Source organism: Salvia miltiorrhiza, chromosome 1 (assembly GCF_028751815.1).
Source record: "Salvia miltiorrhiza cultivar Shanhuang (shh) chromosome 1, IMPLAD_Smil_shh, whole genome shotgun sequence".
Lineage (NCBI taxonomy): Eukaryota > Viridiplantae > Streptophyta > Magnoliopsida > Lamiales > Lamiaceae > Salvia > Salvia miltiorrhiza.
Genome location: NC_080387.1, coordinates 21296381 through 21359740, shown reverse-complemented (window position 1 = coordinate 21359740; position 63360 = coordinate 21296381). Strand labels below are relative to the sequence as shown.

Below are 63360 nucleotides of genomic sequence, written 5' to 3'. Positions count from 1 at the left end.
TTTTTATTCAAAAAAGTACTTTTTTATATTTTGAGTAAATAATAATAATAATGCATCTTTCATACAAATATACTTGTCAAAACTTAAATTTATAAGGATTAAGAATAGAATGGAATGACTAATATCATGGTAGGTGGAAGGAAGGTGATTCTCAAAAATGTAGGAATAGTGATTTCAAATGAAATAATAACTTTTATAAAAAAAAAATACCAAGCAAAGAAATGGAATGAATATAGTAATCACCATTCCATTTTCATCTCCATTTCATCGTATCAATCACTTCTTTATATTCTCATTTTTATCCCTTCATAAAAATATGTTCTAATCATTTTTGGTCATTCATTGAACTCATCACTTTTTAATCCTGTGGGTCCTTTCTCTCACTAATTCACTCAGGTTTTGTACACTCAATACATTTTTCTTCACTTTCAATGCATTCGATAATTTTTTTATTTAAAAGTTGGTTTCACTTTATTCTATGAAGTTCTTTCATGCAGTAAACAACGAGTAAGCTTCAATCATCATATTGAATACATACATTTGAATTTTAGCAGAGCCAATGCCGTCTAAGATGGCTTGAATTGCTGTGAATTCAGCTATTTGACAACTAACATGTCCACCAATATCTCTGCACGATAAAATTTTGAGTATTTGACAAGATAAGAAATTATGAGCTTTTATTAGTTTCATTTTATTTCTCTGTTTTTTTTTTACACAGATCCATACATTTGAAGTACTACCATAGAGTGGGTGCATTGAACATAATTCATGACTTCACATTAATCAATTTCACAAATTAAAATAATTTTTTTTTATGGTTAATATAAAATCGAAAATAGATTTTTAAGCAATATAGCGATGAAAGATAAAACCATATAGATTTTAATGTATAATTTAATGAATTGATATAAAAATGAAGCGAAATCATAAATATATTTTGAAACGTAGCTATGGAATATGAATTTAGATACAATTTTTATGTAAATCTAATAACATGTATATTCATGTAGATTTTTATTTTTTAAATTTTATAAATTAATATGTTCTTTAACATATGTAGCAATATGTATCAACTATAATTGAAATATATGTTCATTTAATGTAATGAATCAATGTATGTATTCTTCTAAATATTTTTATTGGATAGAGATATTTATTTATAAGTCTTATCAAATAGCTACAAATATATTAATAAATTTAGTGTAATATCTAATGAATTGATATATTTTTATAAATATATTTATTTATAAAATTACCCTTAAAATAAAACATGTAATAGAGGATATAGTAGGCAATCTGTATTTGGAAATATGCAGTCATATGGCCATTTTGGACAAGTAAACATAAATTTTGGCCATTGATTTGAAAAACACAAAATTTGGCCATATTTTACGCGTTTTGCCCAAACTACCATTTTACCAGTCGGTCACACCTATTTGTGGTGCACGAATGGTACTAGTGACCATATTAGTGTCAATAGTGTCATATACTTGTGTTGATTAGGGATGGCAATCTACCCGCGGGTAGTGGATATCCGCGAAAACCCGAACCCATTAGGGTGGGTTTGGATACCATTTGATATCCACGGATAGTTTCGTGGGTACAATTCACTATCCATTTAGTTCGTGGGTATGGGTTTGGATACTTACTATCCATACCCGCGAAACCCGTTTACCCGCGAAAAATATCCGCCAATTACCCGTCAATTATCCGTCAATTACCCGTCAAATATCCACAAAAAATTCTATAAAATATGGGCTTTAATTAAATACATATTTTGAGATTATGGGCTAGTATTTTATATTTTAAAATAGGCCCAAACAATAAGAACCAAAGTCTAATACTGAGCTAAATGAAAGAATGGAAGCTTTTGGACTTGTCTTGAAGATGAAGAAGAAGAGTTCAATGAAGAGGGTTCTATTTCTACTGTCGAGCAATTATAGACATTGTTCTTTGTTGAATTTTATATTTTAGTTGATGAATTTGAACATTGTTCTTTGTAAATTTGAATTTAAACATTGTTCTTTGTGGATTTGAACTATGCTATTTGTGTTGATTTTTTTTTCCTATTAAATTTGTTGTAAATTTATATTTAAATTCTATTTCGTGGGTATCCAGCGGATAGTGGGTATCCGGCGGATAGCGGGTATCCGTCGGATAGTGGGTGACGGATACCCGTCGGATAGCGGGTTTCGCGGATACCCGACGGGTAGCGGGTATCCGCGGGTAGTGGGTTTGGATACCATTTGATATCCATGGATAGTTTCGTGGGTAGCAACCACTATCCATTTAGTTCGTGGGTATGGGTATGGATAGTCACTATTCGTACCCGTCGTACCCGATTGCCATCCCTAGTGTTGATATACTGCACGAATGGTACTAGTGACCATATTACTGCCAATAGTGTTATATACTTGTGCTGATACACTGCCCCACCAATCATATGGCCATTTTGAACACTTCCCCGTAAAGTTTAGATTCTCCATTTAGGATTTAAATTTTTCATTTAGGGTTTAGATTCACCATTCATGGTTTAGATTCTTCATTTAAGGTTTACATTCTCAATTTAGGGTTTAGATTCTCCATTTAGGGTTTAATCATCGAATGATACTTTTGACACTAGTATTACCATTTGTGCCAAAAGTACCAATTTACTTCTTTTTTTCTTTTTTTTTTTCTATTGGTACTTTTGGCACTAATATTGTCATTTGTGCCAAAAGTACCAATTTACTTGGTTTTTTTTTTTTTTTTTTTTTTTTGCTTTCTATTTGTATTTTGGGCACTAATATTGTCATTTGTGCCAAAAGTACCAATTTACTTTTGTTTTATTATTATTATTTCTGTTGGTACTTTTGGCACTAATAGTGCCAAGTGTACCTAACTTGCGCTCAAACCTGAATCTGATCCGTCTTAATTAAAGGCAAAACAGTCTTAAAACGTAAAAAAATGGCCAAAATTTATGTTCGCGTGGCCAAATATTGAGTTGCTCAATATGACTATCTCACAAGTTGACTCATCAATATTTTGTGCCCAATACACTTCTTTATATCTGTATAGATTTGATTTAATTTTAGTTGGTGCATGGTTCGACTTATAAGAGCATTTCCAGTGGGAGGTGCTTAACGCCTACCTCTCACAGTGCATTGGCTCTATAAGAGGCGATAAATCTTCATTTCCATTTAATCCCATTTTCACTCTTGTATTTTAAAATTCAAAATTTTCATTGAAATTAAAATTAAACATTACATTAATTAAAATAAAAATTACATAATTTAAATAATTTTTTTAAAAATACAATAAATAAAAAACCTAAACTATATGAATCCCCTACACTTGAGCACCTCTCGAATCATGTTGTTGTGGATAGTTCCCCAATATTGGAGAGCCCTTTAGGACGTTCCCAAAACAGGGTTATGGGTAGCCTCCGCCCACAACATGTAAATAAGCTCTGTCTCGGCGTTCGTGTAGTCGGTGCAGGTTTATGAAGACTTTAACTTCGGAGCTTCTTCGACTTCTTCGACGATGGACGGCGGCTGCCGGGGTTAGAAGAGAGCCCGGAGCCAAAATATTGGAGGCTTGCGAGAATGGAGCGGACTCCATCATCGGGTTGGAAGTAGGCACACCCGAGCCTCCGGCGTGTTTATCTAAATAATCATCAAATTGACGATCCATTGCTTGAAAATAAATTTGAGAAACAAAAATTCACGCGCCAACTTCTTTTTAAAAGTTGGCGCGTCTGCCGGACGCGCTCCACTCCTTCCCCAAATGTGCTCGGCACTTCGCTTACACCCGAGCACGCACCCGCGCGGCACGCCAGTGTGCGGTGCGCCTTGTCTGCCAACTTGGTCTGGTTCTTCCGGAGGCGCGCTGCGGATGCTCTAATTGCATCCACAGTGGAAGGCGCTATAAGGTGGTCTTCACTTTAGCACCTCCCTTCTCTAGTGCATTGGTTTTATAAGTGGCCCTATAATCTCCATTTTCATTTAATCCTATTTTTACTCTTCTATTTTAAAATTCAATATCTCATTAAAATTAAATTCCAACATTACATTAATTAAACTATTAATAAAATACTAAAAATATTACATAAAATAAAATAAAATAAAATACTTAATACAAAATTAAATTTAAACAAAAAGGCCCAACAAAAATTAAATAGGACAACAAAATTAAGGGTAATTTTATTCATAGCCCCCATTTTACTAAATATAGCTCCCTATTTAAATAATAATATAAAAAAAAATTTAATTTGTTGTTTTACCTTCAATTCCATAGCTCCCAAATTAAATATCAATAAATTGAAATTATGACCATCATTTAGCCCCTTGAAACTAGTTTTACGGTGCTGCAGTTCTGGATGTTGGCGTCAAACTAGTTCACTAACGAGATTTCGAATAATCTCTGCATCTAGCGAGATAAAGAGGTTGCGGTAGGTTTATCTCAGCCTCAGGTACAATAAGTTTTCTGGCAAGACTCCGAAGGAAATCGACGGATCGGATGTATACAACAATATTAACAGTCACAAATCTTGTACACTTTTTCCTCTACTTGAACAAGTTCACTGGTCTGATTTTGAAACCTGTTTTCGATCTCGAGAATTTAGTGTTGCTTGATTTGAGTGATTTCTTGTGAAGTGAGATATTTGAGTTTTTTACATATTTGCAAAATTTGGAAATTCGCCATTTAGTTTTCAATAATTTCTCATGAAAAATTCCAAATGCTATGTGAAGTAACATTGAGGTTAAAGAGGAAGAGCTATAGTGGTTTAGTTGATGTACATTCTTTACTTTTTTAGATGAATTAAAATTTTATGCAATGTAAATGTACAAAAACTCTCCAAACTCAGTTAATTTCTTATGCACTTTTTTAATATGCTCTATGGTAGTTGCCACATTTTCAAGTTCTTCAATTATGGTTTAATTAATAGATTTTCTATCAAAATACTTCAAGACCTCTAAAAAGGCGACACTTTCACATTGTTGAACCACTACACAAACAATCTCGCCAGAAAATTACCGATGAATCTCTGCACGTCGGAGTGTTTGTTCAAGATGATCCTCTTCTCCAACTCTCTGAAGGGCGAGATTCCAATGGATTTAAGCCGCTGCAAGAGCTTGCAATCGTCCGCCTCTAGAAATTTTGGGGGCTATATGATAGATTGATAGTCTTATTTTCAAATTATTATTAATATTTAATTTAGAGGTTATTAGTTATAGGATAAAATTATAAATTTATAATTATTTTATATTATTATTTTAAATGTAGGGCTATAATGAGTAAAATGAGGGTTATGAATAGAATCAGCCAAAAATTAAATACAAAAAAGCCCAACAATAGGACAACAAAATTAATTATAATTAAAAAGCCCAACAAAAAGTCCTTAAAAATTAAACAAAAATAGGGCAAGTTTCTCTCCTCTTTCTCAACCCCAAGCCCGGCGACTCCTTCTTCTTTGCATCTGTTCCAAACCTCCATGGACCGTAGCAATTCTCTTCTCTTCCTCTTTTTTTTTTCTAAGTTAGGCGCGTGCACAACACGCGAACGCCTCTTTTCACCTCCGTGCCTAGCACCATCGAAAGGACCCGGTGCACGCCTCCTCGGTGCGCCAGTGCGCGAACATCCATAGCGCCCGACTCGGTCCGGCGGTTAAAAGCTTGCGCTGTGGATGCTCTAAATTAACAAATATACATGTACAATGTAAAAAAAAAATATGTTTGCTCTATACACTTTTAAAAGTACTAGCAAAACTAAACGTGTGTTCCATGTATAGTTTGAATTGATTTGACTCATTAAATTTAAAAAGTTTATTTGATCATTTGTCTTTTGTAATTTATTGTGAAGATCGATAATATTATTGATGAATAAATTAAAATTTAAACAAATTATTCCCACTGTCTGAACTTCCTCATTTTACTTTTTCGTCCGGTTACAAAATATTTTTCCAAGATCCACTGACATGCTAAGATCCAAATTCGAATTGGTTCCTAGTCCCAGTCAGAGACCACTATGTATAAAGGCTACGGGTTATTCAGTAACATACAAACTAATTTAGAACATAAAATATTTTTCTCTGAAAACTTATTTCAGGCGTGGTTAAATAAAGGCTACGGGTTAACCAACATGATTAACTGATCTTGTTATATATATCTATTTTGAAAAAAGCTGAAAGTTGAAAACGCAAAACTTGATTAACTCTTAAATAAATTTATCAAAATAGATCTTTCAAAAATCAATTACGTATATTTTTTAAGGGTTAAGTACCACTTTCCCCCCCCCCAATGTTGACACTCCTATCGCCTTTAACACCCTAAAGTCAGGCTAGGCGCTGTTAACTACCACAACGTGTCAAAATTGAAGCAAACACAAAAACTTGGGTACAATCAGGTTGACCCGCACCCAGACCCACACCCGTATCTTGATCTGAACCCGCATCCTGACCCAAATCGTGTAAATGACACTATTCGGTTATACAAATAATAATATCTATAATTGACACTTTTGGTTATATAAATGACAGTGTAACATTATAAATTATTATAGTGTCATTTTCAATCTTATAATATCATTTAAAATATTATACTATCATTTACATTCTTATAGTGTCAATTACATGAAGTGTCATTTATATTTCTGAATAGTGTCAATTATACACAGTGTCATTTACAATGTTATAGTGACATTTATACGCAATATCATTTGTATAATATAATAGTGTCAATTACAGGCAGTATCATTTGTATAAACGAGTAGTGTCATTTATACGATTTGGGTCAGAATGCGGGGTTGGATCAGGATGTGGGTCAGGGTTTAGGTGCGGGTCAACTCGGTTGTACGGTATACCCGATTGTACCCAAGACCACCTCTGAAGCAAATTGCCCCTCCCCCCTCTTTTAACGGTGCTTATTTTTTGTTTTTAATTATGGTGGGCCCCAATCCTGACAATTGATGGCCATCACCACCTGCACCCCATCCCTCCACCACCAAACCCCCCAAAAAGATCAAATTTTGGAACCTAATTTATTGTCAAGCCCGAACGAGGAAGCTCCCATAGTCGTCACCGATAAATTCGAGGATTCTGACGAAGAAAAGGTGTCCGAAACTCCTCCTTGCGACGTTGTCTTGATGGAGGAGAAGAGGCTGGAGAATTTCTTGAAAATTCTCGACGAGTTTGAGCGATTGGCATCCAATGGTGAAGAGAAGAAGTAGCCACGTAGTGCGAAATCCGATAAAGTCGTCGAAAAGCAGAAGTCACTGTTTGTCAATGAATCTGAGGCAGCAACATGTATTAACAAAAATAATACTCTATCCGTCCATGAAATGAGTACCCATATTTCCTTTTTAGTCCGTCCAAAAAATGAGTACCCATTTTCCTTTTTGGCAAGTGTACCACACACAACCCTTTAATTAATACCCTAAAAAAGTGGGACTCATATTCCACTCACACCACACCCAAATACATTTCTTAAAACTCGTGTCATCCCGAAATGAATATTCATTTCGTGAACGAAGGGAGTAACAATAGAATTGGTTCGAAAATGGAAAAATCGTAGTCTCATGACGAGTAGTCTCTCTCTAGCTACGGGTCGATGAGGAGAGAGAGAGAGAGAGAGAGAGTGGAAGAGGACGCTAGCGTGCAAGCTGTTTGAGGAAAGGCACAACAACGGCAGTGGCGGCGACAACGGAGAAGGATGAACTCGTTGTGGGAGTAGGGATGGCAACGGGTCGGATCTGGACCGGGTCTGGCCAATACCAGATCCAAATCCGTTTTCATATACTAGATCCAGATCCAGATCTAGATCCGTGGATCTGAAAATTTTGGATCCAGATCCAGATCCGTCAGATCCGCGGGTCCAGATCCATGGATCTACTATTTTTAAATTAAATTAAAAAATTTTCACAAAATCAACAATATCTAATTTCCATCATGAAAAATATAACACAAAATACTTTTATCTAATTACTTTTAGTTTTATTCTTTTGAATATAATTTATTTATTATTTTTAATTTAGTTAATATTATTAGTAAACTAAATATAAAATATAAAAAATATATATAAAATAAAACGGATCCACGGGTCGGATCTGGGCCGAATCTGGATCTACAATTTCAAGATCTAGATCCAGATCCGTTTTCAAAACTGAGATCCAGATCCGTCGGGTCCAAAAAATTGAGATCCAGATCCGTAAAAACGGATCTGGACCGGGTCCAAAATCCACTGCCATCCCTATGTGGGAGGCATACGAGGTGGAGTCGAACAAGACAAGTAGGGAGAGAGAGAAGATAGAAGTGGAGATGAAGGAAGACGATGAGCTTGGAGGGAACCTGTACTGCTTGCAGGCGCTGAAGATGTCGGCGGGGAAGATGAATCTCGGAGTGGGGCCAGTCATAATTAAAAAAAAAAAATTAATGGGATTAAGCACCGTTAAAACGCGGGGGGCGATTTGCTTCAGTTTTGACACGTTGAAATAATAAACAGCGCCTACTTTGACTTTAAAATGTTTAAAGGCGATAAGGATGTCAACGTTGGGGGGAAAGTAGTACTTAACCATTTTTTTAACAATAAATAGATGAATCCGCTTTCAATGTTTTGCAACACGGTGTTTGTTTTGAAAACAAAAATATGTTTCCATTGAGTTAATTATATAGCACCGATTAAAAGTACGCAGATGGAATATACTTTGTAAATGACTAGTTGCAAAGAAAGTTCAAAAGTTAAATTGATCCGTGTCTTTACTCAGTCACGTGGACTTGGTTAGAGGTAATATTAATAACTGGTGAAGGTGATTTCGACCAACGTAGATATTTTTATGTAAGAGGAGGAAGTTAAGATAAAATAGAATCATAGAAAATGTAGGAATGTTATATATGAAGGTCTGCGAGTTTAATAATTAATTTCTTTTCTGCATTAAATCTTGATGGAGACATACCAATATTGTAGGATTGTGTAACATCTTTTATTTAATTTACATATGATTGGCATGTGCAAATAATTAATGTTTATGAAAACGGTAAGAATTTGCATTGTTGAATTCTGACAACCCGTGTAGTGGGTTAGGAGAGAGAAATTAAGGAGAAAGTGCCATTTCCTATCAAAACGTTTTTTACGGTGAATTAATTCATTATTTTGCGTTTCATGATGTGACTTAGTCTTTAGAAAAAGTAAAGAGATAATTGTGAAAATTGAACTTCCTAGTTAGAAATGGAAACCATAGATGATAGAAGAATGAAGAATTTAATGATAGTAAGTGCATTAACCAAATAAGTAAATTTGTGTGCATTATCATCTTTTCTTATTCAGCTCTTCTACTTGGATTAGCAAACTCTATTTAAACAACCGCAAACTATTGATTTTTGGCCATCCCATTGCACAACATTTGTTTTTTCTCTCCTTTTGCATCTGCCTTTTCACCCAAGAAGAAGAAAATGTGTTATTCCTATAAAATCTCCCTTGGTCTCGTCTGCTTCTACTTCCTTGGCTTTGGCACTATCATGGCAGCGCCGGCGTGTCGCAACAAACCGATGTTATTCAACTTTGGTGATTCGAACAGCGACACAGGAGGCGCTCCTATTCTTGCCGGGATGCCGCTCGAGCTCCCGGCAGGACGCACGTTCTTTCACGAGCCATCCGGCCGTTTATGCGATGGTCGTCTCATCCTCGACTTTCTTTGTGAGTCATAATATCTGATCTTATGGGTGCAATATACCCCTTATTATTAACATGGGCAATCCATGATTTACAAGACCTACTCTGAGTGTGTTTAATTAGTAGCCATGCTTAGAATTAATGGCGTGATTAATAAAATTAAGATAAAAAAATATAGAAAAGATAACATTAGCTATTTATCTAAAAATAGCCTAGATAAATAATGAGGTTGGAGAGGTAATATTATTATTATTATTATTATTGAGGAAATAAGAGGTATTACTTATTAAAGTGAAATATTAGAATAAGACCGAGTCCTTTAACTATTACGAACCGACTTATTAAATAATATGCAAATTATTGCGTGCGGTCAATCGCATGCTATGCGGTTGACCCATCTATGCACGTATATGTACCCGTTTTTGAGATTAAATGGAGAAATTAATGTAGTGGTGCAGTGGTAGATGTTAGCGCCTTATAGTTGTCCCCCAAGAACAGGCGTTCGAAACTCCTTGCCCCCACTTTTGCGTTTCTTTTCCTTTTTTTCCTTTTATTTATTTTTTTTATGTTTTTTTTTTCTGTTTTGTTTCCATTTTTTTTCCTTTTCCTGTTTTCTTCATTTTTAGGTTTTTTGCTATTTTTTTTCCTTTTATTTATTTATTTTAGGTTTTTTTCTGGTTTTGTTTCCATTTTTTAATATTTTTTTTCCTTTTCCTATTTTCTTCATATTTTTTGCATTTTTATATATATATTTTTTCTTTTTAGTATTTTCTTTTTTTTTCTTTTTACTATTTTTCTTTTGCATTTTTTTTTAATTTTGGTTTTATCCTTTATGGTATTTTCTTTGTTTTTTCGTTAATTTTTTTAATGGTATTTATATGAAGAAATATAATGTTTTAAAATTATTACATTTATTTATGATAAATTTTACTTTCGCCCATGAAACTTTTACTTTTAGTTATTTGATGAAGTAATTATTCTAATAAGAAAAAGTAATCATTGATATGAATAAAAATATTGCTTATTTTTACTCGTTAGAATTTGTATTTTTAGTTATTTAGTCAAGTAAATATTGTTGTAATAAAAAGTAATCATTGATATGATGAAAGGTAATGTTTCAAAAATATTACATTTTTCACAATAATGTTTATTTTAATTCATAATAACATTTACTTTTAGTTATTTGTTCAAGCAATTATTTTTAAAAGCAAAAGTAAATAATGATATAAAGAAAAGTAAAGTTAATTTTATTGGTTAGAACTTTTATTCTTAGCTATTTAATTAAGTAATTATTGTCGCAATAAAAAGTAATTATTGTTACAGTAAAATGTAATGTTTCTAAATTATTACATTTGTTCATGATAAATATTACTTGTATTTATGATAATTTTTACTTTTAATTATTTAGTCAAGTAATTATTGTAACAAAAAAAAGTAATAATTAATATTAAAAAAAAAGTAATATTTATTTTATATGCAAAAAGTTGCACTTTTAGTTATTTGATAAAATAATTATTGTCGTAAAAAAAGTAATTATTGATATAAAGAAATGTAATGTTTTAGAATTATTACATTTGTTTATGATAATTGTTACTTTAATTTATGAGAACTTATACTTTGAATATTTAAAAATAAAACAAAAGTAAATGAAAAAAATAGAGAAAAAAGTAATTATTATCTTAGTAAAAAGTAATTATTAATATGAACAAATGTAATATCTCAAAATTATTAATTTTTTCATTATAATTGTTATTTTTACTCACGAAAACTTGTAAAATTATTGGAATAATGAAAAGTAATGCTTCAAAAACATTACTTTTCTTTTTGTCAATAATTACTTTTTGCCATAATAATAATAACTTTGAAATAATGTAAAAAAAAAAAACACAAACAAAACAAAATAAAGAAGCATTGTAAAAAATCAGGAAAAAAAACTGAAGAAATACAAAAAAAAAGTGTTGAAAAAATAAATAAAGGAGCAAACAAAAAGAAGAAAAAAAACAAAAACGAAAAAGATAAAATAATTAATTTTTTTAAAAAAAAACCTGAAATAAGCAAGAAGGAAGAAGAAACAAAAAAGAAAAAAATGGAACAAATAAATGAAGCAAAAGAAAATGAAAAAGGACAAAAAAAAGTGGGGGAAAGAGGTTTTGATCCCTTGACCTTTGAGAAGAAAGAAAAAAGCATATATTAGTCACTGCACCACAAGTTATATTTGCATTTGTTTAGCGAAATATACAATATAAAATGACTGTGTAACATAAATGTGCACCAACTCTAAATAAGATGGGCTACCAAACACCCCTATAAGCCAAGATTATTTAATAATGTACCAAATGGCCCCTGAGAAAACAAAAATCTTGCTACATTGGTCGGATAATTAATGTGAAACCTAGATAACATTTTTCTTTCTCCACGTTACCCTTCTGTCTCTTGATTTCCAAATATTTGTTTCTTGATTTGCAGAGATTCATTGCTTCTTCAATTGTCCAGATTTTGTACATATTTCATGGTGATTCACAAAACCTATTTCCAGATTTGTTTCTTCATTTTTATTTTTTCCAAATTTGTACAGAATTTATATCTTGATCTTTTTCTTGATTTTTTTCTTGATTTCCAAAATTGTACAATTCTTCGACTTTGAAAATTTGTTTCTTGATTTGCAGAGACCTTACAACCCCTAATCTGCATGACCGACAAGATTTTTTTCTTGATTTTTCGTCCAATTTTGCAGAACCATGAGATTGTTCATGATCTAGTTTTATTTCAAGTGTATTTAAGTGGCTGTTAATCCTTAATCTCGAGTTGTATCTCTTCTACCATACAAGAATATTAACTACTTTAGAATTATGTTAAATACATTAAAAAAAAAAATCACCTAATATATATTACTACTATTTTATCACTACTCTCCGTCTAGATCTCAACTTACATGATCCATATTGTTTTATTTGAACAACAAATTAATGATACAATTATTCATTTTTGTGCATAGGTGAGAGTCTAGGAACAAAGTACTTGACTCCCTATTTGGAGTTGTTTGCAACGGATTTCTCAAACGGTGTCAACTTTGCTTTAGCCGGCTCCGACACTCTCCGCCGAGTTAACCCTCTCATTCCCTACACGCTGCAAGCCCAAACCACTCAATTTACTCTCTTTCATAACGTCTCCATCCGCCGCGGCTCCATCGGTAAGCCTCATAACTCTAATGCTCCTTCAATACAAATAATATACCAATCTTAACAATATCAATGTAGACCAAATCAAATCTGCGCTCTTCATGTTGGACATCGGTCAAAACGACATGCATGGCAATTTTATGAATAATAAAACGTTTCAACAAGTCCTCACCCTTATCCCCGATGTCATCTCCAACATTAGAGATGCTATGCAGGTATATAATTACTTTAATTAATCTAATTAATTAACCTTAATTACTTTAATAAATTTTCTCTCCCGCGCAGACGATGTATCGGCTGGGCGGGAGAAACTTTTGGGTGCACAACACGGGCCCGTTGGGGTGCATGCCGTCTAGCGTAGACCTTATAAATGCTTCAACGGTGGTGGACCAGTTCGGCTGCGTTTCCGACATGAACAAAGCCGCTGCCCAACTGAACTCGGAGCTCGAGCGTCTCTGTCGGGAGCTGCGGTCGGAGATGGGCGACGCCACCATCGTCTACGTCGATATCTACTCCATCAAGTTGGACTTGATCGTCAACTCGACGTCGTATGGTGAGAAACACACATTTGTTGTTTTTGAATTAATTATGGTTTTGTAATTAATTGATATTTGTGATGCTGATGCAGGGTTCAACAATGCTTTCGAACAGTGCCGGGGTCGGGCGCAGGGTGTATGCCCAGAGGGGTCGCGGTATGTGAGCTGGGATGGAATCCATTACACAGAGGCGGCCAATATGTTGGTTGCATCCAAAATACTTTCTACTGCTTACTCTACCCCGCCTCTCCCATTTAATTTCTTTTGCAACTAATTTCAATTACTATCATTAACTATGTCGTGCTGCATTTTGTAAATTGCTCCCTATGTTCCAGCTTTTAGTATCCAGTTGAAAGTGACACGAGTTTTAATAAAGTGATTGAGTGCGTTGTGAGTGGAATTAGAGCCCGGCCACTTTTTATATGAGTATTGTTAAAATAATGAAAGTGAAGTAAGGGTCTCACCTACTTTTACTAAAAATATAAATGGATACCAAAATGTGGGACGATCATAAAAGAAAAAATGGATATTAAAAGGTGGGACGGATGGAGTATTATTATCTATAATCAACGAAGTTTAATTTCTTATCTTGTAAGAAGTGGCAGTTGTGTGTGTGTTTTTTTATAGTATCTAGAACACAAGTACTGTATGTATAAATATCAAACTATAAGTAAATTCAATATTGTAATAACCACGGTCCAGACCAAGACATGATTCAAAGGATCGGTGAAGATATATGGCTTTTGGTTAATTTCAATTTTAATTTGTTTATCAAACCAAGTCAGAATCTATCGAATATCATAGCACTTCCAAAAAAGATGCGTCAAATTCTCCTCAGCCTTACCGCATAAAATACAATGATTAGGGCCCTGAATCCCCCTTCTGCTAAGGCTATCCAACGTTGGCATTTTGGAGTGGATGATTCTCCAACATATCATAGATCTGCGATCCGAAATGAATCGCTCCCAGAGCCACGACCCCCAACGAACTTTGGGAAAAGACGGACTGATCTTAGCATAGGCTAAAGCTGAGGTGACTTTACCCGTAGCAGAAGGCTTCCAATAACTCACGTCTTCCTCGTCACCAATTGGGATGAGAAGCATATTCACCACCACATTTGGGAACCGAACAACAAAGTCTTCTGTGAAATGCCAAATGCTAATTTTATATATATGTTTGTGTATGAAAATATGTATTTATTTATTATGACGTATATACTACTCGATGATAATAATGCCTAATGCTAATTTTTATTATTGATTTGTTTTATTTATTTAATAACTTTAATTATCATTACGCTTTATACAAAGTTGAAATTTTATATTTTTAAATTCAGGATTTTATTAAATAATTGACGGGCGTGGATTGTTTTAGTTTATTTATATTAAAAATATATTTTATATTTATAAATTTTAATTTTATTTAATATTTATATTTATTTATTTAAATATGTTGTTTAGTTTCAATGTTCATCGCGCACGAATGGTAGTTTGTACTCTAATGTTGGAGATGACACGTCATATTAGCTTGGCACGTCATAGTAGCTTGGTATTTGGCCGGAATATGGATTAGTAGCAAAATGAGATAAAATCTAAAGTTTAGTAATTTTCACGCTACATTTCAAAGTTTATATGCAAAATCAAAATTGGACGAAAGTTCAGTATTTTATGGGCAATTAACCCTAGTATATATAAGAAAATGTAAAAAATTTTGGGCCCTCGAAAATGATGGGTCTTGAGCCATCGCCAATGCTGGTCCGCCCTCAGAGACAACCCTATGGCTACTCATCATCGTCAGAGGTGGCCTGCTACTCATCACAGTCGTCGCCACCACTCAGGGATCCATCACCACTCACCTCCATCACCAGAGGCTATGATGTTAAAATGCAGGCTCACCGTGGAAGCGGTTGGTTACTCATCACCATCATTGTCTCGTGTTAATTAAAATTAATATAATATGTTATGCTTGGGTCCTGGAGGGTTGACTGACAGGTGTAGGGGGGGAATACACCTGTGGACTATTTTTCACAAATTAAAACAAACTTAACCAAATTTCAGTTCGAAATAGGTTGTAGACTGATACTGAAGATACTTCAGTAAATTGACATCAGTTGAGCGCTGGGCTTAACTGATATCTAAGTAAAGCTTCAGTCTAATTTGTAAAATATAGTAGAGTTATTAATCTCTCTGACTATCAGTTGAGTCGTCAATAGGATTAATAACTCAGCAGTGGAAATTAAACTTAGTGCGAATAGCCTTAAGAAAATATTTGTGACTTGTAAAATCCTTAGTTACACTCTTCAGTTAGTCCAGTTCAGTTTAAAATAGTTTAGCACATCAAAGGAAATAATTGAAAGCAAATAAAGAACACAAGGATTTTTAACGTGGTTCGGAGACATCTCCCCTACATCCACAACCAGATTATTTGTCTGACAAACACTCTGGGCTTATGCTTAGAGGTGCACAACAAACTTACCAATCCACCCTGAATTGGATTTAACACTTAGCACGCCCTGACACTGTCGTGTCCAATCAGCTAATGCTAAAGTAATTGGAACCAAAACCTTTAATCTGAACTCCTTCTTGGTTTCACTGGTACCAAGGTAACCACCTAATTTAGTTTCCTGGTACTAAACAACAACCACTTGGCTTACTAGGTGTCAAGGGACCGAACAATTTAGTTTACTGGTACTAAACAACAACCACTTGGCTTATCAGATGCCAAGGAACTAATCTGTTTAGTTTATCGGTACTAAACAACCTCTGAGTTCGGTCTTGAGTCTCGAACTCTATTACAAACACTCTTCTCTCAAAAAGAAAAAGGTTATGTAATAACCAACTAGGAAAACTGAAAACATGCTCTCAAGTAATCATCAACTATGCTAAAGATATATCTATTGATTGCCTAGAGATTCTAAGAGAGCTCTGGTAATCAACCATTCTGATTGTATGATCTTTGTTTGCTCTCTTCTTCGATTCAATGTTTCATGAAGGTTGAGCTCGAATTGATCTTTCGATGTAGCTTTTACATTGATGATTGAATCGGATTTTCTCTCTCTGTTTCCCCACTCCTTCTTGGGGTGTTCTCATGAGCTATTTATAGACAGTTCTAAAAAATAGATCCGTTGGTGGATATCTTCTTCTTCGAATCCTGCCGTTGTGAGATAACGTCTTAATCTGCTCAGGTTCTCTGCCTCCTTTCTTCTTTGATGGATGGAGAAATGATCTTCTTGTCCTTTGGTACGGATGCTGCAGGATTTTTCACAAGAAAGGAAATTTCGTCTCTTAAAGTCAATGGCTCTGACTTCTTTAGAGATTGCAGCATGTCTTGAATGTTATCCACGTGGCCTTCCCTTCTTCAGTTGAGGCGAATGCCATGACTCGTAGATTCCTCAATTGCTTCTGATGCAGTTTCCTTTAGTTGGGAGCTTTCAGTTGAGTCTGCATCTCTTAGTGTGTTTTGGACTTGTGCACAACCTTCAGTCGGCAAGTCTTCAGTTGAGCTGACATCTTCAGTCATCATTGCATTCACAATCCAGTCTAGCTATTCAAGAGACTCAAACAGTTAAGAGTATTAATACCGTCTCTAGCTAGAGTGTGCCTTTCAGTAGTTTTGGTATCATCAAAACATAAGGGTTGGATCTATCTTTTCATTTCCCAACATATTAGTACTAATCCTCATATATCATAGTTGAAACTATTTACGACCTGGATTATAGATTTGCTCATTCATATTTCTCATCTTCTGCGATTTCACATTTGTTTAAATTTGCGAGGTTTTATACAAGGGACTTCTAGTTTGTTGATCCAAACCATACAAGTGACTTCTAGTTTGTGTAATTACAAGTATCGTACGAAATTAGGTTGGACAATGCCTACCTTTGATTGAGATATAACATGGATCAATCTGCATTTTGCTCGGATCGTTAACATCGGTCGCTATTTGCCACTTTGTGCGGATTTTAGCTGAAAATCCATGCTTAGATTTTAGTTTAGTTTCCATTGTTACAAGTGATGGATAAGTTGGGGTTTTAGCAAAGTTTATACATACGCATATTTGTTGCGAGTGGATTGCTGGTAGATGAAGTTCCATTTTGTAATTTATCGATTTTTGGTGAGATTGGTTCATGTAATTGCGTTAATTTTTGTGAATATTGCAGATTTTAGCAGTTTTTTTAATTGGGACAGAAATTGAGACGATAGGGAAGCTGATCAATTTTATAGTGTTTGAGAAAGTGAGAGAGATGATTAGTAAAAATTGGAGTAATTTTTAAAAAATGCTACAGATGAATTTTTGTTGTTAATGTTCTTGAATTCACAATCAATTCGATAAATACATAACTGAATCGCTAGTGTTGATTTTTAATTTGAGTTTTAAAGCTCGAATTTACAACTAGTTGTCTTGATTGTGAATTAGAATTTTAAAATTAGAATTTACAACTAGAAATAGTCTTGCTTTTGAATTCACAACTAAAAAATTAGTAGATAATTTTTAAACCTTTTTTCTTAAGGGTGATGAAATAAGAATCAACACAGTAAATAAAAACGATAAAAAACGCTAAGATTTACGTGGTTTGATCATGAAGATTTACATCCACAGGAGGTTATCGGAGTTTCACTATGTTTTTGTGGGAGATTACATTTTACATGGTGAGAAGTGAATAGAGAGTAATCTAAAATATTTATAAGAGCCCCCTATTTATAAGTTATCATGTAAACTTGGCCCCTAAAACCCATTAATTCAAGTAATTAGGCCAAAGCTCTTATTATAATAGTCTTTATCTTGGAGTTGAGTCGTCGAGCTGGTGTAGAGCTAGACTGTTAAAGTCGAAAGCAAAGCTGAGCTGTTAAAGCTGGGAGAAATATTCGAATCCCGACCCCTCATAAGACCAACCCTGTAGTAGTCAATGCTGCACAAAATATCGAAAATAATAATAATAATAATAATAATAATAATAATAATAATAATAATAATAATAATAATAATAATAATAATAGGGAAAAATAATTTGGCCCTGTTATTGCACAATGTTGATTCATTATTTTACTCCTCCCTATCAGCTACTCCCCCCAATCTGGTTGAACCCTATCTTCTCCGTGTTCAACCAGTGGAATTATTGTTAGAGCCAGCGTTGTGCTGCTCTCCCAAGTCTACCCAACATCCATAATATTTTAGCTCTAATACTTGTTTAAGACGAGATATTCACTTTGCAACATAACAAATTAAAAATACTTCTGCAACCCTGTAACTCATCAGAGATAAAAAAAAAAAAAAAAATCAGCCTTGCAAAACAATCAAAGACAAAATATTTCAGCCTTGCAAGATGTCAACACATAAGAATTTTTCAACCCTGTAAGTATTGAACGACTAATTCAAAGCTGCAATCTCCTTGATTTTAGAATTGTGGTTGCAAACTTGATTTTCCTTTTGATTTTTGAATGTTGTCAAAGATGATCAACTTTCATTTCGTTGGGCGCATAAAAAGATCAACGTTTGAGTATATCCCATATTAAATGTCTTGCCAGAGGTGAGAAATGTAAATACTTTGTTGTGCATATAAAAAGGTCATCGCAAAAAGATAGCAATATTATATGTCATTTTGTCAAGGCTGAGAGACATAATATTTTGATAACGTGAGAAGGACCGACATAGATATTTGACAAATCTGAATGACATACTTTCTTATTGGGCGCGTGAGAATATCAATACTTGATTGAGAATATCCCTTATTGAGCTCCAAAGGATAAAGATAATTGATAAATAATATCATCGCTGGACAATTTAGGAGCACACCGCAGAGGTGGCTTAAATAGTCACCGTTTGGGTAATTTAGAGAATGGCACACCGCAGAGGTGGCTTAATAGTAACTATCACTGAGAAGTGATTTAGAGATGGCACACTGAGAAGTGGCTTAAAAGTAATCATAGCTGAGAAGTGATTTATAGAATAGCACACTGTGAAGTGGCTTAAAAGTAACCGTCGATGGGAAGCAATTTAGAGAATACCACACTGAGAAGTGGCTTAAAAGTAATCGTCGCTAAGAAGAGATTTAGAGAATAACACACTAAGAAGTGGCTTAAGCGGATCACCACTGGGTGATTTAGAGTCCCTTTGAAAATGTCATAGTCCATTTGAAAACATTGTAAGCCCTTTGAAAGTATCATAGTCTCTTTGAAAATATTATAGGCCATGTTGCTTAGAATTTTTTTGAGCAAGTGCACATGAGGGTATGTACCTTACTCCCCCTGTTGACATGTGCGTGACTTAAATAAACATGTCGTGTGTGATTTTGATGTTGACACTTGTGACGGTTGTGACAGAGTTGACATAACTATGATCACAAAATAAGACAATTCAAATTGTGTTTCAAATCCCAGCACATATGCAGAAGTTGTGCAGCTTCGTATACTAATCAATTCATATTTAAGGTCTGATCTGTCATGCCCCGACTTTCAGAAGAAAAAAAATGTATAAATGTCGAAGCATGACTAAAAGAAAACTCAATAACTAGAAGTGAATGTAAATCGAATTCAACTGAGTAGAGAATGGTCTGAACCCAAAGTGTAAGACAACATTAATTTACATTAGCAAAGCATACAAGAGTCGTTATGATTTACGAAATAGGAAGCGGGTGGAGATACACAAAAAGTTGTTCCATTAAAGGAACTAGTTATATACAATAGCAACAAGGATCTTCATCTCAGCACCACACTCCACATTCGCCGCTCAACCAGCAAACATTTTAAAAAGATTTAGCTGAGCACTATTGTACTCAGTGTGCTATTACCGTTTATAAAACATTTGAAATGAACAGTATAGTAAAATGTTTCATGCTTAACAATATGCATATGAAGCTTTTAAACACAAATCATACATCATAAGCATACAAAACTTCACTTTCTTTAACTGCCTCTACTATTGGTACAACTTATAACTGTATGATTGTCGAGGATTTTTCTTCCACATACGATCCCCTTCATCAGAACTGAGGAACCTGGCCAAGTTCTACCCAGTTCTGACTTCCGTGCGCACTACACTCTGGCTAGTACTAGCTTAGAGCACGATCGTTAACTCCTTGTTAATTGGCAAAGCCAACTTCATGCCAGTTAATAACACATACCCAATAGAGAGTAAAATATTGAAGCATGAACATTCATTTTGCTTTCATGAATATCATAGTTTAATAACTCAAAAGTACATTTGAACATAAACACACCTGATTTAGAAGATGGTTCTGGTCTTGCTATAGAGTGGTTCCCACTTAGGTATCCTCTTCAGTTGGGCCTACAATATAAACCTTAGGTTTAGTATAGACAAACTAAGTCTGTAAAACTCATCCTATATAATCTATCTTTCATCATAAGTCCATACTTTAATCCTAAATTCGCAACACCGAATTAATCAATTATAAAGTTTTAGTATATCATGAGTATGCATGCTTCTTATTCTATAGTAACATAATTTCTCAACTTAATGCAAAGTACATAATCAATCTTCTATATTTCACTCAACTTCAAAAAAAATATTATCAATTCATTGAAAATGAATCTGAGAATATTGCATATGGTTTTGAAAACTTCTAGATGTCTATTGTATTGTAGAAGAAACTATTAATTAAAATATTTGTTAGATTATGACATGTGTACAATTTAGTAAGATCTACCAAAAATGGACAGTTTTAAACCATATAATTAGAAATTACTTAAAAAAATACTAAACCTCATGTAATGAAGCTGAAATTTAAACCACGACATCACAAAACATCATACTTATTATGGGAAAAGTTTCAGATTAAAATAACTATGTGTGACCTTTCAAATAATTTGTGAAACGTTTATCAAAATAACTGTCCAATAGTACACCACTGCAATTTAGCTCATTTGAAAAATTTGTATATAATTCTATAAAATTGATAAAATTATAAGCCATATATTAACAGAAACCTATGAATGTCTAGTTTCATTAAAAATAAAATAGCACTCAAAAATACCAAAGGAACAGGGGATTATACACCTTGAACTATAAGTTAGCAAAACTGTCTGATTTTGATCAAGCCTTTTAAGACTATGAGTAAACATATAAGATGAACTTAAATATTTATGAAATTTTTCATGAAAAATGTAGACATACTAAAGTTGATTCAGTAAAAATTTCAAATCCAATGGACACTTAAAACACATCAAACCATTAATTACAAACCACTACCAAACAGGGGATTCTTTCCAGTTTTCGCAACAATCTTCCAACATTTTTTGAAAAATGCTAATCCTTCAATAAAATTATGAAATTTAACATTCGGACACTAAAAACACAAAATAAGTATCAAAAAAATTAAAAATAAAAATTTCCTACATGTGAACCATAAGAAACAAATTTAACAATCAACTAAAAATTCTGGCCGAAATGGGGCACCTTCAGCCTTTAACTCTAGATGTAATTTCTTGATACCAAATCATAATTATCATGCTTCTGACATAAATATTTCACAAAAATATAATCCTAGATGCACATATAATCATCAAGAATAAGTAATACAAGATGTAATAACACCTTAATATATATCAACTCTATACTTATATCTCTCCAAAGTGATTGTTTCGAATGGAAGAAAAAAACCTAAATGAAATGAAGGTCTTAGTGCTTGATGTAGGAATTGATAAATGAATAAAATAATAAAAGAGTACACTTGTAACTTTGACATGAAGAATTAACCACCATTTGCCGACACATAATTTTCTAGAAGACTTTTAAGTAGGCATGTAAATCCATTTAATACCTTATTTTATAACATATATACACTATCTAACTATTAGTATTCTTAGAATACACGCACACACCCAACACAAACTTACAGTACTACACATTTTAATATTACACATATACTTATATAATTGTGTGAAAATAAGATAAATAATTTGATTCCATAAAATTATACTTGTATAAAGTATAACTAATATTAATGCATGATTTCATTATTTCTTTTCTTTCCGGTGCGAATCAATTTATTCCAACCCTAAAGAATTTAATTGCTATCTCTACTAAATAAATCTATCGAGAAATTCTACGGGTGTTACATGATCGATGTATGTTTCATATCTGAGCACATATGCAGAAGTTGTGCAGCTTCTAAGACAATATTATAATTTCATAAATCCCATCAAAGATCATATAAATCATGATTTTTTGCCCAAGTGATAAAGTATAACATATCCCAATCATGTTTTTTCCATTGATAGATGAAATTGAGGTTTAAATCAAGTACCTGAATTACCACTTATTAGTGGGTTAACATTTGCACATTCATAATATTTATCAAATTTATCCATATATTTCTTCAGATTTGCATCTCATTTTTTCTGCTTTGTTTTTTTTTCCAACTGTACTTGTAAGAATTCTCAAGTAAAGAGATTAGTAAAATATGAAAGATCTTAAAAGCAGGGCTATAACGCTTGATCATATAATGCTCAAATGTATAATTTGTTGCATCATGCTCATCTCATTATCCATATCACAATACATTTTTGCACTTTTTTAACACTAAATAATTTGTAAAGGATTTAAACCTTGAAAATTAATCAAGACAATCATGCATCAAGGGATCTAATACCACCTTCTCAGATTAACATATGTCTTCAAAAGAGAGGCAAGCATACAATAATTTCTCCATCAATCTATTACGCCACTTATCAACACATTATTATGTGTCGAATATGTTAATAGCAACCATGAGCCATGAGCTCCTGAATCATTAGCCCATTATATATATATATATATATATATATATAGGGGGCGGTTATTCAATAAACCGCCCTTATTTTAAGAATTACGAACCAGCAAAAATGCATGAATTTTATATATAACACGCATGAATAAACTGTATAAAGGTATGAATTGCGAAAAATAATTTTTTGCTACCTTTGGGATTCGAACTCAGGACCATGAATTTATCCAACAAGGTGATGAATCAACCGTAGATATTGATGATCTAAGGGCTAAAAATGGTTCCTAATTTATATTTTAAGAAGCGTTCTTATTTTAGTCTTCCCCTATATATATATATATATATATATATATATATATAGAAGAGCTAAAATAAGAGCATTTATGAAGATATAAAATAAGAATCATTTTCAGCCCTTAGATCATCAAGATCTACGGTTGATTCGTAATCCTGTTGGTTAGATTTATGGTCCTGAGTTCGAATCTCAAATATAGCAAAAATTTATTTTTCACAATTCATACCTTTATACAGCGAATTCATACGTGTTCTACATAAAATTCATACATCAAAAATTGCTCTTATTTCTTATTTTAAGATGTGCTCTCACGGTAGCCCACCCCTATATATATATATATATATATATATGTATGTATATAAACTTAAGTCTGATAATTCTCATCTTATTTTAACCTACATGACATGCTAATTATTTCAAAATCCAATTACAATTTATTGTTCCTTCCATTCTTTCAATTTAAATACCACAATCATTGTTAACGGTCCCACAACAGATCAGTCAAATAAGTAAATAAGAAAGATGGTCTAGCGAAAACAAATTAATTCTTAAATAAACTCATCTTATGAGCCACAATAAAATCTCTTTCTAATTGTGGTAACAATATCATTAAGGGAAAATGAATCGTAGGAATGTACCCATTCTGCAGAAAAATAAAAGTCGTCTGCAAACAGTCCTAGGTCCATCTCATCCACCTCCTTTAAATCATCGGAGAAAGTCTGGACCTCCATCAATGCTTGACACTCAGCACAGGACAAATTCCTCAATGATTTGTGAGGGCGGGAAGGTTGATGTTGGGAACTTAATGAAATATCCTAATTCTAGTTTTGATGATACCAAAATCAATAGGTTTCACTTGTAATAGACTAGAACTGTTCGAACTCAAGTGTTAGAGTTCTTTTTCTAGTTTAGTTGTTGTTCTGAACTGAAGACTGAAGAACGAAGGATTGAAGACTACAGACTGAAGATGCCGACTGAAGTAACGTTTAAGGCAAAGTCAAATTATTGATATTTGACTTATCAATCGAAGGATCAGTTTCAACTGATTACTTAATGCGCGCCACGTGGATTCAGCGGACTGATACTAAAGTCAAGTATCAGTTAAACATTCTTCCTCGGACTGAACCTCCAACGTTCAAAGGAAGCCACGCACTCCAGAAGTACAGTTGCATTAAATGCAGAGATTTCAGGATCGTCCTTTCTCTGCAGAGGCTATTCCTTTTCGGTGATTATCTTTTCAGAGTTGTCGCATCTCCTGCCTTCAAAGTAGCCGTTCTCACCAAACAAGGAACCTCGAAGATTGAAGCCTCAGCCCAAGTTTAAATTACTCTCTAACGGAAGAAATCTTGAAGACCATCTCCGCCAACGGATCTATTCAAGACGTCTCCAATAAATAGCGCTCGAGGATCACTTCAATCTTCACCGATTCAACAACATAAGCTGAAACTCTGTCGAATTCATTACTCAGCAAAATCAAGCCTCCCCAAAGTTTGAATCGAAGAAGAGAATCACACAAAACCAAAAATCAGTCACTGTTGATTACATATATTCTCTTAGACCTTAGACAAACATTGTATATCCAAAGCCTAGGTAAAACTGACTGCAAAGAACTTGTTCTTTGTGGTTTAATTGGCAAGTTTTCAAACCTCTCTTCAACCAACCGAATTGAGTGTTTGTGTCAAAAAGGAGTTCAGATCAGTGTTCTGTCTCCGTGAGATCTTAGTGCCCAGTGTGCGCCAGGAGTGAGAAATCCAACCAGTGTGTTTGTGTGCACCCGCAAGCACACGTTCAGGTTTGTTGTGCACCCGTAAGCACACGCATCGGTTTGCAGTGCACCCGTAAGCACTTGCCCAGTGAAGTTGTTGGTCTGATCAACCGACCGTAGATGTAGGAAGTGTTTTCTGAACCACGTAAAAATCCTTGTGTTACTTACAGCTTTCAGTACTTACTTTCTTACTTGTGCTCTTACCTTCATAAACTAAAAACTGATTAATTGCAAAGAGAAACTTAACGACTGACAACATGTTTAATTTCATAGGCTATTTCGAAACAAAATTTTTCTGCTGCGTGTGTTATCAGTCTAACTGATCTATCTTCTGATAGTCAGTAAGATTCATAACATCTCTCTGTTTATCAAACTCGACTGAAGCCTTACGTGTATCAGTTAAAGTCTTTAACTTAACTGATAACTCCTTACTGAAGAGTATTCAGTATCAGTCGTCAACCCTGTTTTGACAAAACTCTTTTCAGTAAACAGGTTGAGTCAGTTTGTATTTAAAGTTTCGTTTTAACTTGGAAAAATAGCCTATTCCCCCCCCATACACCTATTCGAGACCCTCCGGACCTAACAGTTGACCAATCTCTAAACCTCTCTCCTGCTCATGGGATGGAGATGAAGAAAGTACAGCCACAGGTGAGGCAAAGCCGCCCCTGGCACTTGTCTTACCCTTTCGTTACTTTTTATGCGCCAGCTTCTTGCGGACAGGACCCTTGCGCCGACCCTTGCATTTGAGTTTTCCCTCCTCGTCAGAGGGACTGGACTTTTCATCCCTCTGTTGCAAGGGAATGAAGAAGGCAACAACACCAGCACCGGCCTCGAGAGCAACATCGCTGATTGGTTGGGCCGCATGAGGAGGCCCGGGTGAAAGGCAGAGAGATCAACAGAGCGGGCTTCCCCACCTTGAGAACTATCGATTATACCTGCCTCGACGATGGTAGCTCCAGTAGCTGGGACAATCTCTTAAGTAGCTGCCGCAGCAGCTTCCAGACTAGGAACTTTGGCACCAGTCCGGGTTTTCCACATCTCGCCTAATTAAGACAATAATTCATTACGAAATAGCAATAAAAGATAAAGGAAAAAGGAAGAAAGAAAAACTAGATAAACATTACCAATGCTGGCTGCAGGGTACTTAGAAACAGCCATGCCCCCGCGAGAGTTGATGCACTCTCAGTCATGGCTTTACAATCAAATTTATTATTGGCAAAATGGTCATTTATGGCATCTATCACTCGCGCTTCAAAGCTGGTTAACTTATATCTAGTTATGCGGGGAGAATGTTTGATTAGATGCCAAGTCATTTCATAATTATCGGTGTAGGTACGCCAATCCACTTCTAAAACTTGAACAAAGAAATATTTGTCGATGAAATCTTTGTCAAAGGAGTTTACGCCCTTCAAAAATTGGATATTATGCTTGGGGTTGAAAGTAAAGTGGTAATGGATACCGATCTTTTTCAAGGTCTGGGTCTTGAGAAAGAAGTCAACTGTGTCAAGGATATCATTAATAGAGCAAACAATATGAAAAGCGAAAGCTCTTCTCCGAGCTGAAGGAGAAATTTGAAAGAAAGGAATGCCAAAAATGGCTCTAACGTCCAAGATAAAATGAGGAGGGGTGAGGGGGGAAGGCGCAACCCCACCTCAATTTGTTTCGCCCATAGGAGAATTGTGTGTGGACGACACCTATCAGGCCTCTCCACCCATTTAGCTTGGAGTATGAATTTTAGTTTATCTATCGGACATCGATGGTTTTTCTTAATGGCTTCTAATTCCTCCATAGTGAGAGATGAATCAGGCAGATTAGCACAACTCATATCATGTTTTAAATTGATCGCATTCTGACGGGCCCCTACTGTAGTCATAGCGGAGAAGTAACAAGTATATGTATATCTGGGGCCGTATGTATATGTCCGACAGAGGATGACCACTATAGACGATGTAAACAAAGGAGAATATGAGAGGCAAGGGGAAACCTAGTACCGGAGAGAAGAAAGACGTGAATGAAGAAATAGAGATTTCAGCGAGATGGACGGTCGGGAAGAAAGTATTGGCCCCGTGCGATAGCAAAGTGTACTCGAGAGTTCCTTTTCTATGAGTTATAAATGACGGGTTGAATGAAGCAAAAAAGTGAAAAGAAGAAGATGGACATTAATTATAGGGGGGAAAAACGAGGTAGGTGAGATTTAAATGATTACCTAGGATTTTGAAATATTTGAAATGGAGAGTGTCGATTAGGCCACGTCAATGCGTGTGAAATCAAATGGCCCAGATTCAAGAGAATACAGAAGGTTTTGGTACCGGGAACCAAAAAAGAGGAAAACTTCAAAAAGTAACTGACAGCATCAAATGCAAATGACATAAGCTGAAATGGCAGATTCTGTGAAGGGAAAACAGCCAACGCTGATAATTAAGAAAGAAGCCACTGACAATAAAAATTCGGTAAAAAAGACTCATTTATTGTTTACTAGGGAATGAGTAATCCCTACCTCAACGCTGTCATTCATTAAACTGTTTATTATTATTATTATTATTATTATTATTATTATTATTATTATTATTATTATTATTATTATTATTATTATTATTATTATTATTATTATTATTATTATTATTATTATTATTATTATTATTATTATTATTATTATTATTATTATTATTATTATCGTTGTTATCGTTATTATAAATGAGAATAGGATAATGAGGCCGGCGCGCCAATAAAAGAAAGCGAAGTCAGTGCTGCCTATGTTAGGATATCAAACTGGATTAGGTACGACAAAAAAGACTGTAAGTCAACAAAAAGAACCGACATACATTGACATATATGCCTCTTGAAAACAAGTTATACGAAACCTATGCTGTCTACGCATTCAAGGACTGGGAAGAAGAAGACAACGGTGACTAAACACCTGAAGAAACATCTGACAAAAGCTGCAATTACTAATGAGATATTTAACGATAGTGACGGAAAAGGTAGATATTGCATGTAGCGTACGTGAATTAAGGAAGTTACTGTCTTAACTCTTGTAAAGCCCTTCTATAAATAGGAGAAATCACCACCATGTACGGTTACGCTATCAGAAATACAACAATTCTCTATATCTTCTCCCGAGTGTTCTTCAAGTTTTTTGATTTTTTACTCTTAATTGATTAATTTCTCTGATTCAGGTTTAATTCCTTCATGTTTTTAATGTATTTTGCAGTAAGTGTTCATATTGTCTTCACCAAATGGTAAAATGGTAAGTGTAGCTAAATTTTATTTTTTTTTATATTAATAAATAATTTTTATTTTACCATTTTAATTTGAACATTTTTAAGTCCACTCTGAATAAAAAATTAGAAAATGCATTATTACAAATACAATAGAGCTTTGATATATACCCATTCAATAATAAGGGTGATTCTATTCATAGCCACAATTTTACTCTTTGTAGCCTCTAATTTATTAAAATATTAAAATTATTAATAGAAACTTCTTGTAGCCTCTGATTAAAAAGCTATTTCTTCAGCCTTTCTCTCCACGGTGCTGCTACCACCGATTTCTCTGTCGTTCATCTCGACTCGCCCTTCGTGCTACTCGTCTTTCTCCTCATCCAGTGAAATCGTGATCATGTTGAATTCAATTCTATTAGAAGAGGAATAAATGTACAAGAAGCTGAAAGCTCTCAAAACCACGACCAGAAGGGGTGTTGGCATCCCTCCGGAAATTGACGCGAAACATGGAGGATACTCGCATTTGCCACGGCGAGAGCGCACTCGACCGCGAACAACGACGCCTCCTCTTCGGCGGAGAATGTAGGAGCCGACGTCGGAGCCTCCTGCGCCACATCGTTTACTAGGAGAGCCAAAATCGCCGTCGCGACCATAAGAGATCTAGCCTTAGAGCAAGAGAACAATGCACTATAGAGAAAAAGATAGAAATTTAACAATAGAGTATGCCTTATGATGTGTGCCTTCCGATGGGATCTGTTTCCTTTGCAAATGTGGGGGTACTACTTCTCATGTGCTATGTTTTGGCCAAAGAATTAAGCGGATATGGAAGAATAGCAGATTTTGGAGAATTTTTAAAAATAGTTCGACAACTGACATGATTGATATTGCACAAATTATTTGCTCTCAATTTGAGGTCGATGAGTATAAATGTTGGCTGATTTTGGTGTGGCAAGTTTGAGGGAGTTTCCTTGAGAATCTTTGCACTCTGAACTCACCAAAATTGAGGGAGTTTCCTTCTGATATGGAGAAATACTGTTTCTTAGACTTATTCAATTGAATTATTGTAGTGTGTCTGTTGCGGTTTCGGCAGTGAGAGTAGTGATGGAACAAGAGAGTTTTGGGAATCACGATCTTCTACCTGAAATTGATTTTGAGAAAGTGGAACAAGTAGAGAGGTTCCAATAAATTGTGCGACAAGAGTATCTAAGAAACAACAATCTTCGTGGGCTGCAAGGGGCTGAAACATGTGTTAAAAAGAAACGGAAATGATGAATTAATTAAAATTAATTTAATTTGGGGATTATGAAACATAGGGTAAAATAGTAATTTTTTTATTAATTATTATTATTACTTAAAAAAGGGGCTTGCAAATGGGGGCTATGAATAGAATCACCCCAATAATAAAACAAAATAAAAGAGTGTGAAATATACTCTTAAATGGGCCAAATTCATTATTCAAAACCCTAGATTCTGAATTTCTCGTGAAGGTTGACAAGCAAGCCCAACCCATGCCAGCTACTCCCAATATTTCACCAACCTCGTCTCTTTCTATCTCTCTCCTCCCCAAATTTCTTTTCGAATTTCTGATTATTTTTTTCCCAATCAACCAAAAGAATTAAAGTTAATTTTTTCTCCATAACACCGTTCGCTTAAACACTCAAAATAAATAAAATTTCCCCCCATTTTTCCTCGTGTAATTATGGCCTTTCATGTTGCTTGCCCAATTACCTGGTAACCCCTGCTCTAATCTTGTCACTGACTCCAATTATTTGTGGTGCACACACAGACTCACTTTGTATATTCGTATATTTCTGTATCTCTTTCTCCCATTTCATTTTTTTCTCCGGAAAGATGCCTTTGTGCCTGTGTGTCCGAGGGTAGAATGATGTGGGTTTTAAGTTCTGAACGAAATCTTGGATCTTTTGTGTTATTGCAGCCGGAAAATATGTTTCTGTGCGTTGGGATTTGCTGGGCCGCTGCGGAGCGAGAAGGGGAAAGAAGATTTTTTGAAGGAGGTTGCTAGGGTTGAGCTATTCTTGAAGGACCCGTGGTTGATCAAGGCCAAGGAGAATGCGACCATTCAGGTTAAAGTCCCCAAAGTTTCTGTTTCTCCCGCCTTGCCACCTCCAGCGCCCCAATTGGCGGCGGATGTGGCTGGAGTTGGAGGTGAGGAGGCGTCGGCGCAGGTGAAGAGGGCTGCGCTGCAGAAACAAGCTGCTGCTGCCTCATTGGTAGCTGAGGATTATGCCAGGAGGTTTGAGTCTGGTGATTTGGAGGTGAATAATTTTTTTATATATATAATTTATAGGGTTTCTGATTTTTTTTTATTAATGTTCGATATTTCATGTGTGTTTTGTGTTTCCAGTTTTTTTTTTTTTTTTGGTAGAATGTAGGATCCATTAATTTCCAGTTAAAGACGCGCACCTTCTTAATAGAAAAAATTCGAGATCATGCTATATAAGGGAAAAAAAGGAAAAGAAATGCATTTGAGGGAATAGAAAGGAATGGCAAAATGTAGTCTTTCCATGACCTTAAATCAGTATGGAATTTTGTTTTTATTCTTAGGTTTTGAAAAGTTTTGAGTAGGTTGATTCATATTGTTAAAGTACATGTTTTCTGCTCCTAGTTATTGGTTATTTGATTGTAGAATGTATTATGCTTGAAGGTTGGAACTTCCCTAATTGGTAATTTGGTTGGTCTTGGTTTCCATGTGTTTGCGTGTTTTCTTAATTTTAATTGCGGCGTTTAAAGAACTGACTGTAGATGACAAGTACCTCATTTGTGGCATTTAAGACAGTTGTTTCTGTTATATCCTGGAATTACGCTTTTGCTTTCCCATTTTCATCAGTTACTTTATTACCTGAGAAGTGTTCCACGTGTTGCAGTAGATATCATATGCCGTAATTAGTACGCGGAAAGTTTTTCTGTAAAGCTGACATAATTTAAATCTTGGTCTCATCATGTGCTGATTTTGTATAGCAATTGTTTTTTAATTTCTGATCTTCAGATACTTTCTTCTAGTTTCTGTAAGTATTGCAATGTTTCACAAACTCTCCTGGAAATTAAAGAGGACCTTTATAGAAGATAACCCCTTTTTTGGTCTGTAAACACTACAACACACTTTGTCAACGGCTATGACTTGCTAGAAACACTATTTTTTGGTAGTTATCGAATTATTTTCGAACCGCATCTAGCTTAAATATCATGATGTTGTGAAAAGAAATGAGCATCCTACTTAGTTGGTCAGATTGGAATAGGACAAGGCAATAATTGTTAGTAAGTGCTTAAACTGAAAAAGGCAAGAGATTCCTCCTTCCACGTAAAGGGATGCAAAGGTAGTCATTCTTAGTTTTTTCACGATTTCTAGAATCTATCAGCTATATTTGTACTGATGGAATATAAAATCTGTAAGTTAACTAGTTATGAACTGTTAGAGAGGAATTAATGGTGACTGTCAATGGTTTTATGTTCTTTGAAATAAAGCACTTTTGGAGACGATATCAGATGGAGCATTGCTAAAAGAAATAGTTCTTCAGAACCTGAAGGCATTCCTTCATCATGCCTAGTGCCACAACTATTTTAGATGATATATGGTTTTGTGCTGTTTGTTTTTTAAATACAGCGTCTGACATGCTGCATTATGTTCACAGGCATGTAATGTTGAGTGTAATAATTAGGTTCTGCAATGATCGTTTACATAAGAACCTTAAATATCAGTTTACTGTACATCTCTCCTGATAATATTTATGCTACACTAAATATTAAGACTATCTATATATTCCCTCTAAAAAAAGAATATCTATCAGTTCAGCCAAGTCATCCGAAGGCCCTTATAATTAGTTCTTCTAGCAGGCTAAGGATGCTGCTGGAGAAGAGCAAGGCCTGTCAACTGCCAAAGTGATGTGCCGAATATGCTTTTCTGGTGAAAATGACGAAAGTGAAAGGGCGAGGAAGATGCTATCTTGCAATAGCTGTGGCAAGAAGTATCACCGGAATTGTCTTAAAGCTTGGTCCCAAAACAGAGGTAGCTTCTAAAGCTGCATTGAAGTAATTATAATGTCTTTTTCGTTTGCAATTTTTTTTTGTAACGAAATGTTTGAACACAGATCTTTTTCACTGGAGTTCTTGGACTTGCCCCTCTTGCCGTACATGCGAGGTTGATATCTCATTCCTTATACTTACAGTGAATTATATATAGATGAATGGTTATTTTGCATTACTTTGGGGATACATTTAATTGTTCTTCATAAAATATGTCGATAATGATTGTTTTAAATAGAGAATGATTATTTACTATTACGGGGGATTGATATTTTATTTGAAAAATTACTACCTCATTGAGAATTTTGACTTTTAGAAGCCCTTTCATTTTCAAGTAAATAACTATATGCTTGAAATCTTTTGTATCTTCATTTTTCATAGCTTCTCTGGCCAACAGATTGGGGGGTGGGGGGGAGTTGGTCAGTGATTCTAAACCTTGACTATAATCGGCTTTCATATATTTTTTTTGGTTACATAGGTCTGTCGGAGAACTGGAGATCCAAATAAGTTCATGTTCTGTAAAAGGTGTGATGGTGCATACCACTGTTATTGTCAGCAACCTCCACATAAGGTGCGATAGAAAATTTTCGTGAAAAAGTTATCAACGATCAATTAGCTTATGCATTTCAATTTGGAACAATGCAGAATGTTGGCCATGGACCTTATCTGTGTCCCAAGCACACCAAATGTCATAGCTGTGATTCTACGGTGCCTGGAAATGGCTTAAGTGTAAGGTCAGAATTTCTACCTCAATTTGGATTCATTATTTGCTTCATGTGGTCTTCTTTGCTATTCTTGTTTTCGAACAAATTCAATCAGCCGGTGGGTTTGGGTTATAGTGTTTTTTGTTGTTTTGGTTGGATCCTAACTCTATTGTGAAGCTTGTATCTATCATGTATTCTGTGCTATTATGCATTATGCATGTCTAAAAGCTGCACTTTAGAAGCATCTGTATATATATAATTTTTAATCGAATGCCCATCTCAGTTTAGTGCTTCCCTAGTCTTAAGAAATGGTTAAGATTAGTAAAATGTTTTCTACCCCAATGAATGTATTTATGCATGTGTCCGATGAAGACTTCTTGATGGTCTTATAATGCTATAAACTGAGATCTAGTTTCATGATGAAGTGACTTTACTCTAACTTTAGGAACACGAAGCTATATCCAAACAAGTAATTCTATTTCCATATCTCTGACTTCAGAAGCTATGCTTGAAAATGAAAAATGGATATATGTTGAAGACACATGCGAAGACAAGACGCTTGCGATTAGTAGTGTCTTGGAGTATCTTATTATATTACACATATATATGGACAAATAAACACCTGAATAAAAATTATAACAGTTTTGGTGTGAATACCATATGAGGTTGGATTAGATTTTTTCATTTATATGCAAATTTTAAAATCTGGTTAGGGCCTAATGAAGTGAATATTTATGCCAGTCTTTGTATTTCTCATATGTTAATGATATGGTAAATGTAGTCTTTCCATGACCTTAAATTAAAAATTCTGTTGATAGGTAAATTTTGATCTGTCCATGACTTTGAAATTAAAATTCTGTAGGTGGCTTTTGGGCTACACTTGTTGTGATGCTTGTGGAAGATTGTTTGGCAAAGGAAATTACTGCCCAGTCTGTCTGAAGGTATTGTATAGTACTTGGTCCCTGGGGACACATTCTCTGCCCATGACAGAAGGCTTGAAAAACACTTTTTCTTAAGCAGCAACAGTTGATTGCTTAATATTTTACTCACATCTGCAGGTGTATAGAGACTCCGAATCAACTCCTATGGTATGCTGCGATATCTGTCAACGTTGGGTGCATTGTCCTTGTGACGGAATCAGGTCTTTCTTGCTCTTTTTCCTTAACTTCTCTCGTTGATATGTTCTCTTTTGTGTAGTACCTTTTCAATTACAAGACTGATGAGGAATTAGTAATTTTGAATCTTTGATCGTAGATTAATGGAACTGTTTTCATGAATAACATATGAGAACTAGGAACTTTGTTCCTTAGTCTTGAAAATTTTGTCACACTCACACTTGTGAAGAAGCTATGATGATAACTTCTGTTTTTATCTCACCAATTAATTTATCCCCTTTCTGGTTCTTAATCTCACCTTCACTACTCACGACAAGCTTGGAGCTCTTTTCACTAACAGAATGGAGAGGATATACATATGATCATCTAATATCAATATGCCAAACAGTAATTCCTTATGTGTTCAATAAATTACACATCCTTTTCCTGCATCTATCTATCTTAGTTTGGTGTTGCTTGCTTGTAGGCTTAAAAAACTATTACAAAGTCTATCTACTGCTTATGGTTTTGTAGTTGATTTAAATTACTATGTAGATCAACAATTACTTCTAGTTGTTACATCTATATGTTATGCTTTGGTTTTGTCTTTTTTGTACATCTTCAGACTTTACCAATTTTGATATCTTGACATCAAAATTTATTTCTCAGTGATGCTAAATACATGCAATTTCAAGTTGATGGAAATCTCCAATATGTTTGCCCCACATGCCGTGGAGAATGCCCCCAGGTGATTTTTTCGTGCACATGAATAGGGATATGTAGCATGTGAATGATGCTCTTTCTTTTACCAATTCTATTGTTTGGCTTCAATGTGTTATCTTTTTTCCAGGTTACGAATCTTGAGGAGGCTGTTCAGGAGCTCTGGAGGCGAAGAGATGAGGCTGATAAGGATTTGATAGCAAGCTTGAGGGCAGCTGCTGGTTTGCCAACTCAAGAAGAAATATTTGACATCTCACCTTTCTCTGATGATGAAGAGAGCGGACCTGTATCAGTAAAGAATGAATATGGCCGTTCCTTAAAGTTCTCTCTGAAAGGGTTAGGTAATAAATCACCAAGAAAGAGCAAAGAGTATGGGAAAAAATCTTCAAATAAGAAGTATGGCAAGAAAAGAGGGAATGAAACATCTCTGATCAGTGGAGTTGATACGTACCGTAGTTTAGATGGGTATGGCGATGGTCCATCTGGACAGAATACTGGCAATAATAAGAATGATGAAATGCAGCTTTCCAATGAACCTGCTTCTGCTTTCTCTCCTGTTGCTGGAAGCTTGATGGAAGACACATGTGCGGTAACTGAAGCAGCAGCCTCGAAACATAAATATATTGATGAGGTTTCAGCAACCAATGTAACAAAGGCATCTAGAACTATCAGAATAAAGAGTAACAAATCCCGGGGCTTCACTAACAGGGAGGAAATAGGAGGTAATACTGGCATACCCAAGACTGCACAGGGGCCAAAGCTTGTTATACATTTGGGTGGCCGAAGCAAAAATACTAGTCCTCCCATGGGGCAAGACAAGACTTCATCCAAAGGTACATGTTTGCTACTTTTGTTTCCAATGGCATGTTTGTGTTTGATGTTTGCTATCGAGTTAGATTAACAGTTCCGTTGGAGCTAGTAGAAGTTGGGTTGGATGCTTTTGGTCTTTTATAGTGTGGAATTGCAATGATTTGTTTTCTACATGTCGTTGCTTACATAGATTTAGTGATGAAAAATGTAACAATGGATTGCATTCAATTTAAAAATAAGCCTCCTGCTCAATCCTTGAAAATTTATTAAAGTCAACCTTTTGGTCAAAATTCTGAGACTTTTAATCCCAAACATAAATTTTTCCACGATGAAAATAGATTGTTTGATGTGTTCTATTGTTGCTTTCTCTTGTCAAGTTTCACAATGTAGTAAAATAATGTTCTCTACATATACTCTGTAGGAACTGAAGATACAGGCCAGCTGAAACAACATCAAGAGCACATCAATAGACCTGATTCTGCAGCTAAATTTGGGGAGCAAAAAGGTAATGCACTCCAAGTAGGAGAAATCGTAATTTTTGTCATTCATCATCGTTTTGCATCCCTCTTGTTTGATGTGCGCCTCTTAGTGTAATGACAAAAAGTTATCTTGTGTGTTAAAGGTTTAAAGTTGCAAGTTAAAGATGGCCCCTTGATAAAGCTCAAGAATGCTTCTAATTTAGGATTGTCTAACATCAGAGGATTCAGCGAGGGCCATGAATCGGTTTCTCCTAGGAATACATACTCGATACTAGGCAAAAGAAGTGCTGAAGACAGCGCATCTGCAAGGAGTGGACCTGAAGTCCCTGCTAGCCGAAGGAGCAAACACACTTCAATTGGACATGGCGAGGATGTGTCTGCTTCTGGTGACCTGATTGATGACAGCAGTAGCTTGCCTTCTGTTTCACAGGCTCCGACAAAGGAGCGGAAGCCTTATTTGAAGTTTAAAATTCCCAAGAATTCTAATAATGGAAACCAAATTGTATCCAGTACGGGAAATCAGGATTCCTTACCTCCGCCTGGGAAGGATGAGATAACTTACACCAGGGGACAGAGGTCAAAACGGAGGAGACCAGCACCGGGTGATGAAGATTCCTCCCAACGGCATGAAGATAGCACCATAAAGGACTTTACAGATGCCAACTGGATACTGCAGAAATTGGGAAAAGATGCCGCTGGGAAAAGAGTAGAGGTTCATCAGTCGTCTAGCAATTCCTGGTGAGTTTTCCATCTACAGATTACGGAAATGTAATCTTTCATTCCCCATCTATGAGCACTTCACTTGTTGCAGTCCTTTCGACTGCCCATAATCTCCACGTGTTTTGGTGTTCTAAATGCTGAGTTCCTCTGCTTATTCTTTGGCAGGCATAGGGGTACGGTGGTGGAAGTTTTTGAGGGAACGTCAGTTGTTTCCATTGCTCTTGATGATGGAAAGTCCAAGAGTTTCAAGCTTGGGAAGCAGGGGATTCGTTTCATTTCTCAGAAGCAAAAGCACTGAGTTAGATCTTCTATTTTGTTTTCCAGTAGACATGGCATCTTGAAAAGTGGTGAAAGATTAACCACCTAACATGGAAGATTGTCCAATTTTCTGTTGCCCGGAGGCGGCTTTGACGAGGCCAGCTGCAGCTGCGGAGAATTGGAAATTGCTCCTCTCTTGTCAAATTTATCATATTATCAGATTCAGTTGACATGGTTTAGGCCTTGTTACTTATTTGCCCTGTCTGTAATGTTTTTCATGTAAATGCTTAGAAACTGTTTTGTATCTATAGCTATGCCTCCTACTAGTCCTAGAGAAACCATTGATAATTGTAAGATATCTTGGAATATAACCTCTGTATCTCTTGCTCTACTTCTTTAAATCCCCATTTAATTCGGAATGCTTTAAATTCTTGATTACTTTTTCTTGAATTCATGTATAGCAAGGCTAGTGTAATTCTAATGAGCTAATGATTAAAAAATTTCATTTTTGGTCTAGTAAAGAAATTATAGCACCCTTATAAATCTATCCGCTTTTTGTGTGAGTAAAAATTTACCACTACTAAAAGTCTAATAGAAATGTTGATGCATTCTCGCGTTGGTGTAATGAAGGGTAATTTCATAATAGCAAATTGGGTTTATCCGATTGTGTTACATTTTGTGCTTTATTGCACCAACATGTAACTCTTGTTCCATTTGCTGAGCGCTGCTTTTCTTTTCTAAGGAAGGGTAGAATAATACATCAAAATCAAGAAGAAGAATATGGAAAGGCAATAAGAATAAAATATTTGTATTTCCCAAAGCCTGAAAGCAGCAGCAACATCTCATTACAGAATCTGAGATGAAGAAGATGCATTCAAAATATTTCGCAATACGATAATCATACAGGCGGAGGTGGCAGGTCCAACAAGAGCCAGAAGCCGACGCAGTCGTCGGAGTCCAAGTCATCTTGAATAGCAAGGAAGTGTAAGCCTCCACAGGCCTTCTTGGCTGCTTCCCAAGCTTCAGCTTCACTTGTGGTCACCGGTGTCTTCTTGTATGTGGCATACACGTAGCGTGTTGAGATCCCAACGGACAGGACCACAGAAGCTCGACTCGTGTCAGCTTCAACCGAGCACACTTCTAACCCGTTCATCCATGCTGCAGCAATGCCATTTCAAGATTCAATGTAAAACTTTTGCACTGTACAGTTCCTATCACATTAAACTGAATTTTCTAGTTTTTAGTGAAAGAAATTATAGCACGAGTGAGATGAGGTCCCAAAATAGTAGGTTGATACATTTTATGAATGAACACTTCACTAAACAAAGTGGGCATGTCCATTCACAAAGAAGGGAACGTATGAGCAGAATCGCGTACAAGAACTGCACACACCTGCTAAAGGTTTAGCTCGAGAAGTTGCAACTGCAAGCCCAGGAATTAATGTTTCGTCACCAACTTCAATCCCGAGAAGATCCAAATCTAAGGTAGCACCAAAAGCAAATCTTGTCTCCAAGGACGACGCCTCTTCTTGGACAGCTGAGCAGATAATAGTAATCCAAGTCAGCAGTTTTCTAACAGTTGATCATAGCAAGTTGAATCTGCTTAGAATGTTCCAAGCATCTGATTTCGCATTTCTACATGGTAGCAATCAGTGCCAAGAAGTCCTCAAACTAAATAGGGGAATCGGGGGCTGGTCAAGACTCAGCAGGGGGTAGTAATTACAGAAATGCAACCTTGAGCTTAACAACTAAAAATGTACAGAGAGAATAAGAGAGATCTTTCGGAGCACTTGACTACGACTCTATTGGCAGACCAAATGTCTCGTGCCACTTAGACCTACACGAGTAAGTACCTGAAAAAGGTAACTGAACAAATGCCCATTTTTCTCCATATAAATTTTCTGGAAGTTCCATAGGGAAAGGATTATCGAGTGCAAGAAGTGGTTTTGATCCCTTCTGGAAACCAGGATGTCGAGTGTATACAGTTTCATAACGCTCTTCAAGCCACAGAACCAGAGACAAACACTGAAACAAGGAGAGTAAAAATTTAAAAATGAGGATTTTATCACTTTTTGAATGAATGCAAGCATATCGTAACTCTAAAACAGAAAGTTGTAGCTATATTAACACAAATCCAGATAACATCATAATATTAATGAACATGAGGAGTTGTTCATCCCAAAAAGCAAAAACTAAAAATGTTGCAAAGAGTGAAACTCCATATTCTTTTAACTCCAACTACTCTAACTATTTTGCACTATTATCTAGACAAAGCTCATAAACAGCTCATTACAGATTGTTTATTTCTAAAGTTGCTGCTCAAACACTAGCACAGACTTAGAAATCCTAGCTATGTTATCCTTGCTTAAGAGGACGTTTACTATTCAGGATCAACAATATGCATGATTGAGTATTTTTAATCTTCATCACAAGGATTTCTCCATCCTAACCCTTTCAACAGGATTTGAATCAAGCAAGATATCCCAAATTGTAGAAATAATCAAGGGCTTTATGAAATCCCAAGTTTGTAACCTATCTTAGTAAATACTAGATTAGTCATATACTAATTTTATATATCTAGGCTAATCCTCAATAGTAAGCGGTGTTGCTCACCCGTTTACTCGGAATAGGTTTTATACCAAGTTCACTGCAAGCTCTTGTGATAATTGTCTGCATCTGAGACCTGCAAAGCCACAATCATGAAACACACACAACCTTAACTTCCAGCAAATCATATATACTAAAAAAAAAAAACAATTATCACAATCTTAAATGAACTTTGAAAAAACAAGCACAACTGATAAGGAACAACTAAATGCTCACCTAAAAAACCTAATTTTCTCAGGCAAAGGCAAGCCCAATTCATCACAGATGGAAACGATAGCATTCTTAAGAGTCACACTGTTGATAACATTATTAGGAAAATATTTGGTATACTGCAGCGAAAGCGACACATCGCAAACCACAAGCTCCCAAGTCTTCTTCCCCCTAATATCAAGAATCGGCCTAGAGCAGAAATCCACCTCCCACTCCGTGATGCTCTCCGGATCCGTCTCCGGGTCGAGATAGCTCAGTTCCGAGGTGGGGTCGTCGTCTACTTCGTCTTCGTCGAAGCCGCCATTGATGGAATTCCCAGTTTCAGGTTGTAATGGCGTGGAAGAAACTGAGCTTCCGGAGACTGAGAAGCAAGTTGGGAAGTTGGGGTTTTTTTTCGTGAGATTTTTTATGTGGGGTGGGTGATTTTGCTTTTTGGAGAGAGGGATTTTAGTTTTGGTGGTGATGGGGTTTTTGATTCTTGTGGAATTGAAGCTTAGACTCGCCATTGATGATGGGAGTTTGATTGTGAGGGGATGGGATAAGAGAGGGAAAATGGTGGGGAGTTTTCAAGGGTTGTTAAATTAGTTATCCACCACAAGATTCTCTTGCAAATACCCTATAAAATTAGACTTTGGCTTTTCTTTGTATTCATTCAAGCTCATTTATGCATGAGTTAAAACTAATTTGCCTTTCTTCTTTGTATTCATTCAATCTCATTTATGCAGAGTTAAAACTAATTTCCCTTTCTCCTAAAGCTTTCATATTTCATAGTGTGGAACTTAGAATTGAAGATGGGATAAGATCATTTAGAACATTGAGTAGTATCATAGAAATAACTCAAACAATTTCATTCGCCTAATATCTATAATTATATATAGCAATACATGGGGGAGTTCAATGGAGACCATCAATGATGAAGCAAGAAAATACACCCAAAGATAAAACGTATAAAAATATAAGATGACACGAGAATTTAACGTTGTTCGATCATAAATGATCTACATCAATGGTGGTTACCCGGTTTTCCACTATATTTTGTGAGAAGTTTACAATTACAAGTGAAGAGCTAGAATCCATCCCATTTTCCATGTACAAGAGCCCTATTTATAGATGACTAATTGGACCTAACCCTAAAGCCCACAAAACAGAGAAATGAAGCCCAACTCGGTGGCAAAGCTGGCTCCCGGCAAGGCTGTCCTCGGCAGCGCTGCCCTCTGGCAGGGCTCCCGGCAAGGCTGTCCTCAACAGCACTGCCCTCTGGCGGGGCTCCCGGCAAGGTTGTCCTCGGTAGCACTGCCCTCTGGCAGGGCTCCCGGCAAGGCTGTCCTCGGCAACGCTGCCCTCTGGCAGAGCTGGCAGCGCTGCACTCTGGCAGAGCTGTCTGTGGTAGCGCTGCACTCTGGCCGAGCTGTCTCTGGTAGCTCTGTACTCTGGTAGGCTGTCTCTGGTTGACTCAACTAGAAACACCTCTAGTTTGACTTGCAATAGAACAAGGACATCCTAGCGATGGTAAGTTGACCCAGTGTCATCTCTCAAGGAAGATCTTAAAGGACAATTAATTATGTCACGTGAAAACAGTAAACTAAGATTATTAAACTAAAACATGGAAAGTAAATTAACGTGAATTAAACTTAACTAGGCAAAAAGGAATTATTAACTAATGCTTGTAATTTAAACTTAACTAAAAACTTAATCTTAAAATTGTCTAGGCGTGAAACTATTAAACCCTAGGCAAGAATTAAATGAACTTAAAGTAAAGAATTAACTAGGCAAATTAAATTTAAATAAATTTAATTAAAACTTCTAATCTAATCTAACTAGGCAGAAACTAAATTGCATAATTTAAAGAAAACGCAGGTAAAAGCAAATAAATAAACTTGATTAAAGAAATACTGTAAATCGTCTCGAGAAGTAATCTGTCACGTAATTACACAATTCTAAACGGGAACTAATCTAAAACATGAATTAAAAGAATTATACTAAACTAACTAAGAACAATAATCGAAACTAACACTAGAAAAGCAATAAACCTAAGCTTTAGCTAACTTGGCGGAAACTAAAGATTAGGGCAAAGGGAATTATCTAACTACACGCCTGGAGGCAGAAGGATTATTTTTACAATAAAAACTAAACCCTATTTATAGACCTCAAATTTCTCTAGATCACCATGGAAGTTGCCATGCAAAGTAGAACTCTAAAGGCAATAAAATCGTGTAAGATAAGGCAACTTCCAGCTGGACGCGCGGTTTGGAAAACACTCCTACTCTGGCCAAATTCGCAGCTCTGCATCGGCAAGGCAGAGCTAAAAAATCAGCTCTGAAGTAGCGCGCTCTGAGAAGTGCAGAGCTGAAAAGTCAGCTCTGCATAGTTGACTCTGTCATTCAGCGCTGCATAAGTTAGCTCCGTAAAATTCAGCTCTGGCGAGAATAACTCTGCTCTGAAAGGCGAACTCTGGTGCGTCAGCTCTGGCAAGTAGGGCAGAGCTGAAAAGTCAGCTCTGGCGAGTTGACTCTGATGAATAGTGCAGAGCTTAAAAGTCAGCTCTATAAAGTTGACTCTGCTCTTCCGGGTTTACTCTGGCGCGTATTTTAGCTCTGTCGAGTTAGCTCTGTTCTGGAGATTTCAGCTCTGCTAGGGAAGTTCAGCTCTGGAGATGTCGGCTCTGCTCTGGATGTTGGCTCTGCTCTGCTACAGAGCTATCTTCGCAGCTCTGCTCTGTCGAGCGTCTCTGCTCTGCTCTGCAGCGCGGGCCTTCAGCTCTGGCGCGGGCTTTCAGCTCTGGCGCGGGCTTTTAGCTCTGGCGTCCCGAGTATGCACAAAAACACGATTCTTAGCCTAAAATCTCCAAAATTTGCACTCTTCCATCTATAAAACCTAAATCTCCTGCAAAGCATAAAACAACACATAAAACGCACCAATTTCCAGAAGATTATCTTAAAATAAGCTCATGCAAACCCCAAAATTTAGAAAAATTAAGTATAAATCAGCGCTGCACTCTGGCAGGCGGTCTCTGCCAACCTGCACTCTGGCAGGGCTGTCTCTGCCAGCGCTGCACAGAGCTTCAGGTTCTCTAAGCTGCGCGGGAGCTTCAGGTATGTTAGCCTGCGCAGGCACCTCTTGACTGCGCAGGCTCTTCGTATTCATTTATTATCCCAAGTCTTTAGTTAAACCTGCGCTGGTTAGTTTATTTAATAATAATAATAACAATAATTAGGTAAAATGTCCATGTATTGCTAGGCACAGCGCTGATGGGTATTACAGTCCTCATCAATCAATATTTCAAAAAACGGAGACCAAATCCTGTGCGTCGATTTTGGACAATCCAACGGTGATCAATTTCTCTTATCAAGATTATAAAAATTCGGCTGTTTTACTTAATGAAGGTTAGGTTTGTAATTTATTTTTCAGCATATCCGTTTATTGCATTAATTAGATCTAATCAAATGTTTTATTTATGGAAGATTCATTTTGAAGATAATTTGTCACGTGAGAAACGCATACACAGAAGATTTCGATCGTTTCGTGCTTTTTGTTTCTCATCTTTAATTGTAGTTCATCACTGAAGACGATTTCACTGCTTCGAATCTATTCCATGGAAACTCAAGGTAAGTTTCCTGATGCCTTTCGTTCATCAGATTTTTAATGACGGCTATTAGATTTAATAGGTTGTTTGTTTTCTTGTTGTTTTTCGTTGATGATATATTTTGTCTCTGAATCATTGTCATTAAACGAACTCGAATAGATTATCAAGAATCCTATTACGTCGTCGATATTAATTGTTACAGAATGCTTATAAATTCCATGGAAATCCCAAGTAAGTTTCATTATCATCAATTGTGCAGCAGATTGTTACGAACTCGAATAGATTTTACAGCTTTGATTTCAGTCTTATTTTTGCGTCATTTATTTTTACCAGCTTGTTTAGAATGGTTAGATGACTGCCAATCCAACGTTGCCGAAAGGATTCTTGTTGTTTATGATTTCGTAAGCTTATAATCCAGTTTATATACTCTGGTGTTGTAAAGTTTACTCTGGTGAAGTTGCCAGAGCAGAGAGATTGCGCCGCTGCCTTCGCCAGAGGAATCGGTCTTCTGCCAGAGCAGAGGAATCGCTGCTGCCAGAGCAGAGAGATCGCGTTGCCAGAGCAGAGGAATCGCTGCTGGCAGAGAGCAGAGATCGCGCTGCTGCCAGAGTCAGAGCCGAGGTATATCAGAGTCAGAGTTGCCAAGGCAGAGTCAACACTTCAGAGACAAAGTCAAAGTTTCTTTTGCAGAGCTAACTGTTTTGCATAACGGTTTCTTTGATGGTTGTTTACAGCTCGTTATTTTCAAAGCTTGCTATATAATGAGCAATTGGGTGTCTAATGTAAAAACACCAGTCAACACTTGTAACACCTTGTAAAATTCTCAGTTCGCGAATCAATAATAGAAGCTCCCTTTCTTGGTCCCGTGGATGTAAGGTTTCAGCCCGAACCACGTAAATCTTTTGTGTTCATCGCAATTTCTTCGTCGATTTCCTTTACAATTCTAAATGTAAAATTTTGAAGTAGATCGAATTGTAAAGTACGAACGAACGTCGTTATTAGATGTTAAAACTTTAAATTGTATAGTAGATTCCTCAAACCTTCCTTTATGTTGATGTATATATCCGTAAGCTATGCACACACAAAACACAATTTAGAGTTGTCTATTTCTTTTTAGTTCGTTTGATGAACATAACTACGTTCATCCATTCTATTTTGAATAGTTCATCCTGTAGTAGCCCGCTCTTTTATTTATTTATTTATTTTTATTAAGATCAGTGATTGCAATAATTGTTATATTGCATCTTCAGTTATGGTAAATCCAGTGTTTAGTTATCAACTAATTCAGCTCAGAAATCTGAATTTGATGCCATTGCGTGATATGATCGCAATTGAATTATTGAAGCATTCAATAATTTATTATCCAGTTTAATAACTGACTTAGCGAAGTCAAGTTATTAATTTATATGCGATAGAAATATTATTTCTATTATTTACTTGGAAGTCGTGATATAATTCCGAATTTAAGAACGAGTTAAATTAGATATTTAATTCGTAGAGAGTTATAACGAAGTGTCGTTATTTAGTAGAACCCAATATTTGTTTTACAAATACTTGATTAATTAATCAAGGCAAGAGATTTTTATTAGTCACCTCAATTCTATTTACTTACAATCATCATTTTTCTTTCACACTCCCTACGCTCCTACACTATCAATAGAGTATACAAAATCAAGAAATAAAATATAGATAGTACACGCATAGCAGCCCCTTTTCTTTAACTCTGCTAAGGTCATACTCTTTTCCCTGCAAAAGTCACAATTTAATATTTGAAGCATGCTAAGATACAACTAGGATCAGACGCACCCTATGAGTACTCCACTTTTCAAAGTCTCACATGAAATTCCACTATTAGTAAAAAAAAAAATTATGGCAGCCACCAACCAATTTCATTTTTGTCAAAAGTTGCAGCAAAATTTCCACATTTGCTGTAAATAGTTTTCAAGTTTTGCGGCCTAATCTGCCTATAAATTGAGGGCTTCATAGTAGCCTGAAAATCACCAACTACGATTCCCCCTCCTTCCTTTATGCACCAAAAATCATAGAGTTTATTTCAGCTGCAATCTGGACCCCAAGAGGTAAGCTCAACTTAAACTTCTCCATTTTCTTCTTGAGTTCAGCCTGCAATGGTTAAGCAAAAATCCACAATTATGTTTCAGTTTATTCATTCCTGAATTCATTAGCACAGCAGCCAACCAAGCACAAAAAAACACAGGTGATTGCTAATCTCATTTTACTCTAGTTCATGCTACATGATTCACACCAACAAGTATGCTTATGTTTTAGAAAGTGAGAATAAAGAATTGAGATATATATGCATAATGGACTTAGCAAAGTCAAGTTTCAGTAATACAGATTTACCCATGTTATGTAGAATGTCGTATGCGTTTATGATTCCCACTGGACTCTAGAAATTAAATGCTAACACAGAAGCAACCCCACAATGCCATTAATCCCTTGCATATATAGTATATAGAACCAAGACTTCACGTAAATTTGAGAAGTGAACTTGAGTAGAAGGAAAAGGAAGTGGGACTAGATCGATGTACCGATGTACCTGTTCAGTCGAGCCGAGGGAATGACGGCGGCGATCCATCGCGCCGGAGAAGGGCCGCGACGACGGCGATTCCAGAAATGGGGCTAGGGCTCGACGGCGGCTCCGCCGCTGTTTTCCGGCCGAGGATGGAGCATGAGAGATGAGGGCGTGCGTCGTGGAGGTTGCAGAGGGCTGGGCTGGAGGTCAGGCGCGGCGGTCGGCAGCGGCGGTGTGGTATCGCCGGCGGTCGCTGCTGCAGCGTGTGTGTGTGTGCGTCGTGTTCTGTGTGTGTGTCAGCGTGCGTGGAGTGAGAGAGAGAGATCAGAGGGAGCTGGTGGCAGCGGCTGGTCGGCGCTGATCCTCCGGCGAGCTTCCGCCAACGGCGGATTTCTGAGGGAGACGAGGGCAGCGGCCGTGCGGTCGCCGGAAGAGAGGCTGTGCGGCGAATTTGGAGGAACCGTGAGAGAGTGTTTTGAGAGAGAATTAAGGAGAGGGAGGAGGACGAACGGCTACTCGCCGGATTTGCAGCGGCGATGGCTGGATCGAGCGAGAGAGAGAGATAATGTTGAGCAGCGTTTTGTGTCCTGAGAATTAAGAGAGAGAGTTGTTCTGCCTTATAAAAAAAAAAAAAAATGAGTTTCGATAATTGAGAGAGAGAAGAACCGATATTATTGAAGAAAAGTATTCTGCTTTAATTAAGAGAGAGAGAAAGAGTGTTATGCTTTAATAAAGATAGAGAGAGAGAGATAATGGAAAGTGTGTGTGCGTGAGGCGTGACTGATAGAGAAGAAAAGAAGGTGTTTGGGCTAGGTTTTAAGAGTTGGGCCGAATTTATTTAATGTTCTTGGGCTGGAATTTATTTAATTTTATTGGGCCTGTTTCAGATTTGTTTAGTTCAGCCCAGCTGTTAATTCGTCATTTGAGCCGATTAAATTGTCTATTGGACTAAGATTAATTCTTTCCAGTTCACATTAATTATTATTTGGACTCCTATTATTTAATAATAATGGGTCTCGAATTTATATTATTTGGGCTCCTACAATTTAATTGATTAAGTCCAATGAAATTTATTTAGTTAAGCCCAATGAGACTTATTAATTTAGGCCCCACTATTAATCCTAATTATATTTAATTAGTGATTTTTTTATAAGTAAGTTAGACTAATTCAAGATGAGTAGATTATTAAGATTAACTATCTGATTTCATAAAACGAGCTTTAATCCTATAGTTGGATTATTATTAGAAATTTCTCGGTTTATTATCTCAGAATAATAATTAACGGAATAAGAGTCATGCATAGTTATTTTATGCATTCGCATTTATTTGAGAATTTCCCTCGAATTAAAATCTTGTTTATTTTCTCGTATTAAAGGTCAAGCACAAGAGTTTAAGGCTTAGTCGTGAGTCTCGACTACCAGGTGGGCATTTCTTACGCGTAAAATAAAAATGCTATTTAAGAACTATGCAACTTTCATGCTTTAAAATGCAAAAATTAGATTTTTAAATGAGTTATGCTTTATTATGCTTAAATGAGTTAAACTTTATTATCTACGCTTGTCACGCTTTAATAATTTACACTATGCTATTTACGCTTAATTACAGCTTAAATTTTTATAATTTATTATTTATGCTTTGTTATGCTTTTAAGAGATTTACGCTTAAGTGAGTTACGCTTTGTTACGCGCCTACGTGGTTCACGCTTTGTTACACTTTAATGCTTTACGCTTATTATTTAACGCCTATGTGAGTTACGCTTTAATGCTTTATGCTTATTATCTAATGCTTATTTGATGCTAACAAGATCGATTCCTGAGCGGATAGCTATCTTGCCAGGATATATATATATTTATATATGCAACGCGACCGTGAGTCAATGAGAGGGTTGGCCGGTCAAACGTCCGTTGAGGGAGGCCTCCCTCAACGGTACGATGCTAGCGTCTGTTGGGGGAGGCCTCCCTCAACAGTACGATGCTGTGTCCGCTGAGGGAGGCCTCCCTCACGGCGCGATGCCTGTGCTCGTTGAGGAAGGCCTTCCTCACGACACGATGCTTCTTAATAGGACTTTCGATGATGAAGAATGCACTCACGCTATTTATAGATTTGGAAATATTTAGAAAGCAAAAGATTTGAAAGAAGACTCACGTCTCTTATATGATGTTGTGGTTTTAAAAAAATTGTTAAGTTTATATTTTAGTTTTGGCAACTACCACTAAGTACTATTGTACTTAGCCCTGCATATGTTTATGAATGTGCAGGTTGAGCTGTGATGGATGATGAAGTGTTGCTGAGTGGAGCTTTTGTCAATTTGAAATTAGGCTCAGAAAAGATATATGTCTGCATACATGTATCTCAGTTATGTCTTCCGCTGCAAACACTGATTATGTTTTAGTCAAGTCTATAACTATGTGAATTACTCTTCAAAGAAATATCTAATGCTTACTCGGGTTCATCGAGTATCCTTTTTAATTATATGCGTCAATCCTTCAATGTCTTAAATTTTATTTCAAGAATTAATACTAGATATCAATGTCTATAATCAAGTTATGAATGAGTCAAATGTGCCCTTTCTAACCCCGCTTCTTAAATCCCTTCCCTAGTCACGATTTCCCGAATTAGCTATCCTTAGTTAAGGCCGGTCGTGACACATCCTCTATATAATTTTTTTATCTAGTTCATAGTTCATCCTCTATATAAATTTTTTATTTGTTTTTCATATTTTATGATTCCTTAATGTTCATAATTTTTTTATCTGTTTTGCATCTTGAGTTCAGAAATTTTAATGTTACACAAAGCGATGAGACGCAGTGTTTCTGTATAATTAAGTTATGTGTATGCATCATTGTCGTTTATCACGTTCAAATGGTCAAAGTCTCAGTTCGGCATCTCCATCACAATGTAGGTTGAACGAGTTGTATACAAAAAACTAATTCAAATTGCTTGTTTTTTTTACAAAGATGAGAATCTATAGTTTTTTTCTCTGGTTCGACATTTTCTGTAGTTCATCATATATATAAATTTTTATTTGTTGTGCATATTATATAATTCCATAATGTCCAAAAATCCCGCTTCTCGGCTCAAGGCTATGATAAATCGACGTGTGAGTAACATATTAATTATATGCAAAATTTAAGCTCACGGAAGCAAAACAATATAATTATCTGGTATTGGTGTTATTGGAATAGTCGTAAGGATGTTAGTGAAATAGTGATATATTAATTCAGAAATTATAATGTTACACAATACGATGCGACACAATTTTTTTCTGTAGAATAGGTTATGTGTATGCATCAAGTTCGTTGCTAATGTTCACATGATCAAATTTTAAGTTCGTCATGTCCAACACAGTGTAGATTGAACGGGTTTTATACAAAAAAACTAATACAAATTACTTGTTTCTTTACAAAATTGATAATATGTATTTTTTCTTGAACAATGAAATTGTTAATAGTTCATCTTCTATATAAATTTTATCTGTTTTGTATATTATATGATTCCTTAATGTTCAAAAATACGCTCCTCGGATCAAGTCTATTATGAATCAATGTCTGATTCACATATTAATATACATGTCAAATTTAAGAAAATAATAGCAAAATAATATAATTAATAATAAAGTAATTGCATATTAATATAGTAGTTTGCCTTAAAGATATAACACGCCCTTCTGAACAGGCGTACTCTGAACTACGGGCTCAACCTCAGGTTCGTTTGATAACGTTGGTTGAACATCTTCTACAGATGACGAACATAAAACTTGAAGAATACAATATAAACATATATCACAATTCTACAATAGTGAACGGATGAAATGGACACGAAACTAACAAGTACTTCCTCCTCAACAAACAGCACGTTAGGGGATGCAATCGTAGCATCATCCTTCATCATGGAATCTAGGATGAACTTTTCGAGTTCACTTCCCTTGTCCGGTGACAATTTCAACTCCGGCACGCTGTGCAAAATTATAAAATTGATTGCTCAATATGGTGAAATAGTCAATATATATATATATATATATATATATATATATATATATATATATAGAGTTGGGCTAAAATAAAAACAGATCTTTTTGTATAAAATAGGAACACATATCATCCATTGATTCTCATAGATCTAACCGTCAGATTTGCTGCCTCAATTCTGTGTAAATATACACGCTACAATTGAAAGAGGATAGCCATGTAATTTTAGTTTTTTCTAATCAATTACTTGGATACGTTTCTTAACTAAGAAACTTAATTTGATACATTTTTTTAATTATCCTATTATTTCCATATCCAAAGCAGATCTTCTCTCACTAAATCCCTAAACTAAGGCTGTATCATGTTTTAATCTTTTAAGAAATTTTCTACGCACTGAAACTTTAATCTATTTGATCTCGTAGTTGCTTGAAGATTCTTATGGAGTCGCTTGGTACATGTTATTGTCAAAAAAGTATTTTTGTGTTGCTCAAGACGTCGTACAGTTTGTGTTGATACAGAACAAATCAAAAATTAAATTATATGAATTACGTTTTGATATAACACGAATTGAAAATTAAATTGCATGCATTACGTGTTGATACAGCACGAATCAAAAAATATTTTAATTCGTTTCAGGAATTGCTAAAATAATTCATGCAATCAATTGTGTGATTCATTACCCGTGTGAATATCATAGCCATATTAGTTTTGAATTACGTTTTGATACAACATGAATTGAATTTGTATGTGACAAATCATGTATGTCGATTATTGATCACGAAAGTATCTTCTTGAATTTAAGTAATATGTTTCATGAATTTAAGTAATATGTTTCATGAATTTTAAAGAGATAAGATATGAATCGCGGTTGCAAGTCATTTTTAATGATAAACATATTGTATTCACAATATTTGTGAGCGTGAATTCTGGGGATGAAATCAATCTTTAATTAATTGTTAATTCAAATTCATCGGATATGGAAAATCAATCTTTCCAACTTAATGGACGTGAATTCTGGGGATAAAAATCTGTACATGGAAGGTCAAAATTGTGGTATTACTATATTATCCTTAATTAAAAATACGCATGAATTACCAGTACACATGAAACGAATTAATCTAAAATGCAAGATTTAAATCTCAGCCGTTAACTTGGTATAGATCTAGGGTGAGAAATTGTTCCTATTTTAAACACTTAAGGGTGTTTTCACCCTAGCCCAACCCTATATATATATATATATAGGGGGTCGCATTCAATGGAGACCATTTCTTATATAGAGAATGAAGACCAAATCAAGGCCATTCATCTCAATCCAATCAATGATCCAGATTATTTCCTTATTTGATTTTTCATGTAATTAAATAATGGTTAATTACATTTATTTAATCCAAAAAGGGCAAAAACGTCCACTCAAATCCACGAATTATGGCATCTGGTTGAACAAATCCCGAAAATTACTCTCTTCCAATTATGGGACCTGATCCGTCAATGAACATAATAGGTGAACATTAGTATGTTCATTTGTTTTCCGACGAACATATTGATGAATATTAGTATGTTCATTTGTTTTTCTACGAACATATCGATGAACAGTAATATGTTCATTTGTTTTTCTACGAACATATCATCCAGCATTAGTATGTTCATTCATTTTTCTACGAACGTATCAACGAACATTGGTACGTTCATTAATATTTTCTACGAACATTAGGTTCAAACTCCTTAATCAACCAAATTTTCCCATTATTTTTGCAGAAATCAACCAACAGAATTTATACAAAGGTTCTACCTTTTAACACCCAACTGGACTTTACAACCAACAGAATTTACGAATTTTGTAGCACAGAACCAACAAAATGGTAAAATAGAAAATGGAACTGGTGCGAGAAGGCGGCGACAACTGGAGGGCGGTGGTCATGGCACCTGCGGTGGTCGCCGGAGATCCCGGAGATCGAAAGAAAATGGTGCAGATTTAGGGATCTACGGTGCGGTGGCAGTGGATCCACCTGCGATGACGACCATTACCAAGGCAGGAAGGGATGGCGATTTTGAGGAGAGAGGGATGGACGTGGGGGAGCGGCGCTGCTGGTCTGGCGCGGCTTGGGGAGATTGGGGAGGCGGCGGAGCAGCAGCAGGAGAGATGGAGGCGATTAGGAACCAGATTTGGTCTTCATTCTCTATATAGGGGTGTGGTCTTCATTGAACTCTCCTATATATATATATATATATATATATATATATATATATATATATATATATATATATTGCAGAACAAACTAGCAACCTCTTTTTGTTGAACATTGCAGATATTCGTCATCTCAGTAATATCATTTTCCTGCATCACACACATTTTAAGGTTCTTTGTATATAATCATACAGTTAATATATTCTTTGCAAAAATGTAAAAAATGAGGTTTAATTACATAGTTGAGGTAAGAGGCTACAAGATCAAGACCATCCTCTGGCAGCTTACATAAGTCAGCATCAGTAGTAATGTTGTCCTAAAAAATCAATAACCACAAATCTTACAATCGTTAAGATCTGGAACGATGAACATGCCAACATAATGAATGGACCACCATGGAATGCATTAGTAGTAACATAACAATTACAAAATGTTGAACAAACTAATACATTTAATCAAAATTTACTGGATTATATCTTTTATTTTATATTGCTTTATGTTGAACAGTATCAATCAACCAATGAATTAATGAACTAGCAAACAAATGAACTATGTGTGTCACTAGTAACATAACAATTAAACATGTTGAAATGTAATAACGAACATGCGTACAAATATTCATATAGTCCAGGTAGGTTGTCGTACTTGGAAAACTGGTTAATTTTTTTCATGACTTATTTTGAATTGAGTTTGTTGGGAACCTTGTGGAATATCCTAATCCTTGTTTTGATGGTACCAAAATCCATATGTCTTAATTGTAATAGACTAGAACGGTTTTGAACTCAAGTGTTAGAGTTCGTTTCTAGTTTAGCTTGCGGTTCTGAAGACTGAAGACTGAAGTTACCAACTAAAGTATCAGTTGAAGAATCAGTTCGGAACTGATTACTTAATGCGTGCCGCGTGGACTCAGCGGACTGATACTAAAGTCAAGTATCAGTTAAACATTCTTCCTCGGACTGAACTTCCAACGTTCAAAGGAAGCCACGTACTCATAAAAGTACAGCCGCATTAAATGCAGAGATCTCAGGATCTTCCTCTCTCTGCAGAGGTCATTCCTATTTGGTGGCTACTTTATCAGAGACGTCACATCTCCTGCTCTTCAAGATAGCCGTTCCCACCAAACAAGGAACCTCGAAGATTGAAGCCTTAGCCCAAATTCAAAATGCTCTGCAACGGAAGAAATCTTGAAGACGTTCTCCGCCAACGGATCTATTCAAGACCTCTCCTATAAATAATGTTCGAGGATCACTTCAATCTTCACCGATTCAACGACATAAGCTGAAACTCTGCCAAAATAGTTTCTCAGCCAAAAGCTTAACCTCCCCAAAGCTTGAATCGAAGAAGAGAATTCCAAAGCCAAAATCAGTCACTGCTGATTACACACATTCTCTTAAACCTTAGGCAAACCTCTGTTTACCCAGAAGCCAAGGTCAAACTTGCTCCAAAGAACTTGTTCTTTGAAGTACAGTTGGCAAGTGTTCAAACCTCCTTTCGAAAGAAAGAGCCGAGTGTTTGAGTGATTCGGAGTTCAGGAAGGTACTCTGACTCTGAGATATCTTAGCACGGGTTGTGCTAAGAGTGAGAAATCCGACACGAGTGAAGTGTGGGTACTGAAGAAGTGGTTTCTTCAGTGGTACGGTTGTGTACACTCGGCAAGCACACGGTTCGGTTTGCAGTGGACTAGTTAAGCACTTGCGGAGTGGATTGTTGGTCTGATCAACCGACTGTGGATGTAGGAAGTGTTTTTCGAACCACGTAAAAGTCTCTGTGTTATTTACAACTTTCAGTTTTACATTCTTACTTGTGTTGTTTCAATTGATAAACTGAATACTGAATAACTGCAAAGAGAAACCTAAGACTAACAACATGCTCAACCGAGGCTATTACGAAACAAAGTTATTTCCGTTGCGCATGATATCAGTCTGACTGATCTATCATCTGATAGTTAGGAAAAGTGTTATCATCTCTGTTTTAGCAAACTCGACTGAAGCCCTTACGTGCATCAGTTAAGTTCCAGTAACTTAACTGGTAACTCCTTACTGAAGAGTTTTTAGTATCAGTCGTCAACCCTGTTTGGTCAAAACTCTTTTCAGTTAACAGGCGTCATAGTTTGCGTGTAAAGTTTCATTTTGATCTCTATCTTGAGATCCCTCTGTTTTAGAGGATAAAAATAGCCCATAGGTGTATTCCCCCCCCATACACCTATTCGAGACCCTCCGGACCTAACAGAGTTTAATATCATCAATCTGTTTCAATAATGTCTATCAAAACACACAATAGACTATAAAAACATCTCACAACTTCTCACCGAATCTATAACTATAAAAAAAGACCTTAAGTTCAGTATAAACAAACAAAAACCTGCAGAACCATGTTCACGAAAGCATATCAACCATTCTTTTAAGAATATCAAATTAAAGAAATACTTATCTTTAACTTTTACTAATATGGTAAGAAACACAAACATCAGTTCATCTACGTTCATATAATGAATTTTTTTTGGAATTCAGATCGTCAGTTCACAAAAAAATTATACTAAAATCCAGAATGAAGGATATTCCAGTATTACATGGAACAGGGAGATTTACTAGTTAAGTAGTGTAAATTTTTTTATTCAGTGCATCAATTCATAAAAATTATACTACAAAACCAAAAAGAAAGATCTTCATGTATTGAACGAAATGAGATTTACCATATAAGAAGAGTGCTCGTCTCCAGCAGATATCACAAGAGGTGTAATCCAATTCATTGTCCGTTGTGGATTTCGACAATCGAGATATTGTTTCTTGGAAAAAAACCCTTTGCAGCGGCGTTTTGCGAAGACGGCAATGAAAAAAACAAACCAATATTTCACCGATTCAACAGGTGATGAAAACCTATAATTTTGCTCCATTCAATCGAAATATACCAGATCCCATAATGGGAAGAGAGGATTTTACAGGATTTTATCTACAGATTGAATCGGGGATGAAGATATTTGATGAAACCTAAAATATTGCTCCATTCTTTAGGATTAGATCACACCAGAACATAAATTGAGTAATTGACGGGAATTGATCAACATACCAAATTCGTCGAATTCCAGATTACATAATTGTCCTTCTGCGATTTAAAAAATGTAAGTAAATAATATTTAATTACATTAAAAATCAATTCAAGAAATTATATGGACCATTGATTGAGATTAGATGAATGGACAAGATGTGGTCTTTATTCTTCATCTAAGGAAGTGGTTGTCATGGAATGCAACCCTAGCAATACATATTTAAAGATAACATAATAACACAAAAACTAAGGGTACAACCGTACAATTGGGTGAACCGTACAATCGGATTGACCCGCACCCATAATAGTATTATTTATACGGTTCGAGTTAGGATGCGGGTTCGGATCAAGGTGTGGATGTAACTCGATTGTATGATACATCCAATTGTACCCAAGACCACCTCCCATAATAATTCACAATCTGGCATTTTCTACATTTCTTATTCTTATTTATCTTAAATCTTTGTTCCCACGTTAAAATTTTACGAAACTTCATCAATTGAGAATATAAATAAAAGGTCACTCATCATTCTCATATTGATTTTTTTTTATTAAACTTCATCAATTAAAATATAAATAAAAGATACACTTATATGAATTTGAAATAAATAAGTCTTTCAATTTAATACGATCAAATAAAATATTTTAAAACTAATAATAAAGTTTAAATTTTAGTTGAGACTAAAAAAAAATATTCTAGCACCTTACTTCGTTCTTATTTATCTTAGAGCATCATTCCTATATTGAATTATAATATTCAACTTTATTATAATATCTTTTTGCCACATCAAAGATTGCGGGATATATAATAGTTTTAATAAACTATTGAGTTAGTGTACGTATATACTTAGAAATAATTATCTATATATTGATTATATATTGGAGACACCAAATTAAAGTCCACAACAATTCACAATTATTTATCTTAACTTATCATTCTTATATTGGATTTTTATTAAATTTTGCAATTAAGAACCTAACTTGTGACACCCCGATTTTCCATTAGAATAATATTAGATTATTTTCTAAAATATTTGAGGAATTTGAAGAAATTTTGGATTCATTTGAGCCTAAATTGAATTAGATTTGAGAATAACATGTCGTTACTCACTTCTCATTATATTTTAAAAAAAATCATTGATATTTCCTTAAGCATTTTCGTAACATGAACTCAACTGCATTATATTACAAGACTTGAATCTATATTTACCTAATAGCTATTCTAAAAAGATAAATTATATATATATATATACGAGTATATAATATATAGCGCATACATATACATATATATCTTAAGCGAATTAAGTAGAATTTTATATATATTATATAACACAATACGTATATATAGCTATACTAAATAGCTTTTAGTTAATAAATATCTACATATATATAAATAGTATGGTACAAATATCAATGCAAACCTTATTAATTTAAGCCATGCACGCGTCTGCATGGTAGTAAATTAGTAAGCCAACCTAGAAGTAGGATATTGATATTCAGCAAACCTACTAGATATCAACTCAGCAAAACTATATATTGCGGCTATATATACGTGATAAGTTGATCAAATAAAATCATACTACATATGTAAATTACATACTTTCTTTAAGGAGTAAGTTATAAGTTGAGCACGTGATAATCATTTATATTACAAGCTCCACTGTATTTTTAAGATGGGTTATATTTTTCAAAGTATACTTGAGTTATTAAGCTCTAATATTATTAGATAAAATGTGGTATGTCCATGGAATGTTTTCATGTTCTCCCACTGTTTAATGCTCTTATGTTAACAATTGTGGCTTTTAATGGGTCTAACACACCTATTAAAAGTTGTGCGCATTGTCTTAAGGTAGTGGATTGATCCCCACGAGCCTTATAGATGAAAGGAGGATTTTGCGTTCGCCCTTAATCCGACTAGATGGTGTAGTTGACGTGGGTTCGTCCCGGGGTCCTATTTAGTTAATAAATGAATGAATGAATGATTACTTCCCAGGGGTCGCCCAGGGACTACGAATGAAATGATAAGGGTAACAGTGGTGCTACGGTATGGCGCGCGCAAATGAATGAAAATATTTTGTGATTATAGAAGTTAAATGTTTATTTTTAAAACCTTCTATAATTCACGTATGTGCATGGACTATCATATGGAAATGATCATTTCAAAAATGCACGACCCATTGGGTACACTAGTACTCAGCCCACAAATCTTTTCAATCTTTTCAGGTTAGTAAGACGGTGGAGATGGAAGCAGATGTGGCGGATTGGCTGCAATATTTTAAAATAGCTATTAAAAAGTATGTTATATATTTTGAGTATGTAAAATGCTAGTCAAAAATCATATATATATATATATATATATATATATATATATATATATATATATATATATATATATATATATAGGGGAAGGCTAAAATAAGAACGCTTCTTAAAATATAAATTAGGAACCATTTTCAGCCCTTAGATCATCAAGATCTACGGTTGATTCATCACCTTGTTGGATAAATTCATGGTCCTGAGTAGAGATGGCAGTGGATCCTGGACCCGGTCCAGATCCGTGGATCCAGATCCGATTTTACGGATCTGGATCTCAATTTTTTGGATCCACGGATCTGGATCCGGATCTGGATCTCACTTTCTAAAACGGATCTGGATCTGGATCTTGAAATTTGAGATCCGGATCCGGCCCAGATCTGACCCATGGATCCGATTTTATTTAAAATATATTATTTATTTTTTATATTTATTTTATTAATAGTATTAGATATATTAAAAAATTAAAATAATAGAAAAATTAGAATAACTTTAAAAATTGAAACCCTACTTTCCAACTCTAATTCTCCACTCTCGGTTCTTCTCCCAATCTCCCTCACTCCGCCGCCTCAGCTACTCTCCCTCACTCCCTCGCCCGCCCGCCGCCCGCCGCCTCACCAATTCGCCCCCCAGCCGCCGGCGAAGGTGGGGACAGTAGCAGGCAGTTGCAGCAGACACGACACACGCCCATCCTCCTCCAGTTCGCCCGCCGCGGCGCCGCCCCTCTTTCCCTTCTCGGACCACTCCAGCTCCAGCTCGCCAGCCACCTTCTCGGAGCTCTCGAAGCACTCCACTTCGGCCGACACTTTCAGACCTTCTCCAGTTCGCCGGTGCGACTCTGCGTGCTGCGGCTGCTGCCCATCTCCATCTCCGACGCACTACTCTTTGCGACCCTGTTCCTCATTGGATTTGGAGGCTTGGCATTATATGCTGTAAGTGACAGCAGCTTTGCTGAAGCTCTTTGGCTTTGTTGGACATTTGTGGCAGATTCAGGAAATCATGTCGCCGCCATGGAGAATTTTTGATGGAGAATTTTTCGAAAATTAGATGTTAATTGAATCATAGCTTGATGATGTAATTGAATAATCTATTCATCATCTATAATTCATGAAGTTTTGATGGAGAATTTTTCGAAAATTAGATGTTAATTTTGTGATTTTTTTTTAATTTAAAAATAGTAGATCCATGGATCTGGACCCGTGGATCCGCGGATCTGGCGGATCTGGATCTGGATCCAAAATTTTTAGATCCGCGGATCTGGATCCGGATCTGGATCTGATATATGAAAACGGATCTGGATCTGGTATTGACCAGACCCGGTCCAGATCCGGCCCGTTGCCATCCCTAGTCCTGAGTTCGAATCCCAAAGGTAGCAAAAAATTATTTTTCGCAATTCATGCCTTTATACAGTTTATTCATGCGTGTTATACATAAAATTCATGCATTTTTGTTGGTTCGTAATTCTTAAAATAAGGGTGGTTTATTGAATAACCGCCCCCTATATAGGGGGATGCTAAAATAAGAACGCTTCTTAAAATATAAATTAGGAACCATTTTCAGCCCTTAGATCATCAATATCATATATATATATGATATTATTATTTATTTATTCATTATTTATCGTTCGATGGAGAGTGCATATAGTCAGCCCCTCTTGGATGCTTGACCAAAGCCCTCATAAACATGTTGGTGCTATGACAACCTCATGAGTGAGTTGGTCGGTCAACTCCTTTTGGCGATCTAGACTCGGTTACCCCATCATCTACTGCTTTATTAAATTACTATTAAATGTCTGACTGTTTAACCGCACGTATTTGTAGTCTGGTTCTGAACCACCAGCGTGCTGAGCCAAACTTGCCGACTTGAATATAAAAGCTATTATTATTATTATTATTATTATTATTATTATTATTATTATTATTATTATTATTATTATTATTATTATTATTATTATTATTATTATTATTATTATTATTATTATTATTATTATTATTATTATTATTATTATCCTTTCGTTCCCGCTTCTTAAATCCAACCCCTAGTCATGTCCCGGCATTCGTGCCTTCCTTCGAAAATTGGGGCGTGACATAAATACAAGAATATTTAGATATATTGAAAATAAATAGGTTCTTTAATTATATTTGACCGAATAGCATATTTTGAAATAAATAGTAACATTTAAATTAAAATTGAGGCAATAAATAAATATTTTAACATTGTACTCCATTATCTGTTGATCTTGAACCCCGATTCTCACGTCAAATTATAACATTCAACTTTGTTAATTTAATATTTGATCAAATTAAAGAAATTTATTTATAGTTTTAATAAATATATGTCTATTATAATATTATAGTACTCCATTTTCATAGGATTTTAGGATAGCAGTTTAATTAAACTACTGAGGTGGCATATATTCTTAAAAAATAATTATCTATCTAATAATTCTATATAGCAAAATATTGTTGTTGATGTGTGTAGAAATACGGACAGAGTAACAACGTAAATGTGGGAACCGAGGCAAGAGTTAGACTCTTTTTCCGTAAGACAAAATTGTCCCGCACAGTACACACGGTTCGATGGCAAATGTCCCCAAGATACAACGGTTTGAATGAGTACGAGACCTTGTACTAGGAACTCGAACTTCCGGCGAACTACAGAATACTCGGGACTTGAGTATGAACTAGAAGACAGAATGAACGAATTAATTATCTGAATTAATTGTTGGTGTGTTTAATCTCATTCTGCAGGGCTGTATTTATAGGAGTAGGAAGGGTGCGATGAAGAGGTGTCTGCAGAGGGGTGTCTGTTCGAACCAAGCAGTGGTCCGAACCATCACACTGGTTCGGTCAAGGGGTGCGAGCCAACCACCCCACCTCCTGATCCATCCGCTGCCACGTCAGCAACCCCATCCACCCTGATTCCTTATCCGCCACGCGGTGCCACGTCACCGAGCCACATGGTCCACGTCACACGAGCCACCGTTTCAGTTGTCAAAACTAAAGGCTCCTCAAAGCTCATCGCGACGACGTCGCGAACGAGCTAAGTGCAAAGTGCGCCTACAAAGCGCCCATTGCGACAAGTGCGACGTGCACGTGCTCGGCCTCGGCCTCGGACTCGGGAATTTGAGTTTTAGCCTTAAAAGACTAAGTCAAAAACCCATTTGGGTGCACCATAAGGTCCACCATAGAGGAGCACACTTGATTGTTCCTTTATGGTGGAGAGCACTTTATAAATAGCTTTACACTTCCTTAATTTTCCAATGTGGGATGACACTCCACATTTCCATTTTCAATGGCTATCTTTTGGCATTTAATTACTCATTCAATTCTTAAAAGATTTGAACAAGTAAATATACCAAATTAATCTACTCAAAATGTAGATTCCAAATATGCCATTTAATTCCATTAATTACAAAGTAATTATGGACTAATTAAAGCCATTTGTTCCAACAATCCCCCACATGAATGATGATTAATGCAAATGCAAAAAACTAAGTCCCGACGATCCATTATTGCATTAGGATAGGTAGTTGTTAGCTTTGAACCTTCCTTAGTGTAATGCCATCGGATTTACTCGTTGCTCGGTGAACATGATGTCTTGAACCGGTCAACTTTTGTGTAAATCTAGTCAACAACATACACACAATAATAGATCTAATATCTTTCGTTCTCACGTTGTGTCCATTTCGGCCTTGGACCATTTCTTGGATTCACAAGTGTTATTGATAATTTGAAGCGGCCCCACTTCTTCACTTGTATAGGTGATCTCCTATAAAGAGTATCCTGTCATACTCCACCTAATAAGGCTATAGGAATCATTAAAAGCTTTTGACGGCTTACCCTTTACCACAAGCTGCAGGCTTTGCACTTGAGCAGCTATGAGAATGGATTTCGAAAGTTTCAAGTGCTCAACTTGAACTTCCATAATTTAGTTGTCTCATTGAACCATGTTCTTGGGATCTCCAGTCATCATGGTTGAGTTACCACTATGAAAGTTCTTAACGTGTGGATTTTAATCCCATTCCCCTTACTGCGTTATACAATTGATCACGATTAATACCTTTAGTAAACGGATCCACAATATTGTTTTTTGACTTTACATAGTCAATGCACATTATTCCTGTAGTGATCAATTGTCTAACGGTATTATGTCTTCGACGAATATGTCGTGACTTACCGTTATACAAACTATTCTTTACCCTCCCTATAGCAGCCATGCTGTCACAATGTATCATAACCGGAGGCAAAGGTTTTTCCCAACAGGGAATATCTTCTAAGAAGTTTCTTAACCATTCGGCTTCTTCACCGGCTTTGTCTAAAGCAATAAATTCCGATTCCATAGTAGATCGGGCTATACATGTTTGCTTAGAAGATTTCCATGATATTGCTCCTCCACCAATGGTAAATACGAACCCACTTGTGGATTTAGAGTCTTTAGTGTCGGATATCCAATTGGCATCACAATATCCTTCCAAAACTGCGGGATATCTCGAATAGTGTATACTATGAGAGATTGTGTGCTTTAAGTATCTCAACACTCTTGTCAATGCGGTCCAATGATCCTTCCCGGGATTACTTGTAAACCGACTTAATTTACTAATCGAATATGCTATATCTGGCCTTGTACAATTTGACAAGTACATTAGGCTTCCAATAACTCTAACATATTCTGATTGTGATACGGGTTCTCCTCGATTCTTGGCTAAGTGTATACTTAGGTCAACGGGCGTTTTAGCCGGAGGCAGATCAAAAGCTTTGAATTTCTTAAGTACATTCTCAACATAGTGAGATTGTGATAAGACTATTCCCTCGGGTGTTCTTAGAATTTTAATTCCTAGAATCACGTCAGCTAATCCCATATCTTTCATGTCAAAGTTTCTCTTTAACATCTCCTTGGTTTCTATGATTATTTTATTGTTACTGCCCATAATTAGCATATCATCAACGTAGAGACAAACAATGACAAAATTGTCGGATGTTCCTTTAATGTATACACATTTATCACATTCATTGATTTTGAATCCGTTTGCCATCATTGCTTGGTCAAATTTCTCATGCCATTGTTTGGGAGCTTGTTTGAGTCCATATAAAGACTTTACAAGTTTACAAACTTTCTTTTCTTGGCCAGGAATCACGAACCCTTCGGGTTGTTCCATATATATCTCATCTTCTAAATCTCCATTTAGAAATGTTGTTTTTGCATCCATTTGGTGAATCTCAAGATTATATAATGCGGCTATAGCAAGTAGCATTCTAATGGATGTAATTCTAGTGACTGGAGAGTATGTATCAAAGTAATCATACCCTTCCTTTTGTTTGTAGCCTTTAACTACCAAACGTGCTTTATACTTATCAATAGATCCATCGGCTTTATATTTCTTCTTAAGAATCCACTTGCAACCCAAAGGTTTATTTCCCGGAGGAAGATCAACAATAAGCCAAGTGTGATTGGATAAGATTGACTCGATTTCACTATTGATAGCTTCACGCCATAGATCGGCATCAGGACCAGACAATGCTTCCTTGATTGTCTTTGGTTCGTCTTCTAAAGTATAAACTACGAAATCCGGACCAAAGGTTTTCGCAGTTTTTGTTCGCTTTCCGCGTCTTGGTTGCGGTGTTAGTTCACGTGTTGGTCCGTTATCCTTAAGCGAAATTTCATCATAAGTTCTTTTTTTCGAACTTATATCATTCTTCTCTTTCTTGGGGAATAATTTTTCAAAGAATA

General features: G+C 35.7%; 3 protein-coding genes and 3 long non-coding RNA genes across 8 annotated transcripts; 3 read left to right on the top strand and 3 right to left on the bottom strand.

The window, feature by feature from the left end:
- The first annotated feature begins 9220 nt into the window (after positions 1 to 9220).
- On the top strand, positions 9221 to 13759 carry LOC131006971 (GDSL esterase/lipase LIP-4-like). Its single transcript, XM_057934110.1, has 5 exons — positions 9221 to 9668; positions 12640 to 12834; positions 12902 to 13038; positions 13109 to 13376; positions 13452 to 13759. The coding sequence occupies exons 1-5, from the start codon at positions 9425 to 9427 to the stop codon at positions 13631 to 13633; spliced, it is 1026 nt and encodes a 341-aa protein (XP_057790093.1). The 5' UTR covers positions 9221 to 9424; the 3' UTR covers positions 13634 to 13759.
- Positions 13760 to 19867: 6108 nt separating this feature from the next.
- On the bottom strand, positions 19868 to 22022 carry LOC131006970 (uncharacterized). The gene is made up of 2 exons (XR_009095842.1): positions 21910 to 22022; positions 19868 to 20643 (listed from the first exon to the last, which is right to left on the bottom strand). It is a non-coding gene; the product is annotated as an uncharacterized LOC131006970 (long non-coding RNA).
- A 7862-nt stretch (positions 22023 to 29884) lies between these two features.
- Positions 29885 to 37615, top strand: LOC131006968 (uncharacterized). 3 transcript variants are annotated; one of them, XM_057934107.1, is made up of 13 exons: positions 29885 to 30092; positions 30298 to 30637; positions 32214 to 32385; positions 32468 to 32517; positions 32881 to 32973; positions 33048 to 33136; positions 33969 to 34047; positions 34165 to 34247; positions 34870 to 34948; positions 35051 to 35753; positions 36152 to 36235; positions 36353 to 36947; positions 37095 to 37615. In XM_057934107.1, exons 1-13 carry the CDS (start codon positions 30061 to 30063, stop codon positions 37225 to 37227), a joined length of 2532 nt encoding a protein of 843 aa, XP_057790090.1. In that variant the 5' UTR covers positions 29885 to 30060; the 3' UTR covers positions 37228 to 37615. The 3 variants fall into 3 exon arrangements, with proteins under 3 accessions (XP_057790090.1, XP_057790089.1, XP_057790091.1); XM_057934106.1 differs by having other exon boundaries at positions 29914 to 30092; positions 32211 to 32385; XM_057934108.1 differs by having other exon boundaries at positions 30035 to 30164.
- A 353-nt stretch (positions 37616 to 37968) lies between these two features.
- LOC131006969 (protein TAB2 homolog, chloroplastic-like) lies at positions 37969 to 40631 on the bottom strand. Its single transcript, XM_057934109.1, has 5 exons — positions 40010 to 40631; positions 39800 to 39869; positions 39040 to 39211; positions 38580 to 38723; positions 37969 to 38345 (listed from the first exon to the last, which is right to left on the bottom strand). The coding sequence occupies exons 1-5, from the start codon at positions 40507 to 40509 to the stop codon at positions 38086 to 38088; spliced, it is 1146 nt and encodes a 381-aa protein (XP_057790092.1). The 5' UTR covers positions 40510 to 40631; the 3' UTR covers positions 37969 to 38085.
- Positions 40632 to 45124: 4493 nt separating this feature from the next.
- LOC131006966 (uncharacterized) lies at positions 45125 to 46294 on the bottom strand. Its single transcript, XR_009095840.1, has 2 exons — positions 46144 to 46294; positions 45125 to 45707 (listed from the first exon to the last, which is right to left on the bottom strand). It is a non-coding gene; the product is annotated as an uncharacterized LOC131006966 (long non-coding RNA).
- LOC131006967 (uncharacterized) lies at positions 45633 to 48588 on the top strand. Its single transcript, XR_009095841.1, has 4 exons — positions 45633 to 45664; positions 45746 to 45801; positions 47495 to 47540; positions 48378 to 48588. It is a non-coding gene; the product is annotated as an uncharacterized LOC131006967 (long non-coding RNA).
- The last annotated feature ends 14772 nt before the right edge of the window (positions 48589 to 63360 follow it).

Excerpts from the sequence above, each read along its gene's own strand:
- LOC131006971 (XM_057934110.1), top strand. The coding sequence starts at position 9,425 with ATGTGTTATTCCTATAAAATCTCCCTTGGTCTCGTCTGCTTCTACTTC. Across the intron at positions 9,669-12,639 it reads TCTCATCCTCGACTTTCTTT|GTGAGAGTCTAGGAACAAAG; the intron begins GTGAGTCATAAT and ends TTTTGTGCATAG. Across the intron at positions 13,039-13,108 it reads ACATTAGAGATGCTATGCAG|ACGATGTATCGGCTGGGCGG; the intron begins GTATATAATTAC and ends TCTCCCGCGCAG.
- LOC131006968 (XM_057934106.1), top strand. The coding sequence starts at position 30,061 with ATGGCCTTTCATGTTGCTTGCCCAATTACCTG. Across the intron at positions 34,949-35,050 it reads GCCGTGGAGAATGCCCCCAG|GTTACGAATCTTGAGGAGGC; the intron begins GTGATTTTTTCG and ends TCTTTTTTCCAG. Across the intron at positions 36,236-36,352 it reads TAAATTTGGGGAGCAAAAAG|GTTTAAAGTTGCAAGTTAAA; the intron begins GTAATGCACTCC and ends TGTGTGTTAAAG.
- LOC131006969 (XM_057934109.1), bottom strand. The coding sequence starts at position 40,509 with ATGGCGAGTCTAAGCTTCAATTCCACAAGAATCAAAAACCCCATCACC. Across the intron at positions 39,870-40,009 it reads GAGAAAATTAGGTTTTTTAG|GTCTCAGATGCAGACAATTA; the intron begins GTGAGCATTTAG and ends GTGGCTTTGCAG. Across the intron at positions 39,212-39,799 it reads AACCTATTCCGAGTAAACGG|TGTTTGTCTCTGGTTCTGTG; the intron begins GTGAGCAACACC and ends TCCTTGTTTCAG.